The sequence below is a fragment of the Haliotis cracherodii genome, unplaced genomic scaffold (assembly GCF_022045235.1).
Source record: "Haliotis cracherodii isolate W230 unplaced genomic scaffold, xgHalCrac1.p SCAF_14, whole genome shotgun sequence".
NCBI classification, from domain to species: Eukaryota; Metazoa; Mollusca; class Gastropoda; order Lepetellida; family Haliotidae; genus Haliotis; species Haliotis cracherodii.
The window spans coordinates 21,604,224-21,676,312 of NW_027266269.1; the positions used below are offsets into that span (position 1 = coordinate 21,604,224).

The following is a 72,089-nucleotide window of genomic DNA, read 5'->3' on the forward strand; positions in this document are numbered from 1 at the left end:
AATATAGATGTTTACTTAATTGCGAAAAACATGGTCATGGTAAAATGGAGTTCGACATACCGTAATCGACATAATAAGCGCCTGGGTCGCTCTCAAAAGTAAAAATATAGGGGGCTCTTATTAGAATATTATTTTGGTGAGTTGAAAGATCGTAAATTTCGTTGTTAATGCTGACAGCCTGAAATGTGTATATACGACAGATATATTTTCCCAGAATTTAATTGCCCATATTAAGGGTGCATATAACACACGAGTGCGTATTATACGCGAATATATAAATCTTGTGTACATTGATCAATCGGAAGGGGTGCTAGTTGGGATTGTTCACTAGCCAATATATTAGCAAATATCGCCGTGGGCGCTTTTTAGGGTGGGGCGCTTATTACGTCGAATACGGTTATGTGTTTACAGTGAGGAGCCAGGTTACCTGCAGATTTAACATTTGAAACCTCACACGGCGCGTTCGCTTGCAAATTCAATTTCAACTTTACATTGAAAATATAATATTTGCATCTCCTATTTCAACCTCCAGTCTTGTAAATTCTATTCCAGTTTGTTGTCGATATGTTTCTGTATGCTCCACAGTGAGTGAATGAGTGAGTCGGGTTGAAAACGCCTTTAGCAATATTCCAGCGTTGTCAAGGCGGTGGACACCAGAAATTGCCTTCACACATTATACCCATGTTAGGAATCGAACCAGGGACTACGGCGTACTGAGCGAACGATTTAACCACTTGGCTACCCTGGTCTTTTATGTTATCCACCAACATCGTGTGGCCATGGTCCGTTTTAAGAATAATATTATTTAAAAACAAAGAAATATTATTTCCCTTGGACTTTATTTGAAATTGTTCATGAAAATTGATAAACAGGGAAAGGGTCAGCATGAAATAAGATTGTAAAATGAGTACAAAATTCAACATATAAAAGGTTCATAGCAAAAATATAAAAACATATGACAAGTGAAGGGTTGCTCAGTCTTTTCTTCCCCAACTGGTTTGGTGGTTATATCTGTAACACTGCCTCTTCACGGTGATGGTACGTGGGTGGATTTCTAGTCAATGTCAGCTGAAAATTGATACAAACAGAGATAAAATTACCAGTGGTAGTTATAATCATTGTTGCTTGTGATATGCAATCTCTAAGATGAAACCATGTAAATTTGGATGGTCATAGCACACTCGCTCCTGTTGGGAACTACCTGAAAGCATTTGGGTATTTATTTTGTTTTGTTTAATATAATTGTTGTTTTAACTCCGCACTCCGCAATCTTTAAGCTGTACGACAGAAGTATGGAAATGATCAAATCTGGACCAGAGAAACCAAGGACTGATATTATGATTGATATATAAGCTCGGACTTTCTTGGAACGTTTTTGAAAATACCGAAATAATTTGGCATCAGGTGTTAGCAAATTAAAAACTAGATCGTTTACTGTTGCTGGATGTTCTGAAAACCAACCATTTTGGGCTTCTCTTTTAATTATCTGTTTTGAAGACAAATATCTCACGAAAGTGTCGCCCAAGCTAACCCGCCGCGATATAACGGAAACACTATTCAAATCGCCGTTAAACTCAGTCACTCACTCACTCACTTACTCGCTTACTCCAATGTCATGCACAGCGAACGACGTGTAATACTTACGAAACCACGACCTTGGCCTGCACACACATGTGCGACACCCCCTTCGTCTTTGGATGGCATACCCTAGTGGACAGCGCCTTCTGCATTGGTTGCTGGACACTCTGGGACAGGGCCGTGGGTTGCAGGAACACGTTGGGCAACCATTCACTTCCTTCACGCCGTTAGGACACCTCAGTGGCCGAGAACAGCGTAATTTGGGACAGGTGCTTGGTCCTTTAATTTCAACAAAAACGAGTGAGTGAGTTGGGTGTAACGCCGCTTTGAATAGGATTTCGGTTATATCAAGGTAAGCGTATCCTGCCCCATCGATGGCACCTATCACAAATACATGCAAAAGCAAGAAATTGGTTAACCTCAAACCCAGATTAAATTACAACAGAAATCATTCTCGTCTTCCCCTACTTTTTCATATCCCCTGCCAGAGCTGTTATGGTAAGTGAGTGAGTGAGTTGTATCTATTGCCGCTTTGAACATTATTCCAGTTATGGCACGGCACGATATTGGGTGGGTGGGTGGATGGATAAGAGTGAGTGAGTGAGTGAGTTGGTTTTGGTAGATGGGTATTGGTGACTGAGTGAGTGAGTGACTTAGTGAGTGGGTTGCTGAGTGAGTGAGTGAGTGAGTGAGTGAGTGGATGGGTATGAGTGAGTGAGTGAGTGATTGAGTGGGTGTTTGGGTGTTCGGGTGAGAAAGTGGTGAGATTGGTATGGGTGACTGAGTGAGTGAGTGATTGAGTGAGTGGGCGAGTGGTGAGTGGTTGGATGAGTGAGTCTTAGTGACGTAATCGATTGCACTGAAAAGATGGACAACCATTGATCTTTTTGTAGCCGTTTTTGCACTCTCTTGAACGCCGACGCCTCGGACACACGGGACCTACATTGTCGATGGATATACACAGAGTAAGTACAGTCGGGCATTCGAGAGAAAAGGGCATCGGCAATGGATATTTAAAGTGGACTTTGGTAAATGAAAGGTTTACCACACCTTATAGTGAGTGAGTGAGTGAGGATAGCTTTACGTCGCTTTTATCAATATTCAAACAATATCACGGCGGTGGACAACAGAAATGGGTTTCACGCTTTATACCACGTGGGGCGTGACGAGCGAACACATACCCCAGACCCTAGTCTCATAGCATTTTTAACATTTAAAAACTAAACCATACCTCGAGAAAAAGCTATATATTCAACAAAAATTTTTATAAGTTTCGAATTCGTATGTAAATTTATGTGGATACAATTATTGTCACAGACAGAACCATCGACATATCAGTAATTCGAAATAATGACGTTCGACTTCCACCTTGCCTGTTGCTCGGCATTAAAGGGATACAAATGGTCGTTCTGGAGTCAGTATACTGTGTTTGAGTGGGGTATCCATGTTAAACTGCGGCATGCTATCCCACAGGGCTAACACTAGAAAACCGGCATTAGTCCGGACTAGTACAAGCAGACACACACACATACACTCACGTGCAGGCACGTCGCTATGTAAACCCCATTCACATCCCCTCACTTACATGCTACAGATACCGACGATGTCAGTGATAAGTGTCATTTTCTTTCTTAATCTGGCAATTAGTTAAGTTTCGGCAGTGAGATATTTCTTATCGCTCAGGATCTTCCGAATGTTTAACTTACGAGGGTTGCAGGAACATGTTGGACAGCCATTAACTTTCTTGACACCATATTGACACTTGATTGGGTGAAGACATCCAATCTTTGAGCAAAGGACAGGGCCTGGAGAAGAAATATATACTACAGGACAATTCATCAAAATCTTGATCTTGATTCCGTGGTCTGGTGGATGGAGCGTCTGCCGGGAGAGTGGAAGGTCGGGGGTTCCAAAAGACGTTAAAATATGGTACTTGTTGTTACCCTTCCTGGCGCTCGGCATTAAGGTGCTAAACAGGGAATGGTCGGCTCGGAGTCAGTTTACTTACGTAAAAACGAACGTTAAACCCCATTCACATCCCCTCAACTACATGCTACAGATACCGACGATGCCAGTGATAAGTGTCATTTACTTTTTTAATCTGGCAAGTATCCAAATCCTAGGCGGTTACGTTTCAGCAGTGAGATATTTCTTATCGCTCAGGATCTTCCGAATGTTAAACTTACGAGGGTTGCAGGAACATGTTGGACAGCCATCAACTATCTTGACACCATATTGACACTTGATTGCAAGTGTAGGAGGACATGCACTCTTTGAGCAAAGGACAGGGCCTGGAGAAGAAAAATATACTGCAGTACAATGAAACACAATCTTGATCTTGATTCTGTGGTCTAGTGGATGGATCGTCTGCCCGGAGAGCGGAAGGTCGGGGGAACGATCCCTGGCCGCCTCAAACCAAAAGACGTTAAAAGATGGTCCGTATTGTTACTCTTCCTGGCGCTCGGCAGTAAGGTGCTGGACAGGGAATGGTCGACTCGGAGTCAGTATACTGTGTCTGAGTGGGGTATCTATGTTAAACATAGGGCAATAATCTTGAACGCGGCGTTAATCCCCACTTCACCTTATCTCATCATCTTGATTGGTGAGGCTGCAATTCGCTGTTCATTCCTTAGACATTTCATAATTCGATGATCGGGGCTGTAAGTTGAATCAGCAACGTGGACCCCTTCTGAGACTGAGCGGGATAGGGGAGCAATCAAAGATCACTGGTAAGATGCCTTGCTCAGTTGATGAGTGAGTGGATGGGTATGAGTGAGTGAATGAGTGGCTGAGTGAATGATTTAGTGCTTGAGTGAGTGGGCGAGTGGTGAGTGGTCGGATGAGTGAGTCTTGGGATGGGCGAGTGAGTGAGTGAGTGACGTAATACATACCTGGATTGCACTGACAAGATGGACAACCATTGATCTTTTTGTAGCCGTTTTTGCACTCTCTTGAACACCGACGCCTCGGACACACGGGACCTACATTGTCGATGGATATACGTTAGCAATAGATATTTCAGAATTTTCATTTTGGTAAATGAAAGGTTAACCACACCTAATAGTGAGGATAGTTTACGTCGCTGTTATCAATATTCCAACAATCAGTGGACAACAGAAATGGATTTCACGCATAGTACCCATGTGGGGAATCGAACCGGGGCTTTCGGCGTGACGAGCGAACGAATCCTACCCCACGTACCCCACTCCCTGGTCTAATAACATTTTTAACATTTAATAACTAAACTTCGAAGCAAAGCTATAGATTAAACAAATACATTTGATTAATTTCGAACTCGAATATAAATTTATATTGATATAAATATTGTCACAAACAGGCCCATCGATACATCAGAATATCGACATATCAGTAATTCGAAATAACGACGTTCAAGTTCTACCCTGCCTGGTGTTCTGCATGAAAGGAATAAAACTCGTCGTTTTGGAGTCTGGGTTTGTGTGGAGTATCCATGTTAAACTGCGACATGCTATCCCACGGGGCTAACACTATAAAACCGGCATTAGTACGGACTAGTACAAGCACACACGCACGCACGCACGCACGTACGCACGCATGCATGCACGTCGCTGTGGAAGTGCAATAATCTTGAACGCGACGTTAAACCCCATTCACATCCCCTCATCTACATGCTACAGATACCGAAGAAGTCTGCGATAAGTGTACTTTGTTTTTAATCTGGCAAGTAAACAAAACCTAGGCGGTTACGTTTCGGCAGTGAGATATTTCTTATCGCTCAGGATCTTCCGAATGTTTAACTTACGAGGGTTGCAGGAACATGTTGGACAGCCATCAACTATCTTGACACCATATTGACACTTGATTGCAAGTGTGGGAGGACATGCACTCTTTGAGCAAAGGACAGGGCCTGGAGAAGAAAGATATACTGCAGTACAATGAAACACAATCTTGATCTTGATTCCGTGGCCTAGTGGATGAAGCATCTGCCCGGAGAGCGGAAGGTCGGGGGATCGATCCCTGGCCGCCACAAACCAAAAGACGTTAAAAGATGGTCCGTATTGTTACCCTTCCTGGCGCTCGGCAGTAAGGTGCTGAATAGGGAATGGTCGACTTGGAGTCAGTATGCTGTGTCTGAGTGGGGAATCTATGTTAAACATAGGGCAATAATCTTGAACGCGACGTTAATCCCAACTTCACCTTGTCTCACCATCTTGATTGGTGACACCCGCTGCTGGAGCATGGGCTAAATCACTGCAATTCGCTGTTCGGAGTTGCATCCCTTATTTCAAAATGCGATGATCGGGGTTGGAAGTGGAATCAACAACCTGGACCCCCTCATATTGACTACCAGTATCAACTTTAAGGATTGTTTGTAAAAGGCACACCTGCTCATTTCAGACTGTCAGAAAACAAACACTTACCAGGATTGCACTCGCACGTGGGACAACCATTCACTTTTTTTAACCCATAAAGACATTTGACTGGACGAGCACAGCGACGTAAGGGGCAGATGGGCGGCCCTGTAATAGTTGACAGGTGCATCATCAATAAAACTCAAAACAGTACAAGCGTCACACACAAATGATATTTCTCACCTGAAATGACATATTTTACAACTGACCCTTAAGTAATAACTTAACAGTATGAGTTGAGATGAGATTTTTACAGTGCGTTTATGATAGCGACGTGTGTGTGTGCATAAGTGAGGGTGTGACTGGTGGTGTGGTGGTGTGTGTGTGGCTGCTTCTATTAGTCCGGACTATTGACCACCATGTCACAGTTTAATACGGACATCCAACTCAGACAGTATACCGACACCGAGCCGACCAGTCTTTGTTCTAGCCCCTTAAATGCCGAGAGACAGACAGGGAATCCCGTTAGTCACCTCTTACGGCAAGCATGGGTTGCTGAAGACCTATATACCCGGATCTTCACGGGTACTGTGGTGTCGAATACGAGTGTGTTATTTATTTTATTTATATTATTCCATCATTGTATATCGCTTTTAGTGGGTCTTTGTTAACAGCAAGACATATTGAAGAATGTGACGTACACACAAGGGTATAATAAAATGCAAATCCTGAAGACATCTTTTGATTATTTATGAATGGAACAAAACTTTCTTTAGCAAGGGCACGGAATCAAACGAGGTCAGCCTTGCACGACCACACGTGTGACATACAGATTTGGTATCTCACTACTAGTCTCTTCATCCCGTGGGAAACAGCTTCTCGTCACATTTACGTACAGTAAATTACGGTTATAACAAACTCAAAGGGACCACTAATTTTAGTTCGTTATAACCGTAGTTCTTTATAAGCATATATACAGCTTTACAGCAAATTTTAGTTCGTTATAAGCGTGTTCGTTATAAACGTAGTTTACTGTAATTACGTTAGTTGGCGGAGCGTGTAACGGGGGCTGTGTGAGTTTACAGTGATGGAAGCTTACCACAAGGTCGACATCGACATGTTGGACATCCTCTCTCATCAGGAACATTTCCACATTCACAGAAGATAGCGCACACGGGACCACACACTGGCCGGGGATGAGGCAGAGACACAGCAGGGACGTTAGCTGCGCCTAGATGCAATGGATGAGTGAGTGAGTGACGCCACTTTGAACAGGAGGAAAGCCTGAAGTGATGCATGTCTTAGACGTTTACCACTTTGGTATTACCCATGAGCACGGGTAATGCACGCAACACTGAATGAGAGATTGAGTGATTGAGTGAGTGAGTGAGTGAGTGAGTGAGTGAGTGAGTGTAACCCACGAGCACGGGTAATGGACGCAACAGCGGTGCCTCGGTCGACTGGACCAAATGTGATAACAGCATAAAACGACACATGCTGAATTGATTCGTATTAAATGAATGCATAAGTCATTGAAATAAAACGACAACACAAAACCAGTGTCTAAATGTGAACTGTAAACCTGACATGAATATCAAGCTGGTCATTAAATTGTCGCATTGTACACATGCTCTTGCGGCACGAGATGTGTCCCTTGGGCACAACAGAAACCTATGATTGTGGGTTCGAATCCTGGCCAGCCACGATTATGTTTCTAGGTCTGTCAGCACCATACCCGTGCTTACGGGGTTTCACCGAAGTGATAAGCGTCTGAAACCTGCATCACTTCGGGAGTTCCTCCCACATTAAGCTGACACGCCGTGATATAAATGGAATACTGATCAAAGTGCCGTTCAACCCAACTCACTCACTCACTCCAACCTGTAAAAAAATGAGAACAAATCCAGTCAATAAGTGGGAATTCCTGGTTAGAATGTGTCCTCAGGAACGTATGCTTATTTTATTATTCGCCCGTTGAAGATACAACTGTTTGATAACAAGAAGCTGGTATTACACATAGTGTTTTCACAAACAAATATTGAAAACTCGCAATATCGCTTGGCTTATTCAATGACATTGCACATGGAGATGATAGATTACTGAGAGAAGCTAGTGCGCATGCGCACTAGATGACTCGATGACCCCAGCAACCCAGAAACGACAGTCAATGTTAAAGTATTAGAAGCTACGATCACCTTAACGCGACGATAGCTTTGTGGAACGGACCCCAGAATTACATGCGTGGGCCGGTGTGTGGTATTAAATAAACAAACAAACAAACAAACAAACAAATAAAAAAATAAATAAATAAGTGTCACCTATTAGCGTGACTGAATTATGAGTCTGTAAACCTCAACGGGTTTATGCTGTTGATGTCTACCTTATCCCCCTTGGCATTGAAATTTTAAGAAGCTATAATTTTTTAATTTGAAGTTTACACGATATAAGGCTTTTCCATTGAACGAGAGGTCGGTCACATGACCGCGTTCATACGTTTTTCACGAGACCGTGTTCTTGAATTGACGTAAACACTGACGGACTACTTCCACATTCCTGGGGAAACCCCTGGGAATTCCCTAGCACGAAAACATGCATAAGCGTTCTTTCTGATCATTTAGAACCTTTATTCTTGGTCTCAGCGTTTCAGTATACTTTGAGAAATGTCAGAGAGCGTGACTGCATGATTGTTCACGAATATCCTCGCTACGACCCATCCTAATGAACAAACGAAGAAATGCACATCTAAACTATCGTAGTATCGACTCGATCCGTGCCTAGGCTGACATTGACCGTCTCCATCAATCTATGAATTTACCTTTATGTCTGTTTGACGCATCTTTATTCACCTTTCAATGATCGGCCAGTTGATCAACGATGACTAACACATGTAACCGCCAAAGGTTCATCAACAACTTCGGAAATCTCTCCAGTCACGTTTATCGTGTCGGCCATTTTGACGTCTTGTACTTGATGTAAATGTATTACGACGCGCTGTCATTGTGACTGACTTACTGAGGTAGTTCTTTACAGACCTTTCTCATCTAATGAGGATATGATTTGAACACATGTACTGCGTAAGATGTTTCTGGAGAGCAAGTTGTGCATCCATACGCCCATGTTACCTCTCTTTTGAGGAACTATTTTACTCCGCGATATAGCTGGTTGTTGTATGGCTGTCAGTGTAAACATGAAGTCACACGTACTAAATTGTGTTTAGATCTAGGCCTACATCTTTTGAGGTAAGAAATTGTGATAAAAAAATTATAAGAATTGACCTTCACTTTGTGTGAGTTCATTGGAGTAATGCTCCAAGCTCCGACGTTCATACAGTTTGGCCCTCACTCTATGAAGGTCAATTCTTAAATAAACGGCAAGTAATAAATAAAATCCTTAAGCTGACACGCCGTGATATAACTGGAATACTGTTAAAAGCAGCGTTAAACCCAACTCACTCACTCTGACTACCTGGTATGTAAATATGCATGTAAAAACCACATAAATCAAATTTTATTGCACAGATCTAACATTCATCTGTTTTTTTGGACAACATCATTGACCCGACAAGGGGAAATCTGTGCGCTAAAAAGTCTTCTATATCCTCATTGTTAAAATTGTTACTGTTCCAGTTTTTACTGTATATTAATCTCTTATTGATAACCGTACGGGAAACACTGTCCATATCCCAATCCAATTTCTTTTTACTATTTCGGGGAACCATTTACAGTATAGGTTTTTACTTCAAGCTTTGGAATACAGATGATTCTTGAAATGAAGAACCTGCACAACTGGTGCCAAATTGTCTTTAATGAACTAAAAACTTATTTTTAATGATTCATTCATATGATTTCACCGCTATTTTGCCTGTTACGCATACATTGAATCGAGAACTGTCATTCTTTGGCGTTGACGTTTTCTATTATATGCACACGTAATGTATTAATAAAAAGATGCGGATATTATTCTCTTTCATGGACAATCGCCTGTGTGATTATCTCTATCTTCACCAAATGGGGAGTGTTATTGGTGCAACCTATAATAAAAAAAATCAGACACATGATATTTACCATATGAAAACACCTTCAGCTGGTAATCTCTATATTTTGAATTATCTGAAATTGTATAAATGTAAAGGAAAATATTTATATACATACCCTGGACTTTCTGCACCGCGAGGCAGAAGACAACCGCAGCTGGGATTATAATAGAAACTGTCAGTTTCATTATGGTGTTAGGCAAGGTTGTATTTCCCTAGCCTGTGTCTTGTTCTTTAGCTCTGCTTCAGCTCTGTATGCCCGCTATCTACTTCTGCTCTGTGACGCCGCTATGCTGTTAAGCTGGGTGTTACAACTCCTTATGTCTGGGTAAATGTTAAGAAATAGGTACCCTCAATGACCTTTATATCATGTCCTACGTCCGTAAACTGAACGCTGATTGGCTAGAACCTGGTCTGGAATGCGCCCTAAGCGCGTCAGGGATTTACTGATTGGTTTGTTTTATCTACGTCACCAGTGACATCCGTGTTTACATCTGCGTACTATCCATCAAATTAAAGCAATGGCATATCTACATCCGGGTCGGTGTACATGCATAAGGCATCATGTCTTTCTGGGCATTGTGATCTGAATGTCAATTGATTGATGGCGCTAAAGACACAGCAAAAACAAGAAATGTTTGTCTGCATTTTTTCATGCAAAAAAATATTTGGCGTGACGACCTTGTTATTGCCAGGTACGACATAACATCAAGCACAGGCAGCATGTCAAAAACTTGGCTTTACTTGCTCATGATCAACAGTATTCCGTATTATCAAAACTGCTCGTTTGTACCTGTGATTAAAGAGTTTTATCCAGATTTGTGACTATCGTAGATGAAACTGAACTATTGTCTCAATATAAATAGGGTAATGTACCGTATTGGAAATATCATAAATATGACAAGATTTAACAAAGATGATAAAGTGATTAAGTTCTTATTGCAAATAAGTCTTCTTCTCCTCCTCATCCTCTTCTTCTTCTTCTTCTATGCTACCCCTTTGCTCATTAAGTGAGTGAGTGAGTTAGTTTGGTTTTACGCCGCTTTTAGCAATAATCCAGCAATATCATGGAAGGGACACCAGAAATGGGCTTCACACATTTTACCCATGTAGGGAATCGAACCCGGGCCTTCGGTGTGACGAGCGAACGCTTTAACCACTATGCCACCCCCTTGCTCATTAAGTATTGTCCCAATATAATTAGGGTATTGCGCAGTGTAGGTTGGAATATATGATCAGGTATATGATATGATCAATATAGGTATTGTCTATAATTGGAATAATGCGCATTATCGGAAACGTTTCATATATGATGCGATTTGACAAAAATGTTAATGTGATTATGTCATGATTGTAAAATATATTTTTTATGGTATGCAATCCCACTACTCTTTAAGTATTGTCTCCATATGATAAGGGAAATGAGCAGTATTTGTCTGTTGGTTTGTTGTTTTACGCCGCACTCAGCAATATTCCAGCTATATGACGGCGGTCTGTAAATAATCCAGGCTGGACCAGACAATCCAGTGAATGACATCATGAGCATCGATCCACGCAATTGGGATACGATGACATGCATCAACCAAGTCAGCGAGTCTGGCCACCAGATCCCGTTAGTCACCCGATCCCGACAAGCATAGTCGCCTTTTACGGCAAGCATGGGTTGCTGAGGACCTAATCTACCCCGGATCTTCACGGGTCTTGAATAAGCAGTACATATGTATATTGAAATATATGATAAGATTCGACTGAGCAGATAATGGGATTAAGTAATAACCGTTCTCATTCTTTGCCACTCCTTTTCATTTTACTTTCTTATTTGTTGTTGTATTTATATTGTTTGTAAATATGTTTTGGGGAGGGTTTTTCTGAGTCGTGATACCTTGTGCACGATACTTTTCTCGATTTTTTTCCGAATTAAATATACTGACACACAATGAAAACGCAAGATAAACTTTTAACTCGAAGGATAAGACATTTTTAAGCAGTAAACAGTTACGTCACAGAGAATGATGACTATGAGGTGCAATGACATTTTTGCGTTGATTTTCTCAGTCCTAAATACACAGAACAACTCAAACTTCTGATGTACGTGTTCAAAATATTTTAGTAAATATGTAAACTAACCCAAGTTGGTTTTGAATACCAGTAACTTAACTTGAATCTGCAATGAAAATATTAAATTGGTCCGAGTCTAGAATTGAAAGAATGATCGGAATATCATTGGAAATTAACAATAAGTATAATATAACATAACGCCATTGCTGAGCATATTTGTCCGAGAAAGAGACTCCAAGGTGAGATACGTCAATAAAGAGCAACATTGCATGTCGTGATATATTTTGATTTACGTGCATACAAAACTCGTATGATGAATTCATTAAGAAGCATATGTAGAGTTGAGTTGTCACGACAAATCAGGCCACTGCCCCGGGTGACGTGGCTGTCAATCATATAGTGGGAAATCCGGTCTGATGTTAGCAATAGCATTCCCCTCCGACACCCAGATCCTCTTGGTGACAGCCCCTGGTGTTGTCTGTAGCCATGGTAACCTACTTTACGTTCTCCGTATGTTTGACTTCCCCCAGACGGCTAATTCTATGTACATATGTGAAGTTGTGCGGTAGGTTACTTAGTCGAAGAGAGGCGGAGTGGGTTGACTGAGCTTTATGGGATTGTCGAGGCTCCTGAGGTACTTCCAGATATTCATCATTTGATTTATTTTTATTTTTTTGCTAAGTTCACGTGAAGTGAATGTGTATGTACAGGTGGATATGCAAAACGATATGTAACGTCAAATAGACACTTGTAGTGTAAGAATGCTGAATGATTACTTTCAATACCAGCATTTACATCTTGTTCTAAGGCTTTTATGACATTTCCGCTGTCGTTCTTTTGTGTTTTTATTGACCGCCTGCGTGTTCTATTGGTAGAGCGTCCGCCCGTAGAAGGTCCCAGGTTCGATCCCCGGCCGCGTCATATCAAAAGACGTTAAAAGGTGGTACTTATTGTTCCCCTGTCTGGCGCTCGGCATTAAGGGGTAAAAACAAGGACTGGTCGGCTCGATGCAGTATACTGCGGCGTCTGAGTTGGGTAGTCATGTTAAACTGCGGCATGGTATCTCAGCAGCCACGCACACACAGGTTCATCCACTTCGCTATATAAGTGCACTATTCTTGGACGCGACGTTGAACCCTATTTCACCTCACCGCATCTTGTGTTTTTATTACAAAACGTCTGACATGCTTTATCGAGAACGATTATCCCTGACTGGAATTTAACTTTCTGTAGAGACATGTCACCATTTGACACGTCAGATATGCTTTATCAAGAACGATTATCCCCGACTCGAGTTTAACTATCTGAAGAGATGTGTCACCATTTGAAACGTCAGATATGCTTTATCAAGAAAGATTTTCCCTGACTGGCTTTTACATTTTGTTGAGCAAGGCACAAATGCACAGCTGCATCTCAAACATGCATCTCAAACAGCTGTTGTAACTAGGTAGGAGACGAGAACATGACTGCATGTACAGCCATAGAATAAACAAACATATAAAAGGGAAGTATACACCTGGTTAAACGTTTGTGCAAATGGTTTCCCTTGAGTACAACTTCAAACGACCACTGTTTGCGTTGGGTAGTGGTGTAAACGTTCGCTCGTTACGTCGAATGTCTGGTTCGATTCTCAATGTATGTAGACACTTTCTTGGTCTTCTGTGGTATGGTTGTACCAAAAGCGTGGTAAAACGATACTCACTCCAACAATCAGCCAGTTACAGGACGAATAAGAGTAACGGCACTGGAAATTAGGCAGAAGCATTTATTCACGAATAATCTCAGCTATGCACAGCTAAATCTCCGCTACGCCCCGAAACTATACTTACAGGCATAATGAAAGAAACCACAGTGTTTAAATAAGCACATGGTAATATTTGCTGTTGTTTTCAGTAAACATTCGAGAGTCACAGCAAAGAAATCCCGAATTTTGTTTCAGGGTACCAAAAAGGTTGATGGTTTATTGACGTAAAGAGGCCACCGGCCCATAACACATAGACTATCGGGCAAACGAAAGTACACACCCCTGTTCAATAGCTGCTAAACCTGAAACAAACATGACATGGTTATTCGATAGTGATGTATTATATTCAGTTCTGTTTCGAACTTGAAGTTTGTAATGGTTTGGCGACTGTTTTTAGCTGAGTGACGTTTTCATTACATTTGTAATGTTTTGGTCCAATCCAATATTCAATTGTATATTTTCTTTTGCCCGTTAGTATAACTATAAAGGACAGTGTTTAGTTCATCTGGACTGAGCGCAGAGTATCAAGTAGTATAATATGCAACACATAAAGAGTGTATTGTGTCGTTCTATGTAATCCGAAATATGTTTTTGACGGAATACTGTATCATCTACAACATGCAACACACATTATGCTGTTGATATTGATTCAACGAAACATAAATAATGCAACAATGTAATCACAGCATTGGTATTTCCATCAAATAAGTACGGCGTTTCTTAAGGGATGACATTTAGCTAGTTTTTGCAACACAACAAGGTTTATACAAAATAACATTTGCAGCAGTGCATGGTTGGGAGATGTGCAAAAGTATTTGGAAATAAAAAAAATCTTAAAATGTTATAAAAAAGACATTTCAGACAGACATGATAACAAGATTCAATATAAGTGTAAATACAAAATAGAAAAAGTCGTTTCTATCTTCAAATACTGTACATTCTTCAAAATAATCTCTGCTATGCATATATACATCTGCACAACGGAACACGCAAAAACTGTATTTATCACAAACGTAATGAAAGAAGCCACATGTTTATATATGGAAGTACGTAAAATATAGCACAAGTTTATATTTCCTGTTGTTTTCAGTAAAGATGCGTCAAATAAAAAAGTAACTCATAGTAAAATGTCAGTAAAATTGCTGAACAATCCCAACGTTTGTTTCAGGGTACCTACGAAATGTCATGCAGAACACCGGTTAACATCACAACTGTTCGTTTTCCTTTTCCAACACCATATAAATATACACTGATATATTGTAAGTAACAAGTACAAGACCTGGTGAGAGGCCAATTTTAGGCCCAAAAATGTTTAGTGTTAAAAGTTTAGTAAAAATTCCAAAATTAGGAGATGGACATAACATGCTTTCAGGTGACTTGTATTTCACTGATAACAGCACTGTGCAATGCAATATTAAGATACTTCCGAAATTATAATAATAAGAACTTTAAAAATCCAAAATGTGAACAAAAGTACGATTTGTTCCTAATTTGCCAATCCTAGATAAACCATGTCAGGAACCATTTATGCCAGGGTGAATATTTTTCGTAAAGCATTAGGAAATACAGACACACGTTTTGCAATGACCATAACATTTTATTCTGAAAATATACTGAACCTTTTTTTTGTAAGGAACATCTGACTGAACATTGTTGTAAAGATTGTTTTTGCATTGTCAAAATATTTGTCAAGTACAGAAAATTTTGAACAGGCAACCTGTTGGGAGGAAAACAATGACTGCAATGTCATTACCTGGAACGTATGTGTTTCATTCCTCCACAACGTAAAAGACTCGATTTGAAAACGATTTAAATCTATTGTGAAAAGGAAACGATGTGTTTCTAATGTAGTTAAGGCTATCTCAGACATGCATACGTCTATGAATGTCATTATCACCTTCCACAGGTCTATAACATGTATACTTTAACAGTACTTACACTAGCAACCCATGATCACTAAATACAGCAACATAACAATCATTCGTATTTTAAGCCATACATGTTTCTGGTTTCTCATCACTTTAAAACAAAATGTGTCCGTAGTTAGATTTTTATCTTATCAATGTACCAAATACTGCAACCAAAGTTCACAACAATATACAAAATGAACACAATAATGAAAAGAAGCGGGGACTACGTTTATGTGTCCTTTATAAATAAATCGTCATGACAAGTTACATACAAAAGTGGAATTTTGGAATAGCAATTAACTTCTAAAATGTGGAACCGTAACCGAATAAAGCATACAACGAAATATAAAACAACTTTCGGGTGGAGAGAAACTGAGAATTTTGTATGTGGTCTTGCAGCCGGACAATGCTATTTAAACATATATTATACAAAGGTTATTGTCAGCAATACAACTATATAATGGCCGACTGTAAATAATCTAGTCTGGATCAGACGAAATTGAGGTTGATGAAATACGAGAAACGATTCACGCCACCATGGAATGATGACAACAATCAGCAAAGTAACACATTGCCGCCACCTGATCCTCACTTGAGTCAGCTCTCACAATAAACATTGGGTGCTGCGGACCTACATGTATTCTGCCCAATGATTCCCACAGTAATGCAGGCACTGGTAACATTACGCGTGATATCTATATCACAGTCGCAGACAGACAGATCTAAGAAAAATGTTTAGGCTTCTCCTTTCAGAGAAAGAATGAATTCGCTGTGAATTTGAACTGAACGAAATGTTTCAAAAACATTGTCTGCAACAAAAATTCTGGGTTTCCCAGAATATATGGTGGATCCATCGGTGTTCACTCAAAGGCCTCGTCAACCCATCTTTCAAAGGGAGGTCGAACTACTCTTTTCCCTTCAATTGTATAAGATTCGGGTCCTTGAGGGTCATAAAACACACAACCATTGACACGTCCCACAGCAATCTCTATAATGCAGTCTCCATTGTTCGCGTCTTTGGATAATCCTATCTTAAACACATCAATGTCCTGAAGTGAAACCTTTGAATGTTTGTTTCTCTGAACACGCAAATTCTTCTTCAGTGCTTCCATTAGATGAACCTTTATAAGTTCTTGTTGATGCAGAGGAGTGTCATCAAATGTGAGTCCTGCCATAGCAACGAACATACTTCCGCCGCGTTTTTTCTTTGAAAGCGATGTTATATGCTCAGGGACAGAATGGCGAAGCATGGTATCATCCACTAGGACGTTTATCCTGTCCCTCAAAGGTGTTGAAGGACCACTTAGCATGGGAATGGGTCTGGTGTAGCGCAACCTCAAATCTTCCACATTTTGCTGCCAGGAAGAAATACCCTTTAAAGCAGGAACTGTGCTCTCTGTCGTGCGCGAAGAAAACAGGAGACGCCTTATTCTTTCGTTTGAGGCATTTTCGAATTTGCCAGTTGACAAAGACGGGAACTTCGTTTTGTAATCATGCGTAACATACATCTCTGATGGTTGGACGTCTATTCTGAACATATCTTCGTAGTTTCTGAATTGTTGTGTTTTAAATACTTCACATGTAACGCATGTAACCACATCACAGGTGAGTACTGAGTCAGATATTTGGTTAATAAATCTGTTCAGAGAGTCCAACCTGGAACCAGTTGGGTAGTGCTGATGAACTATAAGAACGCCACCAGAATTTCTAAAGGCAGACAGTATCTTAGTGAACTGAAGCTTCGAATCGTCTCTGTTGTAAGGATCAAAATGAATGAAGTGTAGGTTTGGGAGTGCTGACAGCTCATTTTGACAATTCTGAAGCACCTCTGAGCATCTTCTACAGTTATCTGGATAATACATATACAAAGTATCAAATCTACATGTAATGTACATACACCAAACTTAATTCTTTTCTAATAACTACTTCGCCAGACCGCCCCGTGGTAGTCAAGTGGTAGAGCGTCCGCCCGGAGAGCGGATGGTCCGGGTTTCGATCCTCAGCCGCGTCATACCAAATGAGTTAAGAGATGGTACATGTTATTACCCATGGACAAAGACTGGTCGGATCGGAGACTGTACACTATGTCTGAGTGGGGTATTCACGTAAAGCTGCGGCACAGTATCTCAGCACACACACAACAGATCGAGATAGTTACGTAACCTATGTTAAAGTGCCAGCAATTACAAAAAAATATATTAAAACAAAATTATTTTTTTGGAATCAATTTTGCTCTTTCATCATATGTCTTTATTGATTTTTAAGGATTTGTTTCGTTTGTCTGTTTAACTAAAGATGCCGCGACATGAGACGTATAAATGCCGCTTTGAACAGTATTCCAGTTAATGAGGGAGGAACTTATCACTTCGGAGCCACAGCCACGTTTGACTATCATTAATAGTTACATGCATTCTAATACAAAAACAAATAGGCTAAAGGAAGGTCACGGTGATCCGCTACTTTCATTATCAGATTGTGATCACGTGATCATATAACTTATTACTCTATAAGAGTTGTAACATAACAATCCTCAGTGAACGCTACATATTCCCAGTGTCTTTGTTCTTAAATGGAAGTATCTCGACCATTTCAGACCCACATCGAGGATGACATGTTCCAAGTTTCATTGAACTACAGTAGATGCGTCTCTGGTAAACATGCATTGTTTCAGGTTTTGACATGGGCACGTCATGAATACATATTTTCTCGAAAGAATTCCCAAGGTAATCAATATAATAAAACATGATAATAAACATGATAAAGCATCTCCATTAACTACCATAACCATGCAATAATACCAATAACATTTCAGGTTTCCGTTTTCCAGAAACTCTCCGGTAACGTTCCAGGTACCATACCATTTTGGATGCGAAACGTTTGCGGGACGGATACCTTCTTGATACCCCCTAAAATATCAAACATTTGGTTGGAATTTTCATTAAATTAACAAATACTTGAAAAGTACAAAGAAACTGGGGTGGCATCTTCGTGGTTTACAGAAACCAGAAACGCAGCTTTTCATGTTTGGATGTTATAAAGCAGGTCACTAATACCACAGGTCGCAACCATAATACTTACGCAAATGGACTTGTGATACCGGAATTGGTTCACGCTCTACGTCTGAAAAGTCGGTAAAACAACGTATTAGTCATATTTTGATTATTTTAAGGGAAATGATGTTTCATTCATATGAATCTTGTCTACAAGTTTTCTGTAGCACCAAAAATTACATAACTGGTCACTCTGGCGTATCGAATAACAATATCACCCCCAGTATCCTATGTTGCTTTATTACCTAATAGTGCCCGGTTTGTGAATGGCGATTACTATCATTAGGGTGTGTTTCTCTTCATAACCAGTATGACGTATTTGAGCTCCTCATCAAAGAAGAACTTATGTGATTACAATGCTGTTTGTTACAATGCTTTCATAAATACCTGCAGCTGTGGTATATTTTCAAATAGAAAGAATAACATAAGTAAAACATATCTTGTAACACGTCTACAATTGTTTCAAAACCTTGTAAACATAACTAGTAAAATCCTAGATATTTCCTATATTTGTATACTTATCCTGCATTACTCCTTAATGCATATTACTGCTTGTTCTTGACAGAGAAAAGAGCTGTATGAGGGTCTTTGCTTGAAGAAATTGATCCAACTAGCAGAGAGGCCAGCCCATCACGCAGATCCCACGTGACCAAAGGAAGTGACGTCATGGATCCTCACATTACTCTGTAGTCCGAAACATCGGAAGGCATCGTGGAGAGGTAGATCTGCGATGGGTGGGTCCCTCTAGACGCAGTAATGCAGGATAAGTACACAAATATTAAAAAAATATCTAGGATTTTACTAGATATTTTACTTATCCTGCATTACTCCTGAATGCATCTTTATCGGACAGAACCGGAGGTGGGCATACCTTCAGATGTCGACTTTCATCTGTTATTTCCAGACTCTGTTCCCTAGCCAATCCTTGGCTGTGTGGTCGGCATCGCGTGACCACTCCATGTGTGGGAATCTCCCTCAGCCCGTCTTCGGCTGTATGGTCGGCCTGGATGACCATTACATGGAAGGGAAGAGTCAGGTATGCGTTGTGTCCTGGTACTGCGAAGCCTGACAATAACGCTCGGTTAGGTCGAGACTGGAGCACCGAGCCGGATGCAAATGAGGCATGAACCTTCTATTCCAGGGCTTACGCCAGGGGAGGTCGAAAGGCCGGCTCTGGATTTGGAGGCGAGGTCCGTGACATGTAGTAGTAGTGATGGTACACACCCACAACAGATCGAGATAGTTACGTAACCTATGTTAAAGTGCCAGCAATTACAAAACAATATATTAAATCAAAATTATTTTTTTGGAATCAATTTTGCTCTTTCATCATATATCTTTATTGATTTTTAAGGATTTGTTTCGTTTGTCTGTTTAACAAAAGATGCCGCGACATGAGTCGTAAGAGTGAGTGAGTAAGTTGGTATAAATGCCGCTTTGAACAGTATTCCAGCTAATGAGGGAGGAACTTATCACTTCGGAGCCACAGACACGTTTGACTATCATTAATAGTTACATGCATTCTAATACAAAAACAAATAGGCTAAAGGAAGGTCACGGTGATCCACTACTTTCATTTTCAGATTGTGATCACGTGATCATATAACTTATTACTCTATAAGAGTTGTAACATAACAAATATCTAGGATTTTACTAGATATTTTACTTATCCTGCATTACTCCTGAATGCATCTTTATCGGACAGAACCGGAGGTGGGCATACCTTCAGATGTCGACTTTCATCTGTTATTACCAGACTCTGTTCCTTAGCCAATCCTTGGCTGTGTGGTCGGCATCGCGTGACCACTCCATGTGTGGGAATCTCCCTCAGCCCGTCTTCGGCTGTATGGTCGGCCTGGATGACCATTACATGGAAGGGAAGAGTCAGGTATGCGTTGTGTCCTGGTACTGCGAAGCCTGACAATAACGCTCGGTTAGGTCGAGACTGGAGCACCGAGCCGGATGCAAATGAGGCATGAACCTTCTATTCCAGGGCTTACGCCAGGGGAGGTCGAAAGGCCGGCTCTGGACTTGGAGGCGAGGTCCGTGACATGTAGTAGTGGTGACCTGCTGGGCACTACTAACGGACCAAAGTTGTGCATGCCTTGCACATCCTCCAATGCGACGTCTCGCAAGTAGTGTTGGATCGCCAGAAACATCCCTCCATGATGGCGTGTAGAGATCAGTTGCTGTGTAGTGCCATGGTGGAGGCGACCGCCCGGATCTCATGCGGGTTGTTGGAGCGTGGGGGGTCCAATCCAGTTTGAGATTGTTGATGTGCCATAGGCGCTGATCGGCGGACCACAGCCCTGAGACGACCTGTCCCTCCAGGTGTGCGCCCCATCCCTGTAGGGACGCGTCTACGAAGAGGTGTAATGAGGACGTAAGCCCTGTCAAGGAGACGTCGCCCAAGACATTCGATTCCACCGTCCACCACCGGAGATGCTGCTTGAGATGATCCGGGAGGACGATGGATACTGAGGGGTCCTGGCGTCTGATGTAGGGCACAGTTGTAGCTTTCCTCTGTAGGTCATGTCCTGCGCTGAGGTTAGGAGGCCCAGGAGGACTTGCCATTGATGCAGAGTGCGCGGTAGGTGGGGAGCTGGAGTCAGGTGCGCCTGTATGCGTTCCCATCGGTCTCTGGGTACAGAAGAGGTCGAGTTCGAGGTCCGTCTGGAAGAGGGCCCCGATGAACTGAAGGCGCTTGGAGGGTGTCAGCTCTGACTTCCTGAGGTTGATCTTCCACCCCAACTGGTGTAGGAGTGAAGTCCCTGTGGCGGAGTAGAGTGACAGGGTCCCGATGGTCCAGTAGGCAGTCGTCTATGTACGCCTCGAACTGGATGTCCCGGCAGCGATATCTGTCTAGCAGCGCCCTGATGTTCCGGCTCAGTAGCTGCTGCTGTTGGGTTGGGGTATATGTGTCCACAATGGGTGACGACGTCAGTGGCAGGTCGTCTATAAGCGTCAGCTTGTACCCGTGTCGGATGTTGTTGGTGAGGTATGGGTCCCCAAGGATCTCCCAATTCTGCCAGAAGTGAGTCAGTCTCCCACCTACGTGGGTTTCGACAACTTGGACGGCTGGGGGTGGGAGTTCCCAGTCGTGCCTGTCTGGCGGTTACCCTCCTTGGGGACTTCCCTTCCCCTTGCCTCTGCCTCGAGAGGTTGAATCCGGAGGGCGTTGCGTCGTGGTTGGTAGGAGCCAGACTGGGACGCCTTAACAAAGGCTGGCTGTAACACCCTGGCCAGGGCCTTGAGAGCCGTCTCATCACGGGCGAAGACTGAGACCCGGGCGTGTGTCTTGGATATTTGTCCTTTAGAAAGGTCAGAGCCGGACCAAGGTTGACGCGTCTGTAAAAGCGCTGGCGTCGACGGCTGTCTGGCCTGTAAGTGCTGAATATATGGAGGAGGGAGGCGTCTAGCATGGGCGTCTGTGACGTAGCTGGGGGCGCCTGTGGGAGACCGAGCGTCTGTCCGAAGGATAGCATAGGTGCCGTATGGTACTTGAGTGCCACGCCGGGCGTCACGGAGGTCACCGTCGTAAAGAAAGACGCTGTCGTGGTTGTCAAAGTGCTCTGGGTAGATATTACAACTGTTGGGTCCGACATCAAGGTAGCAGTTGAGGTCGGGGGGTGGTCATCCGAGATGACCGATGTGGAAGGCGATGTGCGCCGGTGTTGCCTTGCCTGCTGTGTTCTGCGTTTTTTACACACACGGAGGGACTGTCTGAAAGCTGTGGGTGGAAGCGGTAAACAGCCTTTACATCGGTGACCCTGGAGGCATTGAGATGTACAATTAAGGCACAGGGGTGGGGATCCCACGCCGACATATTACGCCGACACTTTGAGCAGGAGGGCATGATATCTGCAACGAAGCAGTGTAAAATCACAATGCGTCCCCGCCCGATTATGTATGTTATAATTTGTTTATCCCACTGTGTGGTTTATGAAACAAATATTACGACAAACGTAAGACAACATACAACAAAACAAACAATACTTGCGAGGATACGCCAATCGTGGGGTACCTAGCAAAAGAATATAGAACGCAAACCAGCTCACTAACTGCTGGTTACGCAAAATATTCAAGATGGCTACTTGGAGCAACAAGACACCTGGCCAGTAAGTGTCTAATAACGTTATGCACATGTTTATCAAAAATAGACTGTACAACATACAAACCGTAGGCACAACACAAAGACAAAAAACATTAACTCAGATAGCAAACACGTGAGGGTTTGAATCAGTTTTATGTTATATGCATTAAGGAGTAATGCAGGATAAGTAAAAAATATATAACCACCGCAACCATTATGTTCAACCTAAACGCATTTCATGGATATTTATCTTTTGTAAAAGGTTAAATGCGTCGCTGAATGTGTATTAAAACATTTACTTGAGATGTACGTGATGTACAAAGCCTTAACATTAATACATTGTCGTCTTGAGCTCACATGGCAATATGGTGACAAAGTATCCCTTCGCATCCGTTTGCTTTAAGATTTGCCTAAATAGAATATAACACCAGCAAGGTAAATGCTACGAGTTTTCGTCAACTGTCGAGCATATTGTTTTTGGTTACGATGGCTCAACACTTGACTCACTGACTAAAATTTCAGAAGGTTTCCAGTGGGATATGTTAATGATGTATTCAGACGTTTTTTGATGTGTTATTTCAATAAAATATCAAACAAAACCTTCCGAATCCACGATGGGAAGGTTTAATATATATCTCAATCAATATGGTAATAGAACAACTAACAATAACAAACAGAAGCAGATGGCTCAGTTCTGGCTCAAAAGTAGTCTTATAATTACAGTTCATTGATAGCAAAAAGTCCAGACTCATCACTTAGATTCCGGACCTGTGTGAATGAATATCGGTAACATAAATTTGTTGTCAACCGACCCTCGGGGCATATTGTGCGATGTACCTTGTGTGTGAGCCTGTGTAACCATCGCCTGACAGTTCGGGGTACATCACACCATAATTATTACACTTCGAAACGATTCCAATGTTAGGTCAACTTTGCATCCAAAGTAGATATGATGACGACCAATCTTAACGTAAAGACCGTGTGTGTTCCTAATTGAACTTATAAGCAAGTTATGGGTGCCAATTGAACACTTTCAGCATCATTCACCAAGTTTATTACACTTTGCAACTTTTTATTACAAAACGGGTTGTTATGTGCATTTCACTTTGTAATAAGACTCTCAACCCGTTTTGTAATAATTATTACACTTTGAAACGATTCCAATGTTAGGTCAACTTTGCATCCAAAGTAGATATGATGACGACCAATCTTAACGTAAAGACCATTTGTGTTCCTAATTGAACTTATAAGCAAGTTATGGGTGGCAATTGAACACTTTCAGCATCATTCACCAAGTTTATTACACTTTGCAACTTTTTATTACAAAACGGGTTGTTATGTGCATTTCACTTTGTAATAAGACTCTCAACCCGTTTTGTAATAATTATTACACTTTGAAACGATTCCAATGTTAGGTCAACTTTGCATCCAAAGTAGATATGATGACGACCAATCTTAACGTTAGTACCGTTTGTGTTCCTCATTGAACTTATAAGCAAGTTATGGGTGCCAATTGAACACTTTCAGCATCATTCACCAAGTTTATTACACTTTGCAAATTTATTACAAAACGGGTTGCTATGTGAATATCACTTTGTAATAAGACTGTCGACCCATTTTGTAATAACTATTACACTTTGGAACGATTCCAATGTTAGGTCAACTTTGCATCCAAAGTAGATATGATGACGACCAATCTTAACATAATGTGAGTGAGTGAATATGGTTTTACGCCGCTTTTAGCAATATTCCAGCAATATCACGGCGGGGGACACCAGAAATGGGCTTCACACATTGTACCCATGTCAGGAATCGAAACCGGGTCTTCGGCGTGATCTTAACATAAAGACCGTTTGTGTTCCTAATTGAACTTATAAGCAAGTTATGGGTGGCAATTGAACACTTTCAGCATCATTCACCAAGTTTATTACACTTTGCAACTTTATTACAAAACGGGTTGTTATGTGCATTTCACTTTGTAATAAGACTCTCAACCCGTTTTGTAATAATTATTACACTTTGCAACTTTATTACAAAACGGGTTGCAACATTGCTACTAAAGTCTTTGCGGATACCACCTGATGCTAGCCCGAAATGTATCCTGGTATTCAGTGATATCCGCCACGAACCCGGCGGACAGGAACCACCCGTTTTGGTGCCTTGATGTGGTGTCATAGAGTAACAGTTTAAACAATAAGCCACTCCCCGTGATTTCCACTTAAGCGTAATAACTGCTCCCTTAGCAGGGAATTATGGGAACCTCGCGCCGGCTGCTTCCGCCATGAATGTAAACACTCAAGAAGAGTAAATACATGTACATCTTGACTATCCCTCTAATACCGGGTTGTCTTGTTCATTATATGATTGTATGTAGTCTGGGGTTACCACATATATTGGCGACGAGGTCAATTCAGTGCGTTTGTCGTGCCGGCGAGTAGTAACAACGATCTTGGTCAGACCACGTGCGTTCGCCCGGTATTCAAAACAACAATATTCGGCAAAATAGATGAATATGATTCTCAGACTGATGACTGGAATGAATATGTAGAGAGACTTGGACATTATTTTGAAGAAAACGAAATTACAGATCAGGGTAGGAAGCGTGCTATTCTATTGAGTGTGATTTGTTGGAAGTCATACAAGTTAATACCGAACTTGTCAACGCCACAGAAACCTGGCGATCATTCTTATGATACATTAGTACACCTGATGAAGTCACATTTACACCCGAAACCCACTATTATGATGGAAAGGAGGAGGTACAATATGCGTGATAGACAGCCTAATGAAACTGTATCGGCATATGTGGCTGAGCTACGTCGTTTGGCATCGACATGTGAATACACTGATTTAGAGACTCAGTTAAGGGATCGTCTAGTGTGTGGTATCAACAATGAAGCAATGCAAAAAAGACTGTTAACTGAGAAAACATTGGACTTTGCTAAGGCTTACTCCTTGTGTTTAGGAATGGAAATGGCTGCTAAGGAAGTGCATGATATTAAAGGGGGAGATCAGATGCCAAGGCCAGTGCACAAGATTAGAGAGGATAACAGGAGAAATAATGCAGGCAGGAAGTGTGATCGCTGTGGGGGCTCAAATCATGTCAGTAGTCAGTGCTATTACAAAAACGCTGTGTGTAACAATTGTAATAAGGTTGGTCATATCCAGCGTGCTTGTCGCTCTCGAAGCGCCATGAATGATAGATCTTTAGGTCGTGGTCACAGCCGTGGTCGCAGACGCGACAGGGGCCGTGGTCATGGTGGTCGTGGTACCGATTACAAGGACAACAGATCCTCCACTAATCATGCTAATCGTATTGACGATGTACCTCAGGAAGACGAGAACAATGAATATTGACTTTTGAAGGAAGAAACTCAACATGCTCAAAACGGATTGAGTGGTAAGCGACACAGAGTGGAGCCCTATCTCATTGAAGTGTTAGTTAATGGTAAAAAGCTAACTATTCAGTGATCAGTTCAAGTACTTTCCATTCAGTGTGGAATGAGGGTGATGACAGGCCCAAGTTAAGTTAGACCAATGCTATTCTTCGGTCCTACAACCGAGAGAGAATACCAATAGAAGGCACTACAGACGTTCAAGTAAATTATGGAAATCAGTCGGCTACTCTCCCGCTGACAGTGGTGGAAGGTGATGGCGAGAACTTGCTTGGCAGAGATTGGCGTCAGGCCATCAGATTAGATTGGGGGAAAATTTTGAATGTGAGAAATGAAGGGTTACAAGACATTTTGAACTCTTATTCTGATGTGTTCCAAGATGATATAGGGGAATTCAAGGATCAAAAGGTCACTATTGAGATCACCTCAAATGTGCCAAGATTTTATAAGCACAGGAATGTTGCTTATGCTCTTCGTCAGAAAGTTGACGATGAACTTGAACGCCTTGAAAAACAGGGTATTATCAAGCCAGTGCAGTATTCTGATTGGGCTGCTCCAATCGTACCAGTGGTTAAATCCAATGGGAACATACGAATTTGCGGAGACTACAAATTAATTGTCAACAAGGTCGCTCGTACTAATGTTTATCCCATTCCACGGATCGAAGATCTGTTCGCATCTTTGTCAGGTGGAAAGACTTTCACGAAACTGGATTTAAGTCAAGCCTACCCACAGTTAACCATTGACGAGGAGTCGCAAAAGCTCACGACTCATCGTGGCCTCTATCAGTACCAGCGCTTACCCTTTGGCATATCGGCAGCTCCAGCTGTATTCCAGCGAACTATGGAGTGCTTGCTCAAAGACATTCCCCATGTCTGTGTCTACTTGGATGACATTCTTGTCACAGGGGCCTCTGAACAGGAACATTTGGAAAACATGAAGGAAGTCCTATCCAGACTTAGCAAGGCTGGTCTCAGATTGAATGCACAGAAGTGCAAATTCATGGTCGGCTCAGTAGAGTATTTGGGTCACAAAATAGATGCGCAGGGTTTGCATCCCCTTGATGAAAAGGTGAAGGCTATAGTGTCGGCTCCAGCTCCACGCAATGTTGCTGAATTTAAATCCTTCCTTGGACTCGTGCAGTATTATCAGCGTTTCTTGCCTAATCTCGCCACTACCTTGGCGCCCTTGCATCGGCTTCTCAGGAAAGAAGTTACCTGGTCATGGGGAGCTCAACAGAAAAAGCTTTCAACATGGTGAAAGGACATTTGTCTTCTTGTGATCTCTTGACGCATTATGATCCCCATAAGAAACTTGTATTGGCGTGTGATGCATCTCCCTATGGGGTAGGTGCCGTCCTCTCGCATCAGTCTGATGATGGTGTAGAGAAACCAATAGCATTCGCATCCAGGTCTCTGTCGCAAGCAGAGAAGAATTACTCTCAATTGGATCATGAAGCTCTAGCAATTGTCTTCGGAACTAAGAAATTCCATCAGTATATCTATGGGCGTTCCTTTACTCTGTTGTCAGATCACAAACCCCTCGAGAGCATCTTCAGTCGGGACAAGGGCATTTCACAGATGGTACGAGCAGAATTCAACGTTGGGCATTAACCCTCTCTGCATATAACTATACAATTGAGCTCAAGGAACTCAAGGTGAAAACCTGTTCTGTATGTCAACAGTCTTGTCAATTACAAGCCGAGGCTTCGCTTCACTTTTGGGAATGGCCTGAACATCCATGGATTCGTTTGCATTTAGACTATGCCGGACCTTTCCTGGGTAAAATGTTCCTTGTGTGTATTGACGCACATTCTAAATGGTTGGAAGTGTTTCCAGTGAACAGTGCCACATCCACTGCTACAACTGATTGTCTCAGACATATGTTTGCAACTCATGGACTGCCAGACCAAGTGGTCACTGACAATGGCACTTGTTTTACAAGTGAGGTATTCTCTGCCTTTATGAAACGTAATGGCATCACTCATACATGTGTGGCACCGTATCACCCTGCCTCTAATGTGTTAGCAGAACGAGCTGTACAAACCTTTAAATCTGGCATTAAACGTATGACAGGGGGCACATTGGACACAAAACTTGCACGGTTTTTGTTCAGATACAGACTTACCCCGCAGACTACAACGGGGTTATCTCCAGCAGAATTACTTCTTCGAAGAAGACCGAAGTCTCATCTCAATCTTCTTCATCCAGATATGAGCTGTAAAGTTAGGAACAAACAAGAACAGCAAAAGTCAGTACATGATGCACATGCAAAGGACCGTCACTTGCAAGTTGGAGATCTTGTGTATGTTTTAAACTTTCGTCCTGGTGACAAATGGTTGTCAGGAATCATAACAGAGAGAACCGGTCCAGTGTCGTTCCATGTTCGTCTTGACAATGGTGGTGTTGTCAAGCGCCATATTGATCACCTACGTTTGCGCCATGTTCTGACGCATGAAAGCCAACACGATAAAACAGTTCCATCAACACATGAACAATCAGTTCTACCAGAACTACCCGACAAGTTACCTATGTTGCCTGAACCTAGCAACATTCCAGTACTTCCGGGTACCCCTCACCTGCAAGATGAATTTACTTCTACAAGGCCCGAGCCACAGCAGGTCTTACCAGAGACACTATCTCCTACTCAGTCAGATTCTTGTGGTGCGCAAGAATTTCGTCGTTCTTCCAGAATCCGGAAAGCGCAGGATAGACTTAATCTAAGGATTGCTGCTGAGTTATGAACTGTAATGAGAATGTGATGTATTTCACACTATTTGTCACCTAAGTGAACCATCAGTGATTGATAGTTTTGGATCTTGTTATTGGTTCCCTTATTCAGACATAAGCAGATGCATATCCAGTTATCTTTAATCATTAATGCAAGTGCATATTCAGTTAAAGTGTTCCAGTTATTGTGTGACATGAGAGACTCTAAATAACATCTGGAACAATATTGGTTAAATTTCATTTAAAATGTTCCAATGAGATGTGTGAAGAGACACTTTAATGACATCTTCTGGAGCAATTGTCAGTTCTTTCAACATGTGTAGATTCATTATGGTAGTTATGTTTAAAGTGCAACAAAACTATGGGGGAGGAGTGTCATAGAGTAACAGTTTAAACAATAAGCCACTCCCCGTGATTTCCACTTAAGCGTAATAACTGCTCCCTTAGCAGGGAATTATGGGAACCTCGCGCCGGCTGCTTCCGCCATGAATGTAAACACTCAAGAAGAGTAAATACATGTACATCTTGACTATCCCTCTAATACCGGGTTGTCTTGTTTATTATATGATTGTATGTAGTCTGGGGTTACCACATGTGGCTGCTGAATGTGAAATTCAAGATTAAGCTCCCAGTTAAAACACAATCCGTCCACATAATTCTATTTTTGTAAAGGTATGTTTAATGGGAGTAAAGTGTATGTTCCATTACAATAAGACGTTTGGTCTAAACTGAGTCTTCATTTATCTATTAAAAAGCCGGTACCGTGACCAAGTGTTTGTACTGTTCGCTGGTCAACCGAAGGTTCAATTCCCCACTTGAGTACATTATATCAACCCTGTTTCTGACGCCGCCATTGTGATATATCTGGGATTTTGCTAAAAGTGGTGTAAAACCCTACTCAGTCAGTCAGTCAGTCACCATGTATCCTGTGACACTGTGGTATCGATCCTCACATGGGTACAATATATGAAGCCCATTTCTGCTGTCCCTCGGCTTGTTATTTCTGGGATATTGCTAAAGCAATTAAAACCCTACTCAGTCAGACCTATTACGTTGCTCGAAGTGCAAGTTACTGGTTTATTTGGTTCAGACTTAATTTTTAAGGCCGCTGTGATATAGTTGGAATATTGCTGACTGAAGCCTTGAACAGCAAAACAATTTGTTTTACGCTCTTGCATTTGCAACGTTCCGACAGATGTTTATCGAAGGGGCGTGGTTTGCGTCACTCGTATTCTTGGCGGATACCGCCTCATACTTTCTCGAAATACATACTGGTATCAGGTGGTATCAGTGACGAATCCGGCGGACAGAAACCACCCCTTTTGCCACTGTGATATGGCTACTGGATGTGAATTTCAAGATGAAGCTCCTACTTAAAACACAAGCCGTGCACATGATTCTAAGTATGTACAAGTTTATTTAAAGGGACAAAAGTGGATGTCCCATTACAATAACACGGTTTTCTAATCTGACTCTTCATGTATCTAGTCAAGGAACGGTTGGGTGGCCCAGTGGTTGTAGCGTTCGCGGTCATGTCGAAGGTTAATTCCCCACATGGGTATTATTTATGAAGCCGATTTCCTCTGTCCCCCGACTTGATATTTTTGGGATATTGCTAAAAGCAGTGTAAGATACTACTTGGTCAGTTAGTCAGTTAGATGGGTACAATATATGAAGCTCATTTCTGCTGACCCCAGCTATGATATTTCTGGGATATTGCTGAAGCGGAACAAAATCATACTCAGCCAATATCCATGTATTCTGTGACGCTTTGTCATTCCATACTTACCCATGACGCTTGCGGCTGGAAGAAACACATTTTATTACTGTTAATAAACACAATTTCGATTGATCCATGCGTAAACGGACACATGACATGAATAAACATTGTCTCAAAAGAATTCCCAAGGTAATCAAGACGCTGTATTTGATATGATGTCCATGTGATGTTTAATTCTGGCAAAATTTAAAACTTGATAAAAGACATGACAATAAACATAATAAAACACATAATAAACAATAAAACTTCTGGCTGGAAGAAACGAATTATATTACTGTTAATAAACACAAATTCCACTGCTCCATGCGAAAATTGACAAATGAAACCAGTGTACCAGATACAAAATATCACATTTAATACATTAGATAATATAAACTTGAGGAAAGTGTGAAATGTTGGGGAGGGATGCCAGTTACCTATGAATTAAGAATTAACTCAATGGATCGGGTGGTCAGTCTCGGTGAGATGGTTGATTGCGTATCACTGTCCCTCGACAACCTGGGACGTTGCTTGAAGTGCAAGTTACTGGTTTATTTGGTTCAGACTTAATTTTTAAGGCCGCTGTGATATAGTTGGAATATTGCTGACTGAAGCCTTGAACAGCAAAACAATTTGTCTTACGCTCTTGCATTTGCAACGTTCCGACAGATGTTTATCGAAGGGGCGTGGTTTGCGTCACTCGTATTCTTGGCGGATACCGCCTAATACTTTCTCGAAATACATACTGGTATCAGGTGGTATCAGTGACGAATCCGGCGGACAGAAACCACCCCTTTTGCCACTGTGATATGGCTACTGGATGTGAATTTCAAGATGAAGCTCCTACTTAAAACACAAGCCGTGCACATGATTCTAAGTATGTACAAGTTTATTTAAAGGGACAAAAGTGGATGTCCCATTACAATAACACGGTTTTCTAATCTGACTCTTCATGTATGTAGTCAAGGAACGGTTGGGTGGCCCAGTGGTTGTAGCGTTCGCGGTCACGTCGAAGGTTAATTCCCCACATGGGTATTATTTATGAAGCCGATTTCCTCTGTCCCCCGACTTGATATTTTTGGGATATTGCTAAAAGCAGTGTAAGATACTACTTGGTCAGTTAGTCTAACTTTATGCATCCTGTGACACTGTGCCAGTCCACACTTTAGATGGATTCAGCCATGAAGCATAACAACCGAGTTGAAGATAATACAAAGTGAGTTTTCATCAATTAGTTACAGTGAATAAACTGCTCAGGTGTGATAATATAACTTGCTAAATCCTGTGACACTCTGCCATTCCATACTTACAAAGTTTATCCATCGACATTCTTGATTCTGGAAGAAAAGAAGTATCAACTGTTAATAATTACAAAATCGATTGATCTATGCGTTTATGGATGCATGGAATTAGTGTACCAGATACACAAAAGCTTACATTTAAAACAATAGATAACATGGACTTTGGTAAGTATTAAACTGCCTGTAGGGATCTCATGTTCAAGTGAGTGGTCCCTAGTGCCCTATGGTTGTAAAATGATGCAACTCAGAGGATCCGGAGGTGGTGATTTGGTTGATTGCATGTCACTGTACCCCGACAACCTAGAACGTTGCTCGAAATGCCAGTTGCTGCCTTGTATGGTCCACACTCAATAAGTTGTGAACCGCTGCGATATGGTTTGAGTATTGCCGACTGCAGCGTTACAAAGATTACAAATTGTCTTAACTTTACATTGGCAAGGTTCTAAGATATGTGTCGACATAATTGTCAAAAAGTGTGTTGTTTGCGTCGGTCGTATTCTTCGCAAATACCACCTGATACATACCTGAATACACAATTGTATTCTATGATCTATGCGTATATTGACACAAGAAACCGGTGGTACCAGATACATAAACATAAATTTCACATGTAATACAAAAGATAATATAAACTTGAAGGAATTGTGAAATTATGGGTAAAATGCCTGGTATGGTCAAAGTAACCTATGGATGTTAAAAGAGGCAACTTAATGGATCGGGTGGTCAGGCTTGGTGATATTGTTGATTCTGTTTCACTGTTCCCTGACAAACTGAGGCGTTTCTCGGAGTGCAATTTACTGGTTTTACTGCTTTAGACTTAATTATTTTAGGCCGCTGTGATATAGCTTCAATGCTGCTGACTGAAGCCTTAAACAACAAAACAAATTGTTTTACATTCTTGGATTTCCAACGTTCTGAAATATGTTTCGATATTGTCAAAAAAGGTGTAGTACGCATCTTTTGTTTGTTTGTTTGTTGTTTTACGCCGCACTCAGCAACATTCCAGATATATGACGGCGGTCTGCAAATAATCGAGTCTGCACCAGACAATCCAGTGATTGACGAAATGAGCATCGATCCACCCAATTGAAATCGATGATATGAATCAGCCAAGTCAGCGAGCCTGACCACCCGATCCCGTTAGCTGCCTTTTACGACAAGCATGGTCGCCTTTTAAGGCAAGCATGAATTGCAGAAGACCTATTCTACCCCGGATCTTCACGGGTCTTGCATCTATCTGATTCTCAGCGGATACCAAATGAAACTTACCCGAAATGTTTCCGGAAAGGTAAGTATCCGGTGATATTCGACACGATTCTGACGGACATAAACCACGCATAGGCCTTTCGGCATTGTGGAATGGCTATTGAGTGTGAATGTCATGATTAAGCTCTTACTTCAAACACAAACTGTGTTCATAATTCCTAGTTTGAAAAAGTATTTAATGGGAGTAAAGCGATATTCCATTACATTAACATGGTTGGTCTAAACTGCCTCTTCATTTATCTACTCAAGTGGCGATGGGGTAGCCGTACCGTTCACATGGGTGCAACATGGGTGCAACATATGAGTGCATTTCTGCCTTGACATTGATGGATTACATCATGAAAGAACCGCAGAGTTAACATAATCGGGTAAAGATGGAAATACTTTAAACATAGTTCATGGTTATATTTCCTGTTGTTTTAACATCACATAAAAAAGTCACTCATAGTAAAATGTCAGTGAAATTGGTCGAACAATCCAGACATTTGTTTCAGCGTAAATTCAAAATGTCAGGCCGAATACAGGTTCATCTAATTACTGTTCATTTTCTCTTTCCATCCACCTTGGGTATATCTACACTAATGCATTGTGTGTAACAATTACAGGGATAGACCTGGAGGGAGGAAACGATGTGTTTCCAACGTAGTTAAGGTAACCTCAGGTATGCATACTTCTATGAATGTCATTATCACCTACCACAGGGCAATAATTTGTATTCTTTAGCAGTAATTACACTAGCGTGTTTCCTAAAACAAGCCATAATCACTAAATAGAGGAACAGAACAAGCATTCGTATTTCAGGCCATAAAAGATTCTGGTTTCTCATCCCTTTTTAGAATAGCAACAAAACAATTTGTCTTACGCTCTTACATTTGCAATGTTCTGAAAGATGTTTCAACAAAATTATCAAATGGGCGTGGTTTGCGTGGCTCGTATTCTTGGCAGATACCGCCTCATACTTTCTCGAAGTACATCCTGGTATCAGGTGGTATCAGTGACGAATCCGGCGGACAGAAACCACCCCTTTTGCCACTGTGATATGGCTACTGGATGTGAATTTCAAGATAAAGCTCCTACTTAAAACACAAGCCGTGCACATGATTCTAAGTATGTACAAGTTTATTTAAAGGGACAAAAGTGGATGCTCCATTACAATAACACGGTTGTCTAAACAGACTCTTTATTTTTCTAGTCAAGGAACGGTTGGGTAGCCCAGTGGTTGTAGCGTTTGCTGTCACGTCGAGGTTAATTCCCCACATGGGTATTATTTATGAAGCCGATTTCCTCTGTCCCCCGCCTTGATATTTCTGTCTAACTCCATGCATCCTGTGACACTGTGCCTGTCCATACTTTAGATGGATTCAGCCATAACAACCGAGTTGAAGATAATACAAAGTGAGTTTTCATCAATTAGTTACAGTGAATAAACTGCTTAGGTGTGATAATATAACTTGCCAATTATTATTACAAGGTGAATAAGCAAGCTTTTAGTATATACAAAGTACATCGTGTATTCATTTCTATCATACTGAAAAGAAACAGCTATGGGACAGATTGTTCTTTCCAAATGTTTTCCTCATTCAATATCCATTTAAAGTTCAGTTTACGAGAAATGTTCAGGTTTTAGACATACTCCTCGAGATCGGTTTATAATGTCCATTACCCCTATAAAAAGTTAATTAACTGCGATTAGAAAGGGCCTAATACATTATACCAACCCCGTTCCTGACGCCCCGCTGGTGGTATTTCTTGGATATTTCTAAGTGGTTTAAAACCCTACTCAGTCTGCCAGTCAGTCACCATGTATCCTGTGGCACTGTGCTACTCAATCCCCGCATAGGTACAATATATGAAGCCCATTTCTGCTGTCCCTCGGCTTAATGTATTGCTAAAGCGGATTAAATCCCTACTCAGACAGTCAGTATCCATGTATCCTGTGTCAGGCTCGGAGATTTTGTTGATTGCGTATCACTGTTCCCCAACAACCTGGGGCATTGCTCGAAGTGCAAATTACTGGTATCTGGTTCAGACCTATTTGTTTTTAGGCCGCTGTGATACAACTGCAATATTTCCGACTAAAGCCTTAAAAAACAAAACAATTTGTCTTTCACTCTTACATTTGCAACATCCTAAAATATGCTTCGACATAATTGTCAAAAAGGTGTGGTTTGCGTCTGTCGTATTCTTGACAGATACCACCTGATACTTGCCCGAAATGCCTCCTGGTATCCGGTGATATCTGCCACGAAAGCCGCGGAATGAAACCATCCCTTTGGGTACTTTGATGTGGCTACTAAATGTGAATTTCAAGATTAAGCCCCTACTTAAAACACTAACCGTGCACATGATTCTATACTCAACAACAAAAGTTCCTCTGACACCAATATTTTAAAGTTTGGTTTTCAATATTGTAGTACATGTATGGAATCAAGAAAAGGATGCATTCCATGCAAAAGTTGATTTTATGCAAGCCCCATGCATCATACATGTGCGTTAACGGGATTGAATATACATTGTTTAGCATCGTGCTGACAACAACCACACAGAAAAACAAAAAAATGAAGCAATTATTCGACATTCGAAATGCCACGCCTGTCCGAAAATGAGCGTCTGCGAGCCATTGGTATGCTTGAAGCAGGATCACCAGAAACACCATTTGGTGTTTATGGCAACGTTGGCAACAGACGAATGCAGTCAGAGACCATCCTCGGAGTGGCAGGCCACGTATAACCAATAATCGACAAGGCAACTGGATTCGAACAACACACCTACGAAGTCGATTCCAGCCAGCAACAGAGATCATCGGCTCTGTTGTTCTACCGTTTTTGCGTCGTCATGGCCCAGGCATTACCTTTCAACATGACGACGCCCGTCCTTATATTTTTCGACTTGTTCAGGATTATTTTCAACAAAACAACGTGAATGACATCCCCTGGCCGGCTGGCTCCCCTAATCTCTCACCAATCGAGCACATGTGGGATGAGATGGATCGGCGCCTTCGACGTCAACCACGTGTTCCCCAGACACTCCAGGAACATGGAAACATCCTCCAGCAGATATGGACAGACATCCCACTGTACTTTGTGTGGCGCCGAAATTGTTTCAGAATTGGTTAAAAAACATAACTTTGCATTAAATCTTATTCAATGTCACAGGAACTTTTGTTGTTCACACTGCAAACACGAAAACGTCGTTTTTTTCCGTATATGGTCATTGGACGGAAAAACGACTAAAAATTCATTAAAATTGATTAATTGGTCAGCGTCTAGAAAGTGTCCAGAAAAGGGTCGAGTTTTTCAAGCGTAAAATGGACGGAAAAACGATGCTTTTTGCTCCGCCTTGTACAACTGTTAACGGCCAATCAGATGGTGCTGGTCCCCCGACGCACGTGATGTCCAAGGCTTCCTTTCGGAAGCTTTAGGTTTCGTATTTCTGGCATGCCTTGCTCTAGTATCTCTCGCGCGCAGTGCAGCGAGATTTGCTGATAAGCTAGTTTTAGGATATGTTACATGTTAATGGAATTCAGACACGCGCCAAGAAGTCAAACCAAACAATGTTACTAAGTTTATTGTGGTAACGGCTATGTACAGTTACCCCTATAGGATAATGGGTTGTGTTTCATTTGATTATAACAATAACTAATTTTTTAATGTGAAGTTTACAAGATATACGACTTGGACGCGAGGTCGGTCACATGACGTTCTTCACGTGACTGTATTCTTGAAAAGCCGTAAACACTGACTACTTCCACATTCCTGGGGAAAACCCTTGGAATTCCCTGGTACGAATTCATACAGAAGCGTGGTTGCAAGCCCACTTAAGGATACCCTCGCTACAATCCATCCCAGAGAGAAAAAAAACACGAAAAAAAATCGAAAATGTCGCAGTGACAATTTACAGAAATCTATGAATTTACCTTAGTATCTATTTGACACATCTTCACAATCACCTTTCAATGATCGGCCAATTGATCAGTGATGACAAAGGCTTGAAATAGCCACAGGTTAATTAACAACTTCGAAAATATCTCCCGTCACGTTTATCGTGTCGGCCATTTTGACGTATTGTACTTGATGTAAATGTATTACGACGCTGTCATTGTAATTGACTTACTGAGGTAATTCTGTAAAAGATCTTCTCATCTTATGAGGATATCGTTTGGAATATATTTCTTGTAAACATACTAAAACATATGTTCCTCGCTTTGGGGGGAACTATTTTATTCCGGGGTGGCCGATTAAATCTAGTAGTAAGTCAAGGCACCATGCGTGATCTGTTATTTTATGTGTTTAAATTACGATTTGGGGCGTTAATAAAATACACTGACGCAAGTATATTCTATTCAAATCAATTGGATAATTGAATATGCTTTCTTTTACATATTACATAACATCACTGCACAAAATATTAACAGTTGCAGTAACACACTACGGTAATCGCATTAAACATCATTTTCAACTGTGCAGTATTTCAGTATTTCAGTTATATCATGGTGTATCAGACTGCTGTGGGATAAAAATCCGAAGTGGTTCAGGTCACCCAATGGGTGTTCGGGAAAAGGTGAGCGTATCCTGCCACACAAGTGGCACCCGTCACAAACACATGCAAGGACAAGTCAATTGTTCACCTGAACAAAGCACGGAAACACACAATGATGCCCGTCCTCAGTTTTACCGAGCATGTACATTATTTTGTCCGTCAAAAACATGGACGAGTATAAAAAATATGTTCATTCACGTAATACATGTCATACATTTGACAAAATGTATTGACTCGGAGCATTATTGTTAATCACAGAGTATGCAGTTGAACTCATCACCCATCCCATTATTGATAACCCCTTCTTGAAGATCTATGAAATCAGAAGCTGCAACACTCTATCTTTTAACTGGCATGTCAGACTTCTATTTCATTACTCAGTTTTATTTGCACGGATTACTATGGAAGGGACCTTGTCTCGTTGTCGCATTGTCACATTGACACCTTTACAACAACAAGCAAAACCTGTCAAAATTAACAAAAGCGCGACAATTGGCCATTTGTCGCATTGTCGCGTGTTCGCATTGTCGCTCTTTGATAATCCTTTTCTTTATTTTACAAAAGGGCGACGATGCCGTAACGCGACATTTTCAAGGTCAAAATATGACTCGTTGTCGCATTGTCGCCCCATCACAAATGTGTATAAAAAGCGTAAAGTTCAGTTATTGTTACAGTTAGGAAGTTCAACCTGATAAATGTACGTCTTGAAATGAAAACACAAGTCCGTCCGCGAGTCCATAACGTTTTATTATGAGCTCTTCTCTAAAAGTGCATAGTGTTCAACTCCCAGTTCCAAACACGTAGTACCTCCTCAATAACCCACATACCTCCAGTGCAGTGGTCTTCCGGAAGATCTTACTCTTGACCGTATTAGACAACTGACGAGTGCACGCCTGACCTGTGACCTCGTTGCAACCCTCATGAGGTGTTTGCCGAAGGGAGAGGTGTAGGAAATGTGTGCTCCAGCCCAGCGCAGAGCTCGCGACACACTGTATACTGATGTATACAGTATATTGCAGTTGATATACTGTATACTGCATGTGATACTTATTTGCGGAAATGTTACAACTTTCAAGATTCAAGATTCAATTTGCATATATTTCATATACAGCAGACCGCCGTCATATATCACTGGAATACTGCTGAGAGCGGCGTTAAAACAAATTGTTTTCATAATGGAGCGCTGCAGTCATTTAAAATAGAACCGTATACATATGTACATGTAGTACCAACTCACTCTATTTGTTTCGAATATTCAGCAGAAAATATATTATTAACCAGGTCTTTGGAAAAAGATATCAGATTTTCATAAGCAGCCACATAGGGATGATAAAGGACCCCTCGCTGATTAGGTTCTTGTTTACTTAAGAGCAGAGTTGGCCATGTTAGATGATATAACCAAAATCCGGGAGCTCCGGCGGGGGGCAAGCTGGTCTTGTTAGTGTATGGTATGAGCTGTGACGTTGACCCAAGAGAATAATGTAAAACATGAGACCAACTCAAGTCTATAATGATTGGGAAAGTCTAGATTTCCACAGCTCTAGCCTGAAATTAAGGATTGTTCTATGCTCCATTTTAATTGTATTATTTTCATTTTGTAGACATGGATGGACCAACCAGGAAAGAAATTGATGGAATATTAATATCACATGTTACCACTGATCCAGTTAAATTCATCACACAATAATAAATTAGTATTTGACATTACGGCATTTGATTATTAGGGCATGATCATGTACATGTTCACTGTAGTAATGTACACACCAGTCAACTTGATTATAATTTTTATCAAAGTGTAGCGCGGCATCAACGATTACTTTATGATATCCTCACTTGTCATCGATGTATTGACATCGAACAATGGACGGCAATTCGAAATTCTTATGGATAGCTTCAATAGGGACAGCGCCGGTGTCAGTACAATTTTCCTAGTTAAAATAAGTATCTACAAAATATAATCTGAAGCAGACAAGAACAATATTTTTTTATTAATGCTTACTTTCATGGATAGAATTAAGGCAATCTAGGCTTGCAAATCGTTCTAGACTTGAGCTGGATTCCTTTTAAATTTATTCTGTATGGTCTGGGAGACGAACAGGCGTCAGTATCGCATGGAGAACTGGGACAGCCTTAATCAGTGTAATCAGATATGTTGTGGAGTTTCGGTTTTGGGCTGTTTGCTGAATATATAGAATTGCGAGTTATGTATACTCTGTATTCTTTCGTCATGGAAGTCCATATTTCAAGGCATGTATTTGATATTCATAATAACTCCACAAAAGCTACACAATGGCAACAAAACGGTACCAGCATCACAGATACCAATAATACATGAGATACATATAATTACTTTAAAGTTAAAACATGTATCTAAATAGAAAATTAGAAGGATACACTTCCGACATTTTTCGTATTTTGTTTTCGTTTGGAGAGAGAAGTTGTGATTGGTATCTGATGGGTGCAAACAGGTGTTCCCTTCCGCCCAGGCCTTGCGGCAATGCTATAGCCCAAAATGAAACAAGCCTTGTTCAACAGGTTCAGACTCAAATTTCTATCCCACTTGGGCTCCTTTTAAATTTAAATATAATTTCTCGTGTCGATATGTGTCAGAAGAAATGAAATATTACAGCACTGGTGAATAGGTTATATGCGCGTCAGCGTCGATCCTATAATATCCTTTTATGCAAAATACATATATACTGATGAATTAAGGTAGCAATACTACGCAAATATGTGTCCAGATGCATACATCAGTATCATCTCGTGATCTTAATTCGTGCTTTGAGCCCTTTTTCTACCGGAGATTCTGGGGTGTTACATCACACCAGAAAGCCAGGTCCAAATTCAAGTCATAATTTCATGGTCCGTCTTGTATGTTGGAAACCAATATCGCAATATGGCTAAATATTGCTGAACGTGGTATTAACCCGATTACTCACATAATTATTCCATTGTCTACAGTCATCTACGAACACTGTACTATCTTTAAGGAGGTATATCTGTATCATCCAAATGTCCATACATATATGTCCACATTTATATGTATAAAGCAAGTCGTCCTGCACTCTTCCCTAAAAGATAAATGTTAAGCATTTCCTCTGTATGAATTTATATAATGTAATATCGTTTTAATGTAATGCTGATGCAGTAAACGTACCACAGACCTGATGCTAGAATAACATCTAATTTCTGAAATGAACATATTTTACAGAAAAAAACAGTTGTTTAAACAATACTTATAAAATATAAGAACAAGGAGCCAAGAGCCAAATATTGGGCTGTGTTGGACATATTTGTTTCGGGGTCTTATGACAGACAAACCTGATGCCTTTAAGTATAAAGATAAGTAAGTATAGATGTTGTACATATTCAAATATGTTCGTGATTAACCCAACCTTGAAAAATATTGAAAGATGAGTGGTAACTATTTATGCCATTATTTCAAATTAGAATGAGAGCACATCAGGAAAGCATGGTACTTTAATATACGTATCCTGTTAACCCTTGTTATTCTTTTTTTAAGTAAGAGCAGCATGTATATCGAGAGTATAGGTTTTGGTGCGTGACTTATCACACAGTACTTTCAGAAAGTGTGCATATTCTGTTTATCGGCAATAAATAACATAAGACGATTCATACGGGTAAATACGATTTACTTCAGAACTAGTAGAGATTATTTAAGGTTAGGGGGAAATGTATGTAATTAATTAAACTTTGGCCCGGTTTGAAGGATTTGGGTCCTGGCTTGGGCTTTGTGTTGGACGTGTAGACGGCATTTCCAGGTTTGACGTATCAATGACAAAAATGATGTCAGATGCAATTCTCTGCCTTTTCGGGTGAACAATTGGCTTGCCTTTGGATGTGTTTGTGGCGGGTGCCACTAGTGGATCGGAATGAGCTCGCGTTTTTGCGAGCATCCAATGTCATCATTTATTATGGTGAATCATGAAACATGCTCCTGATGTTGTCGCAATGGTGCAGTTGGCGCTACTTTTGGCAAGGGTTTCTCATGATAATGGAAATGCTTATGTCGCTTTTGTTGACCGATAAACATGAAAAGATATAAAGTTAGTGTATATGGTCATGTAATTAAGAAACAAACGACGAGTGGGAGTTGTTTATTGTACGATAAACAACGACCGAGACTCGTTTATTTCTATATGAGATATCCACATTACATACAGCCTCTTTTAGGGTGTTAAATTAGGAAAAAATACACGCTTTACAATATTTACCCGTACTTAAATAATGATGATTCCTTGAATAGAATCCGACAGCGGCCATGCTAGATAAATCCATTTTAGGATTTGAGTTTGGTCCCGCATATTCTCACAATTTTCTCGTCGATCATCTGTACCTTTTCTCCCAATACCGATTGTCATATCACTCTCACTTTCGGATTCTCCAGCAACATTTATTGGGAACAACTCACTAGACACATACCTCTCAAAAATAAGGTCAAATTTACAAATTTTACTTTTCAAGTTGCGAGTGCATGTTCGAATCTCAATATATGACGTCATGATAGAACAATTTTTATCGTGAAATAAATATCGCTTCCTTCTTTGTTCTTTGTGATTTATCGCGTAGCTATCTTATATCATCAAATGCCAATTTCTAATTGCTTTATCATGACGTATCCGTGTCATGTAGCAATAACATACACAAATATCGTTGACTTCGACGTTGAATAGTGTCATGAAATATGGTTATCCTCTTGTGTGCAATATTTCTGGTTGATAAATCTAACATATTCTTACTTTAAGAATAGCGACTATACATTATTATATATCCCTTATCAGGTCTCTGTAACATTTGCAAAATGATACAAATATAAAAATACAACTGAACCTAAATGTAATGTTTTAATATCCTTACGTTGCTGAGTGCAGCATTTAACAACAAACAAACAAAACATAATATCTTTAAGAATTATGTTAACAATTCCGATGCTAAAAATAATCTCACAATCTCCATACCTCTTTCTCTCTATGAAAACATAATAACTTTTTTTTTAATAATCTGAAGGAATAATAATGGCAATACTATCATAATTATCATCATTATTTATGTTACTTATCCTCAAGCGAAGTAGTCCTCCACATTATACATTCAGTGTAGAAGCCCATGAACATATGAACTATGTAACATACATTCATGGAAATTAGATGAACAGTTGAAGTTAGCAAATGATATTATTCGGTCGAACGTCTATCAGCCATCTATTCTATTCGTGAAGAACATTTCACGTGGGACCAACAGAGGGAATTATGACTATCGACTTGCTAATTATTTTTTATATTCATGCCAGCTCAAACGATCTATTGGCTTGATTTATTGTTATGGTATCCACAAAATAAGTAGGATCCGATTTTTTCCGTTTTTGTTGAAATAAAACTGAATAATATTTGCTGTTTACATATCAAAGTTTGCCAAATTGTTACAAAATGTTTGCCCACAGCAAGGCTACGTATCCCCAACATATTGTGCTAGGAACAGTATCACTGGACTGAGGGAGGGCGGTATTCCTCCTTGTGGGTCACCTGCTTGGCAATATGGGACGGGAAAACTGCAGGGGGTGAGGGCAGTTAAGTTGATGGTACAGACAGATAAGAGAGATCATTTTACAAATGTGAAACCTCAGTCCACAAAGGAAGAGGCGAAAGCTGAAACTTAGTGAGGTTTACAGAACAAAGGCAGTTATTTCTAGTTTCTTACTGACTCTCGAAGATACATTTAATAAAACAATTAATGCGTGTGTGTGTGTGTGTATGTGTGTGTGTGTGTTTGTGTGTGTGTGTGTGTGAGAGAGGTAGAAGAAGAATTGTACACCATAAAAATGGCTACGTATGTAGTTGGGGTAGATATGTTGAATGCCCGGCCAGTATGACCTTTGAGTCACTACAGTTTTAGTCATTAAAATGCGTAAAACAGTATTTGAGTGAAAGAAAACACTATAAGTGAGTGAAACAAAAGACCTCAGTACAGGCACACCCAGTCCCCCAACCCCAAGTCTGCATGTACGAATACTCATACCCGCCACATCCTCAACCACTTAACTTACTCACACATTCATCTGACAACATGTTCGCCAACCCTCGTATCACGCACGCACGCACGCACGCACGCACGCACGCACACACACACACACATTCTTCTTTACCCACCATTATGTCTACGTCAGCCATCATGGATCCATGCGCATGCTTTCATACATAATCCATCCTCCCACCATTCCCCAACATCCATCGAACTATAACTATATCCGCCCTCATGTATCGGTATTCGTGCTTTCATACATACATACATACGCCCCCCTACCATTCCCCTACATCCATCGCAGTATAACTATGACTATAACCGCCTTCGTGCATCCGCACTTATGTTCACACTGCATTGCATATGCATCGAATTACACGTTTAAAATATCGTAAATATTTTACAACATGTACATATTATATATCAGCAAACAGAGATTATTATAACGCAATAGATTTCATCCGTCAAAACATCACAGAAAGAGGGGCAGCCTGGAATTGTACAATGGCATCTGAATGCACTAAGACGTTCAACTGGTCAGGAGGTACGGTTACGGAAGATTACGGTAAACTTCAGTTACAGATCTCCATTACGAATATCTAAAGTATGAATAAAGATCACAGCTTGCTATGGCGTGTACTTCATGCCTGCAGAATTAGCAATGTCCTTAGCTTTAAATTGTATGTCTAAATGCTTATGTAGACAAAGACCCAAATGTATATAGGCATGACCATATTATATTCTACGCAAATATCACCACATTTAAAAACAAAGCTAGATTGAGTCTTTGAAGGGCATTAAGAACAGAGGAAGAGGAACACTGCGTTTCGGAATATATACTTTCTCCTTCATCAGGTGCATATTATTAAATGCTATGAGGCAGAGAACATATATTTATACCTGTAAGAACAACAGAAGTAAAAAGATATCAAAGATGGGAACGCAACAAGGGAAGCCAACAGATAACTGGCATGGCGCTGATTACCCCGCCTCCCGTTTGCCCATTGTCCATTTCCCATTACCAATCATTCATAAGTTAAGTTTTGGCTTTAATTTGTCCATTGATAATCAACCATCAACGTCTATTATCTCCACCCTAAAAATATGTAGTTTACTGAGAAAGTGGTATCCAAATATAATGTGTGTTACTGTTGACCACTTTCTTAAAGGCATTGTTGGTTCAAAGCTTTCGGTCATAGAAGCCGTGCCATTTTTCTCTTGTCAGAGGAGTACACAAAGTATACGTCATCTGGACTAACATTTTTGGTTCGGTGGCTGGGTTAGATCGCCAACATTGTGTTCTGGCGATTGGGTGCCTCACTCACAGTGTGGGTTCAAATCCCGGACGGGACTCAACCAAAGAAAGTACGAGAATCTGTACTTTACTCAGAAAGTGTTATCCCAATTATAACATTTGTTGTCAAGAAAACACAATAAATGTATATTCGGCTTTGGATGGGTAATGATATCACAGACATATACGGATATTGATGATGACTTTGAGGAGCTTCGTAACGCACGTCTTCTCAATTCAGGGATTGGTAAATCCAAATATGTGTGTGCGCGTGCGTGCGTGCGTGCGTGCGTGCGTAAATGTGGGCCTGTTGGATGTTACATAAAACATTCATCTTGAGCGGGATGGTAGTTCGAGTTGGATTAGCATGTTAACTATATGATCTTCTTTAGGCAGAGAATGCCGCGCATGAATGTATTGATGAAATTCCTAGGTACATGGGACCTTTTCGTCCCCAGGAATACCCACAGTGGAGACTTCAATGGGGATAGGGTGTACACAATGTGCTACCTGGTAGATTGTGTGTCATCAGACCGGACAACATTGGTCTTTGACTGATTGTGGCGTAAAACACACTAATGTCTTATTCATTTACTAATATCGGAAATTGAATGTTCATCTTAATTGTTATTGTTGAACATGTAATATATTTTTAAAGAAATAAAACAGTGACTTAATAACTACAACTTTGTGTGAGCGCGAGTAGCTTTTTTGGAATGAGATGAATAAGTCTTATAAAGTTGTAAGCTTCACAACCGTGTAACTATGAACTGACTTTATTGGGTAATCAAAAAAGAGATAAGACCTAAAATAGCCAAATTTCATACGATTTCACTTGTCCACCATCGTGGATGCAAGGCGAAAACATTTTAGCGCGTTTGAAGCCACTGAGAATGCCCCCTGCAGAGTTGGACGGACATTCTGCGGTGGCGCGGCTGAGTTGACCAGAGGCTATCAGCAGTATTTCCTGTCCAGGTTATTTAGGTCAGTTGTGTGTGTGTGTGTGTGTGTGTGTGTGTGTGTGCGTGTGCGTGTGCGTGTGTGCGTGCGTGCGTGCGGGGGGGGGGGGGGGGGAGGGGGTGCGTGGGGGTTGAGATTGGGGGGATAGATGATAGATTCAGCAACAAGTAAGGTCATCTTAAGTGGGAGGGTATTCGCAGATGGATCAGCATATGAACTATGATTCTCTTTAGGCAGAAAATGAGGATCCACGATGTTCGACCTGATGGAAGTGTGTTATCAAACCTCACAGCATTGGTTTTTTCACTGACTGTAGCGTCAAAACAAACTCATTCATTTACTTGAACTGAATGTTCATCTTAATTGTTATGGATAGTCACGGAGCCATGATCCAGAGTACAGGGTGTCATTAGATAGAAATAAACTAAGTAATAATAGGATTACCAGAAAAACGGGGTTTTACACACAAGCCAATAAACTTCGCTCATTAACACCAGAGTAAGTCAGTGCAAGATTGAAAACTGCCCCATAATTATGTATGACATGCTTGTCGGGTATTGCTACATATATATGTGAAAACAAAGTTATTAAAATGAAGAGCAAAACTGATGAAAGTTAACAATAAACGTGTATACGTGTTATATCGTCACTGCAAAAATAATGATTGTTTGTCTTTAGTATTAACATTCAAATACGTTATATCTGTATTAGCGATATTGTCTTTGTTCCACCGGTGAGTCACGCGTTAGCCGTACTATCTCGTAGTATAATTGTATTTCTGAAGACATCACGATACAGTTTCACGATGCATCACGTCTGCACTAGCGCTTGATAACAGCCTTGTGTTTGGGTGTTTCAGTGGTTTAAATCGCTGCTCTTGATATTGTTGATTAAACTTTGATACTATGAACAATATAATGTTATGTGAGAGGATGACTTTAGAACGGTAACATACTAATAGTATATAGGATGACATAAACAGAACAATGAGAAGTTCGTCCAGATTAGTGTATAGGCAACATTTAATAATTAAAAAAATTACATTCAACAACTCCCCTTTTAAGTCCATTTTCCTGACTTATAAGTAAATGCAAGAACAATCGGCCGGAATACAATGTATAGTTCTTGTCCACTTCCATATGACTATATAGCATACAATAAGCTATCGGGTCCCGTTTAGATCGGTTTGGGTGGCAGCCTAGATAGCCATAGAATAGTTTCATCTTGGAATCTCCCATATCACTGGGGATACTCTTCAATTTAAATGGAGTTACTCGTTACGATTCCGAACCTTCACGTGACTGTGTTTATGAACCATTGTAAAAATAGTGGTGACATTAATTCTAGGAAACAATACGCGAAATCGCGCATGCACAGAACGGAAAATTTGGTCAAGGCATTAAGTAATCCGCATGCGCAGAACGATTGATTTCAGTACTTCCGCTAAGCGCTTCGAGTGCAGCGTCAAACGCAGGCCTGTAATCTAACACGCGGGGACTGACCAATGAAAACTGAGAAGTAGAAATACCGGTAGACGCTGTTGCTTGATTGACAATGTCAATCAAGAAAGGGAGGAGCTTAACGCTATCGTTCTCTCCCAGTAAATTCCGATGTCAAATAACGACGTTATTTGGACGGAAAAACGATGGTTTGAAAACGTCCAAATAACGTCGTTTTTCCGTCCAATGACCATATACGGAAAAAAACGACGTTTTCGTGTTTGCAGTGTCAGTATATGTTTGTAAAAGTATGAATAATGGAAGTGAAGTACACGTTCGATTACAATCACACGGTTGGTCTAAACTGAGACTTAATTTTATCTATTCAAGGGGCGGTTAGGTAGCCCACGCTTCTAGCGTTCCCCGGTTTCGTTAAGGGTTCATTTCCCCAAGTGAGTACAATATGTCATACCCGTTTCTGATGCCACCCCAAGTGATATTTCTGGGATACTGCTATAAGCCGTGTAGTGTCCTACTCAGTTAGTCAGTCTCCATGTCTGCGTCTGTCGGATTCTTGGCAGATAGCAGCGGATACCTTCCCTAAATGCACCCTGGCATCCGTTGATATCCGCCCCAAATCCGGCAGACAGAAACCGCGCCTTTTGGTGCTGTGATGGCTACTGAATGTGAATTTCCAGATTGAGATTACTTTAAACACAACCCGTGTTCATGATACTATGTTTGTAAAAGTATATTTAATGGGAGGAAAGTGGATGTTCAATTGCAATAACATGGTTGTCTAATCTGACTCTTCGTGTATCTGGTCAAGGAACGTTTGGGTAGTCCAGTGGTTGTAGCGTTCGCTGGTCACGTCGAAGGTTAATTCCCAACATGGATATTATATATGAAGCCTATTTCTGCTGTCCCTCACCTTGATATTTCTAGGATATTGCTGAAGGCAAATTAAGACCCTACGTAGTCAGTCAGTCAATCTCCATGTATCCTGTGACACTGTGCCATTCTATACTTACGTCTTGGTTCCTTTATCTTTTCTGCAAATGAAGAAAAGAATTATTTACTATTAATAAACACACAATCGATTGATTTATCACAATTAATAGATATATGCGTAAATTGATACATGGAACCAGTGTATCCGATATACAAATGCTCAAATTTAATACAATTGACAATTTGAACATAGATAAGTGTTGGTCTAAACTGACTCTTCATGTATATATTCTAGGCCCGTTTGGGAAGCCAAGTTGTTGTAGCGATCGCTGGTCACGTCGAAGGTTAATTCCCCACCTGGGTATTATATATGAAGCCAATTAGAGGCAACTCAGTGGATCCGGAGGTCACTCTTGGTGATTTGGCTGATTGCATGTCACCGTACCCCGACAACCTATAGCTAGAACGTTGCTCGAAATGCCAGTTGCTGCTTTGTCTGGTCCACACTCACTTAGTTGTGGATCGCTGTGATATGGCTTGAGTATTGCCGACTGCAGCGTTACAAAGATTACAAATTGTCATAAACTTTACATTGGCAAGGTTCTAAAATATGTTTTGACATAATTGTCAAAATGTGTGATTTGCGTCGGTCGTATTCTTCGCAAATACCACCTGATACATACCCGAATACACATATTCGGTTGATCTATGCGTATATTGACACAAGAAACCGGTGGTACCAGATACATAAATCTCACATGTAATGCAATAGATAACATAAACTTGAGGGAGTTGTGAAATTATGGGTAAAATGCCTGGTATGGTCCCAGTAAACTATGGATGTTACAAGAGGCAACTTAATGATCGGGTGGTCAGGCTTGGTGATATTGTTGATTGCGTTTCACTCTTCCCCCCAAAAATGGAACGTTACTCAAAGTGCAATTAACTGGTTTTACTGGTTCAGAACTAATTATTTTAGACCGCTGTGATATAGCTGGAATATTGCTGACTGAAGCCTTAAACAACAACAAAAAATGTCTTACGCTCTTGGATTTGCAACGTTCTAAAATATGTATCGACATTGTCAAAAACCTGTAATTTGCATCTATCTGATTCTTGGCGGATAGCACCTAAAATTTATCCGAAATGCATCCTGGTATCCGGAAAGGTAAGTATCCGGTGATATTCGACACGAATCTGACGGACGTAAACCACGCACAGGCCTTTCGGCACTGTGATATGGCTATTGCAAGTAAATATCATGATTATGCTCTTACTTTAAACACAAACTGTGTACATGATTCCCTGTTTGAAAAACATATTTAATCATGGGAGTAAAGCGATATTCCATTACATTAACATGGTTGGTCTAAGCTGCCTCTTTATTTATCTACTCAAGGGGCAATGTATGAATCCCATCTATGCTGTCCCGTGCCTTGACATTGATGGATTACATAATGAAAGAAACCACAGAGTTTACATTATCGGGCAAAGACGGAAATACGTAAAATATAGCACATGGTAATATTTCCTCATATTTTTAGTATTAATGCGTCACATAAACATGTAACTCAAAGTAAAATTTCAGCGAAATTGCGGAACAATCCCGACTTTTGTTTCAGTGTAATTACTGTTCCTTTTCACTTTCCATCCACCTTTGATATATGTACACTAATGCATTGTGTGTAACAAGTACAGTGATTGAACTGGCGAGAGGCCGATGTTCAGTCTCTAAGTCTTTGCTGAAAATATTCGTAAAAATTCCGAAAATTAGCCTCCTTTAAATATCTAGCCTGGCACAGATACAAATTTGGTTGATACAAATACAAGCAGCGATTAACGCCACCATGGAACGATGACAACAATCAGCAAAGCAACATATTCTTACAACCCGATCCTCAATAAAGTCAGCTCTTACAATACACATTGGGTGCCGAGGACCTATTTTGCCCAAGAATTCACACATTAATTCAGGCACTGTTAACATCACACGTGATATCACAGTTGCAGACAGACAGGAATACAAAGAGGCAGTCAGACGTACAAAACAGAGAGACAGATAAAAATATGTTTAGGCTTTTCAGAGAAAGAATGATCTCTCTGTGAACTTAAACTGAATGAAAAATATCAAAAACATTATCTGTCTTAAAAGAAATATCCTAGGTTTCTCAGAATATATGGTGGAATCCTCGTTGTTCACTCAAAAACCTCGTTAACCCATGTTTCAAAGGGAGGTCGAACCATTCTCTCCCCTTCAATTTTATAAGATTCGGGTCCTTGAGGGACACACACAGCCATTGACATGTCCCACTGTAATCTCTATAATACAGCTTCCATTGTCCACGTATTTTGATAATGCTATCTTCATGACACAAATGTCTTGAAGTGAAACATTTGAATGTTTGTTTTTCGGAACACGCAAATTCTTCTTCAGTCCGTGCATCAGATGGTCCTTTCTATATTCTTGTTGATCTTAAGGAGTGTCTTCATATTTTAGCCAAAACCACGACAGTGAACATAGTTCTGCCACTTTTTTTCTTTGAAAGGGCTGTCATATGTTCAGGGCTAGATAGGCTAGTCATGATGTCTTCCACTATGTCGTTTCACATTCTCTCCTTAAGTGCTTAAGAGGCAGTTGGCACGAGAATGGGTCTGGCATAAAACAACCTCAAAGTTCATACATTTTGCTTCCTGGGAGAAATACCCTTCAAAGCAGCTTCTCTACTCTTTGTCGTGAGCGAAGAAAACAGGAATTGTCTTATTTTTTCGTTTGAACCATTTTCGAATTTGTCAATACACAAAGGCTGGAACTTCTTGTTCAAATCACAGTCCAGTCTATACACATCTTTGTAATTTCTGATTTAACAATAACAAACAAACAGATAAGTGGTGGCTCAAAAGTAATCCTATAATTACAGTTCATTGATTGATGACATTACAAAGATTCCGGACCTTTAAGTATGAATATCGGAAAAATTAATTCGTTGTCAACCGACCCTTGGGACACATGGTGTGATGTACCTTGTGTTTGAGCCTGTGTAACCCTCGCCTGACAGTTCGGGGTACATCACACCATATACTCCTTGAGATACGTTGAAAGCCTATAATATACATTACCCCCATAAAATGCTAATTAACAGCGGTTAAAAAGGCCTACTTTTTTTATCACTTGACATTGGTGCTCCACGTACACTTTCAACCCAACTCATGGATAAAACAAACGAAATTAATAACAGACCAGTGCTTTACATCGTCGTATGTCAGTTGATTTAGAAGCAATCACTTTGTCAAAAAGATGTGGTTTGTGTCTGTCGTATTCTCGGCAGATACCACCTGATACATTCCCGAAATGCATACTGGTAGCCGGAAGGGTAAGTATCCTATAGTCTCCACCACGGATGCGGCGGAGAGAACCACTCCTTTTGGCACTGTGATATGTCTACTAAAGTCTTGGCGGATACCACCTGATGCCAGCCTGAAATGTATCCTGGTATTCGGTGATATCCGCCACGAACCCGGCGGACAGAAACCACCCGTTTTGGTGCTTTGATTTTGCTACTGAATATGAAATTAAAGATTAAGCTCCTAGTTGAAACACAATTCGTCTACATAATTTTAGTTTTGCAAAGGTATGTTTAATGGGAGTCACGTGTTTGTTCTATTACAATAACACGTTTGGTCTAAACTGAGTCTTCATTTATCTATTCAAGAGCCGGTAGTGTTTGTAGTGTTCGATGGTCACGTCAAAGGTTCAATCCCTCCACGCAATTGTGATCGATGACCTGTATCAACCAAGTCAGCGAGCCTGACCACCCGATCCCGTTAGTCGCCTTTTACGACAAGCATAGTCGCCTTTAATAGCAAGTATGGGTTGCTGAAGACCCATTCTACCCCGGAATCTTCACGAATTCTATCCGGCGGTATCTGCCCTGAATCCGGCAGACAAAAACATTCCTTTTGGTGCTGTGATATGGCTCCTGAATGTGAAGTTCAAGATTAAACTCCTACTTGAAACGCAAACGGTGTAATTTATTCTATGGATGTAAAAGTAAATTTACCACTTTCCAACAACTGGTAGTCTAGATCACATACTTTGTGTACCTCCCTGACAAGTGTAAATTGGATAGGCTCCCACGGTGATAGTGAGTGAGTGAGTATGGTTTTACACCGCTTTTTGCAATATTCCAGCAATTTCAGGGCGAGAGACACCAGAAATGGGTCCACACATTGTACCCATCTCGAGAATCGAACCCGGGTCTTCGGCGTGACGAGCGAACGCTTTAACCACTAGGCTACCCGACGGTGAGATATAAGATATCCCAAGAGTGATAAGATATCCCAACAGTGATAGGATATCCGAAGTTATGACATGGACATGATTCTATGTTTGAAAAAGTACATCTATTCAGAGTAAAGTGTATGTTCCATTACAATAAAACGGGCGGTCTAAACTGACTCTTCATTTATCTATTCAAGACACGTTCGGGTAGCCCAGCGGTTGTAGCTATCGCTGGACGCGTCGTAGGTTCAATTCCCAACATGGGTACAGTATATGAAGCTCATGTCTGCTGTCCTCTGCCTTGACATGTCTTGGATATTGCTAAAGCGGAATAAAGCCCAACTCAGTCAGTCAGTCTCAATGCATCCTGTGACACTTTGTCATTCTATACTTACCTGTGTAGCTTGAGGCTAGAAGAAACGAATTATATTACTGTTAATAAAAACAAATTCCATTGATTCATGCGTAAACTGGCACATGACATGAATAAACATTGTCTCGGAAGCATTCCCAAGGTAATCAAGACACTATTTTTGATATATTTTTATTCTGGCAAAATTTTAAACTTGATAAAAGATATGACAATAAACATAACTAAGCTCCCCCATTTACATCGGACGATCATAACCATGCATTAATATTAATAACTGAATGAAAAGACAGGTTTCTGTTTTCCAAAAACGCTCAGGTAACGTTCCAGGTTCCGTTTCATTTTGGATCCGAAAAGTTTGCGAGACGGATACCTTCTGGATGCTCTCTAAAAATGTCAAACATTGGTTGGACATTTAATTAAACTAACACATGTAAAACACCTGAAAATTACAAAGAAATTTGAAGGATGCTGAAGATATCTAGAATGGGGTAGTACCTGAGACGTTTACGGAAAATAGAAACGTGACTTTTCATGTTGTGGGTGTCCTAACCACAATACTTACCTGGAGGAACTGACGGTAACCGATGAAAAAGGTCTGTAAAAAGAACGTATTAGTCATAGTCAGTTAGTCATTTAATTAAATTAACACATGTAAAACACCTGAAAATTGAAAATTAAAAAGACATTTGAAGGCTGCTGAAGATATCTATAATGGGGTAGTACCGGAGAAGGTTACGGAAAACACACACTGTTGTGTGTCCAGTGATATGAGCCGCGAATCTGAGCGACATTAACCACGCCCAGGCCTTTCGGCACTGTGATATGGCTGCAGAATGTGAATATCATGATTTTAACTTTTACTTGAAACATATACTGTGGACATGATTGTATGTTTGAAAAAGTACATTTATTGGGAGTAAAGTGTATGTTCCATTACAATAAAACGGGTGGTCTAAACTGAATCTTCATATAGCTATTCAAGAGTCGGTAGCGTAGCCCAGTGTTTGTAGCGTTCGCGGGTACGTCGAGGGTTCGATTCCCCATTTGACTACATGATATAAACCCCGTTTCTGACGCCCCCCACCGTGATATTTCTAAAAGTGGTGTAAAACTCTACTCAGTCAGACAGTCAGTCATTATGTATCATGTGACACTGTAGCACTCCATCCCCACATGGGTACAATATATGAAACCAATTCTGCTGTCCATCTGCTTGATATTTCTGGGATATTGCTAAAGTGGATTAAAACCATACACTATCAGACAGTGAGTATCCATGTATCCTGTGATACTGTGCCATTCCATACTTACTAAGTCGTTGCATCGTTATCCATATGTCAAAAAGAAAAGAAGTGATCTGGCTTGAATATTGAGTAAAGCGTTAAATAACAAAACAAATAGACTTTAATGGATTTGCAACGTTCTAAAATATGAAGTGTCGTGTTTTTCGAGGATACCGCGTGATGCTAACACGATATGCATACTGGTATCCGGAACGGTAAGTATCCGGTGCCCAGAGACAGAAGATGCACCTTGGCCTGTTGGTACTGTCATATGGCTACTGAATGTGAATTTGATGATTTAGCTCCTGCTTGAAACACAAACCGTGTACATGATTCTATGTTTGTAAAAGTAAAATTATTATAATTTTCAGGAATAAAGTGGATGTTCCATTTCATTAACACAGTCAGTCTAAGCTGCCTCTTCATTAATCCAGTCAAGGGGCGATGTGGTAGCCCAGTGGTTGTAGCGTTTTCTGATCGCGTGGGAGGTTCAATTCCCCACATGAATAACACATATCAATGCCATTTCTACTGTCTCTCGGCTTGATATTGATGGAATATTGCTAAAAGCGGATTAAAACCCTATTGAGTCAGTCAGTCTCCATGTAACATGTGCCACTGTGTTATACAATACTTAACCTTCCCAGTAATAGATCAAGAAACGAAGTGTTTCACACAATTGATACATGGAACCAGTGTACCAGATATACAACAGCTCACATTTAATACAGTAGATAACATAAACTTCTGGTTAGTGTTAATTTATTGGTAGGGATCTCGGGCTCGAATTGGTCCACATTGAGCTATGAGAGTAATAAGCGGCAACTTAATGGATGGGGTGGTCACTATCGGTGATTTGGTTGATTGCATGTCACTGTACCCAAACAATCTGGGACGTTTCCTCGAAATGCCAGTTGCTGCATTGTCTGGTACACACTGTATTATTTTTCGACCGCTGTAATATAACTGGAATATTGCTAAAAGCGCAGTAAAACCATAATCAGACAGTCAGTCAGTCTCCATATATCCTGTGACACTGTGCTATTCAATGCTTACCATCGAATGAAGAGCTTGTCTCTTCTTCGTCGGCTGGAACAAACGAAATAAGTTACTGTTAATAAACACACAATTCGATTGATAAATCTATGCGTATATAGACACATTGATACAATAGATATCTTGAACCCAGGTAAGTGTTAAATGGTGCCCAGTAACCTAAGATTGTTATAAGATGCAACTCAGTGGGTCGGATGGTCAGTCAAGATGATTTTGTTGATTGCATGTCACTGTAGCCCGACAATCTACCACCTGAACCTTACCCGAAATGCATTCTGGTATCCGGAAAGGTGATATTCGCAACGAATCTGACGGACATAAACCACGCATAGGACTTTCGACACAGTGATATAGCTACTGAATGTGAATTTCATGATTAAGCTCTTACTGTGTACATGATTCCCTGTTTGAAAAAGTATTTACTGGAAGTCTAAGCTGCCTCTTAATTTATCTACTCAAGAGGCGGTGAGAGCACCCTTCGCATTGGTGTAATATTAAAGCCCATTTCTGCTGTCACACTCCTTGACTTTGGATTACACAATAAAAGAACCCACAGAGTTTACATAATCGGGCAAAGATGGAAATACGTAAAATATAGCACATGGTAATATTTCCTCATGTTTTCAGTAATAAAACATCACATAAAAAAGTAACTCATAGTAAAATGTCAGTGAAACTGCTGAACAATCCCGTCTTTAGTTTCATGGTAAATATGAAAAGTCATGCCGAATACTGGTTTACCTAATGACTGTTCATTTTCTCTTTCCATCCACCTTTGATATATCTGCACTAATGCGTTGTATGTAACAATTACAGGGATAGAGGGATAGATGTTCAGTCCCAAGTCTTTGCTGAAAACTTCCCAAATCAGGAGACAGACATTGTATTCCACTGATAACCGTACCATGCAATACAATATCAAAATACCCCTGAAATTAAAACAATAAGAACTTAAAAAGTAAAAAATGTGAACAAAATTACTCTTTGTTCCCTGTTTCCCTACAAAGCTGTATCTTAGAATCCTAGATAAACAATGTGAGGAACCATTTATGCCTAGTGCCAACGTGGTCGGAGGCAAACAATGTCGACAATGTCACCACTTGGAACGTATGAGGAACATCCCTCCACAACGTAAAAGACTCAATTGGGAAACCTCTTTAAATCAGTCGGAAAAGGAACCGATGTGTTGCCAACCTATTTAAGGTTACTCCGGGTATGAATACGTCTTTGAATGTCATCATCACCTACCACAGGACATTAACTTTGTATTCTTTAGCAGTAATTACACCAGCTTGTTTCCTTAAGCAAGCTATAATAACTAAATAAAGGAATATCACAATCATTCGTATTTTAGGCCATAAAAGATCCTGGGTTCTCATCCCTTTTTAAAATTTATAAATGGGTCGGTTAGTCGTAGAATTTTTATCTTATTTTGTCGATTTCCAACACACATCAACCAAACTGCACAATAATACCAGATGCAATAATACGCAATAACGAAAAGAAGTAGGGTTTACGTTTATGCGTTTCTATGTCATGAGCCACGAGGCATGACCGGTAACATACATAAGTCAAATTTTGGAATGGCAAATAACTTCTAAAATGCGGAACCGGAACCGAATAAAACATACAAAAAATATAAAATCATTTTCGGACTGAGAGCAACAAGGATTTTGTATGTGGTCTTACTGTCGGACAATGCTTTTTCAAGAAATATTATACAATAGTAAATGTCAACAACACTACTATATAATAGCCGCTTTTAAATATGGTTCATACAAATACAAGCCACGACTCAAGCCACCATAGGACGATGAAAACAACCAACAAGTAACTCATTCTTACCACCCGATCCTCACTAAAGTCAGCGCTCACAATAAACATTTGGTGCTGCGGACCTATTCTGGTCAGGATTTCACACAGTACTTTAAGCACTGTAAATATTACACGTGATTTCTATATATCAGACAGACATACAGAGAGACAGTCAGACGACAGAGAGACACAAATATGTCTAGGTTTGTCCTTTCAGAGAACTTGAACTGAATGAAAAATATCAAAAACATAATCTGTCTTACAAGAAATATCCTAGGTTTCTCAGAATATATGGTCGAATCCTCGTTGGTCACTCAAAGGCCTCCTCAACCCATCTTTCAAAGGGTAGTCACACTATTCTCTCACCTTCAGTTTTATAAGAAATGGGTCATAATACACACAGCCATTGACATGTCCCACAGCAATCTCTATAATACAGCCTCCATTGTCCGCGTCTTTGGATAATCCTATCTTAAACATATCAATATCTTGAAGTGAAACCTTTGAATGTTTGTTTTTCAGAAGACGCAAATTCTTCTTCACTGCTTCCATCAGAAGAACCTTTATAAGTTCTTGTTGATGCAGAGGATAGTCATCAAAATTGAGTCCTGCAATAGCAACGAACATAGTTCCGCCGCTTTTTTTCTTTGAAAGCAATGTTGTATGCTGAGGGACAGAATGGCTAGTCATGATATCACCCATTGGGACGTTAAACATGTGCCTTATCGGGGTTGAAGGACCACTCAGCAAGGGAATGGGTCTGGTGTTGCGCAACCTCAAATCTTCCACATTTTGCTGCTTGGAAGAAATACCCTGCAAAGCAGCAACTGTGCTCTCTGTCGTGCGCGAAGAAAACAGGAGACATTTTCGATTTTGCCAGTTAACAAAAACGGGAACTTTGTTTTGTAAGCATGCGTAACATACATCTCTGATGGTTCGACGTCTATACTGAACATGTCTTTGTAATTTCTGATTTGTTGTGTTTTAAATACTTCACATGTAACATACGTAACCACATCACAGGTGAGTACTGAGTCAGATATTCGGGTAATAAATCTGTTCAGAGAGTCCAACCCGGAACCAGATGGGTAGTGCTGATGAACCATAAGAACTCCACAAGAATTTTTTAAAGCAGACAGTATCTTAGTGAACTGAAGCTCCTCTGGTGTAAGGGTAAAAATGAATAAAATGTAGGTTTGGGCGTGCTGACAGCTCATTTTCACAATTCTGAAGCACCTCTGAGCATCTTCGACAGTCATCTGGATAATACATATACAAAGTATCGAATCTACAAGTACTTTACATACACCAGACTTAATTGTTTTCTAATAACTACTTCGCCAGACCGCACCCGTGGTAGTCAAGTGGTAGAGCGTCCGCCCGGAGGGCAGAAGGTCCGGGGTTCGATCACCAGCCGCGTCATACCAAAGGAGTTGCCAGATGGTACATGTTATTACCCATGGACATGGACTGGTCGGCTCGGTGACAGTACACTGTGTCTGAGTTGGGTATTACCGTAAAGCTGCGGCATAGTATCTCAGCACACACACAACAGATCGAAATAGTTACGTGACCTATGCTAAACTAAGTGCCAGCAATTATAAAACAAAATATTAAATCAAAATTATTTTTTGGAATCAATTTTGCGCTTTCATCATATGTCATTATTGATTTTTAAAGATTTGTTTCGTTTGTCCGTTTAACTAAAGATGCCGCGACATGAGTCGTAAGAGTGAGTGAGTAAGTTGGTATAAAGGCCGCTTTGGACAGTATTCCAGTTAATGAGGGAGGAACTTATCACTTCAGAACCACAGCCACGTTTGACCATCATTAATAGTTACATGCATTCTAATACAACAAATAGGCTAAAGGGAAGTCACCGTGATCTACTACTTTCATTATCAGATTGTGATCACGTGATCATATAACTTATTACTCTATAAGAGTTATAACATAACAATACTCGGTGAATGCTCACAGCAAAAAAAGTGTAGGTTTCCGTCTGCCGGAAACCTTCCGGAACCCTTCCGGATACCTTCCCATTTTGGATCCGGCCCGGATACCTTCCGGAAACCTTCCGGAAACCTTCCAAAAAAAATGTCAAAATTTGGGGGGTGCATTTTGTTCACTTAAGTGTGAAACACATGAAAAAATTAACTTGAAAATACCAAGCAATTTGAAGGTTGTTGAAGGCATCTGGAAGGTTTCCGGAAGGTTTCCGGAAGGTATCCGGATGCAAATTTTCTTCATGACTTGCTTCTGGTTAATAATGTTAGCCTGTGCATTACAGATACCTGTAGTAATATTCTGTGTTATTTTAATGGTAAATATCCTCCTAAAACATTTTTGGAGAAGAAAATTGTTCAATTTCATATTTTGTCCTTTTTGGATGTTAATGGTATTTAATGAACAAACATCAGTTCTTGTATAATGATATCCTTAAATTTCATGTCCAGACTTCCAGTTTGTACTGAGAAAAAGAAAAAGTCATTGACAATGTACTCACTTGGGCCTTTGGTCCTAGTGAGATGATAATAAGACTATTTGTAACGGTACATGTACTTGTTATATCCAAAATACTAACTTCATTGACATTTGCCTCACCCTAGTTTTATGGTACTACAGTAAGCTCTTCCTCAGTTACTGTGAATTATTTTATTAAAAGGGATTGACAGTTAATTTGACACTGGAGTTGTAACCACTGCACATATATGTGTATTCAAATAATATAACAACGATGTGCTTAATACTTCACAAATATCTCCAGAAATAGGCATTTTAGTTATAATTGCAAAAATACTTTATGAATGACCCCTTCACTGTTGCCTTGATCTTACACTTCAACTGAGTTATCACTTTTGAGTGTGAATTTGACCTTCAATATCAGTGATAAATATTTCAAAAACATTTCAAAGAGCTATCCGGCACATAAACCAAATATGCAGTCCTTTGGTAGAATTCAACATATCATTGACCAAAATATGGAAGTAATGTAACCAGTATATGTATAAGAGTTACTAAGACTTCTGTAGAAAAGGCAATTTAAGGGAAAATGTAGTATATATAGATCACACACGACCTTTTTCCAACTTCGACCCCTGCCCAAAGGAAGAGTTAGACCACAAAAAAACTTTTTGTCTGGTTGTGACTTTAACCTTTGACATAACAGATCAATATGTCATCAGACGTTTTCAGAGCAAAGGAAACATGTGTTATTTATCTTGAGATGCCCAAGCAATGCATGGTTTCATAAGATAAGTGTGGCTATTAAACTGAGGCAAAATCATGAAACATCCCCAATTACACAGCTGGTAAATGAAACATAAGCAACAATCAAATTATCAATTTCTTTTATTCATATGCCTATAGTATATCGCACATTGAACAGTGTTCACATGATGGTTCCTGATGCAGTATGCAATTTCATCCTATTCTTCAATACTCATAACAGAGTGTGATAACTGTTCGCTTGACAGTACCTACGGATTATGTTTACCAGTTCAGATAACTTACTTTCCCTCAATCCTCCTTTTCTTTCTATATTGCCATGGATGAACAGGAACCAGGATGAGGGGATAACAGTTAGACTCTATCTCTGCTGCATTGTGTTAGTAGAATTGTGAACTTTCCATTTGGTGTTTGGGTCCACATTTAAAGACAATAAGTCCCATTTATCATTCCTTTCAAGTGTTTACAAGAATTTCCTGAATGTCCTGGAAGACTTACACTCCAGCTTGGCATTGGTTGGTCTTCTCACCTAAGCCAGACCAGCCTTTGTGTGTCCCAGTACCATTTGGCATACAATTTCTCGGTCGGCCTCCATTGAAATAACAGGACCCTCATCATCGCTGTCTGCAAATCACCTCTGATATCTGAAGGGGTGCAGCCTCTGTTTAGGACTCCCTTGTCTGGTCCTTCCAGACTGTCAACCTGGAGTACTCATCCAGGGATCTCAAGCAGGACTTCAGTTTCTGCAGCATTATGTAAAAAGATTTTAGCAATCAAAAAGAATTGTTGCCACATGTACTTACAGATAGAAGGCAGCAAAATCACTTAAGTTGTCATATGTGAGTCTTGTTATATGCTAAACATTTAAGATAATCACATCTCAAATCTCAACCAGACAAACCAGTGACTAATGTTATGAACTCGGTCCAGACAAACCGATGATAACTATTATGGACAATATCCCACATCACTGTGGTATGATTACATGTGATCAATGAGCCTACTCAATCACAACCTTATCTATTAATGAGGCTTGGAATGCTGGGAATCTTTTAAAGAGATGTCATTTAGTGATTGTTTCAACTCATCAACATGGAAAAATATATATTCACAATCCTTGTCATATAGCCAAACTATTGCTGGATGCAGTGTTAAATAAATGATTTGGCTTTAACACTGCTTTGAACAGTATTCCAGATATATCACCGCATGTGAGTTTGATGTGGGAAGAAAGTCCTAAGTGATGCAGGTCTTTGATGAATCCCACGAGTATGTGTATAATGCTGACAAACCTAGCAACATAATCGGGGAGAACCAGGATTTGAACCCATGACTATAGGTTTCTGCTAAGCCCAAGAGATGCAACTCTGCACAGAAAATTGTAGTGCCTTAGATAATAGGACATCCGTGCCTACAGCGATAAGGAACAAACTGAAGACATATTTGCAAAATAACCATATGAACCAAACAGAATAATTTCAAAATATTTACCACTCACTGTTGCTCTTCTATGGTCTTTCTTTGCATTGATGCTGCACGGATGACTGTCTCTTTTATTCATCCGGACATTCTACAAACATAAGTAGCATTCACATCACAGAAATGTCCAAACTGTACATGTTGTACATTTGATTCAAATGAAAAAACCCCGGTTGTGATTCCGACTTAGAACTACCCTAATCATAATAATTCATGTCAAACATTCAGAGATGACATTTATCCCCATATTTAACAAATGTTAAAACAATATTTTGACAACAAAGTCAGGGTCATTCAACACATACATTACATAGGAAATAACTTGTTCGACAATGCAGAGAGATCCTCACCGAGGTGAATATCATTCCATGAATTATTGCCACATTTTCTTGAAATGCAGATTAATGCAATGCAGTATTTACTTTTATTTCTCGGCTATTTGTTTGGCTTTTCCATGGCACAGTTTTGACAGAGATCTAACCTTGATATGACACTTTGTTCAGAAATGATATAAATAAGAGAATACTTTATTATTCCAGAGAAAATTTGGGTTACATAGTAAAAGCACAGAGAAACAAGTATAAGATTCATGATTTAAGTTAAATACACTCGACCCGTGAAGATTCCGGGGTAGACTAGGTCTTCAGCAACCCATGCTTGCCGTAAAAGGCCATTATGCTTGTCGTAAAAGGCGACTAACGGGATCGGGTGGTCAGACTCTCTGACTTGGTTGATGCATGTCATTGATCTAAATTCCGTGGCTCGATGCTCATGATATGAATCACTGGGTTGTCTGGTCCAGACTCGATTATTTACAGACCGCCGTCATATAGCTGAGTGCGGCGTTAAACAACAAACCAACCTAAATACACTCATACATACACACACAAACACAACATCCAAACAACAGGGTTAGAAATTGGCACTAGTCATTTTGACATTTTAAAGGTCTTGCTATATGCTATCATTTTAGGACTAGTGGACTGAAAGTGCAAACACTAATCAACTAATGAATTGAGTGGTCAGACTAGGTTGTCATCATACTCTGAGGGCATGGATCTTTGCTGAAAATAACAATCACTAGATTGCCTGGTCCATGTTCAATTATTTACAGGCTGCCATCACAGAGCTGGACTATTGTGAGTGTGATGTTTCACATTACATTGAAATATACCATGATGAATACATGTAGTTTGTATTTATCACAAACAAAAATACTCACTCAATACTTGGTATCCTCCCTGAGGATGTCTGTGAACCTCCCCACAAACCCTGAACATGCTGAAACAGAAAACAACTAACTTGTCTTTATCCTTTCAATGTTTCAGTGTGAATTTGTTAAAGATTGATAAGCTGTCATTATTCATTGTAATCCATATCTCACTTTCAGGTGGTTCAGGTGGCAACACATGATTGGAATTGAATGCCACGTTTTGTTTGACATGCACTTTGCCAGATTTATACCCTTGGTAACTAACCCTCATCATCAAATCCCAGCGTTATGTTGAGAATAAGGACACGACCCTTAAAAGTCCTGCACCTGTAGCTCTTATGCAATCCCAAATAGAAATATCATGTCACGACAAACACTTGATCATATTAATAACAAAGGGTTTCCGAAAACAACAAAACTAAAAGGGCCCTTGACCTTTACAGTAGTAACATTGAGATCAGGAAAATATCTAAATCAATCCATTCCATAAGATCTCTGTATAGAAATCATGGAACATTATGTCTCGAAGCCCTGCTACGTACCTGGCATCTGCAAGCTGCTCTTCCTTCCTTCGGCTGTCAATCGAGTTTTCGAAATACTTGACGTCCTCGTTGTGGATGGCTCAGGTGGATTTCGACCGGGATTTCCGAGTTAGAGGTGATTGAGAACAATGTATCGATACACGAGGTAAGCATATCGCAATCAAGCATCACGGTGTACATCGATTACACGAGGTTTGAGTGTTTGTTTACATTTGTGTTCCAAAATGGGGCCCTCGGCCATACAGGGAATTATGGGTAGACTTGCTTGTCCCGGAATAACACGAGTTGGTCACGAATGACGAGCGGTCATTTCTGCAGCAGTTACGGAAAGAGACGAGGTTGGCCGATTACAGTTCATACAGGCCATATTGGGAGCCGCGGGGATTTCGACAGTGTGTATTAGGAAGTATACCTATGTGGTGTATGGAATATGCGTTTGCCTACCATGCCAGGCAGTGTGACAAGGGATATCCCAGCGGATGTAATATTCCCACAGCAGAAATGTTTCACAACCTCGATTGCAGGGAGCTGAAGATGTGACATATTCAGACAGAGACCATAATACATAGACTGTTATATGGTCTCTGATTCAGGTAAGGAATATGTTAATAATATTGATCACGTATTAAAGTTATTTATCTTCTGTAAGCCACTTATTCTGTTTTATATATGTTAGTAAATGTGTGATTTAATTTTTGTAGGATAAGCAATCTACCTAACTTATGTTAATCCTTGCTAATGTATATTATGTAGAAATATGTTTGCTTATTTATATTCCTTTATCTAGATACTCTATAGTGACTCATTTTTTTAGTTCATACCGTACCGACTAAACTTACTTTTGCAGGTGTGAATAATCAAGAACAAATTAAATGACAGGAGTTTTGCAACAGTGAACATTGTGAAGTGGAAGATAAGACATTTGAAAGGTATGGATATTTTCACTTGAACTTGTTGAAGAATACCGTGATGACAACTTTATCATGTTGGGAATTTTGGCGGTGGGGTAGCCTAGTGGTTGAAGTGCTGAAGACCAAGGTTCGATTCTTGTCATGGGTACAATGTGTGAAGTCTATGTCAGGTGTCCCTTGCTGTGGTATTGCTAAAAACAGCGTAAAACCATACCCACTCATTTGGGGATTCCGGGTTGGAATTGGTCCCCATCAACCTATGTTAGTTGTAAGAGAGGGTTATACTATAAAGGGAAATAGTACCTCGCCTACTATTGCCTGGTGAAAACAGCACCTTGTTATTTTTTTTACCTTGGGTCTGAATATGCCCGAATACATGAAATTAAACTTGCATGGTCACTTGTAAACACAAATAACTGAGATATGTTCAAAAAGGTTTACATTAAAAACTAGCATCTACTTGCCGACTCTGATTTGGAGATGCAACTAAACTTATTGTGAAAATATAATATAATAGAAATTAGCCTCTGCTCAAATTTACTCATGATTCTGATTGGGAGGTGCAACTAAACTTATCATTGAAAGATCACATGCTTTGAAGTTTTAAGTAGCTTTACTCAGATTAGCTCAATGTCAAGCTGAACCTGAGTCTGGCGAAAATGTCAAGAAACTGGACAACAGGTATACTATATATGTCATATTTATTTTAGTAAGTAGGAAATAAATAGTAATTTTATAGAAATTTCATTTATATATATTTCGGCCAGGAATCAACATGTCTCTCCAGATAACAGACAACAATTAGTAGCCTTTTTTGCCAAATCAAGGTGCTGTTTTCGTTGGAGAAATCAGTGACATTTTGATGAGGTGACGTTTTAGCCTCACCCATAAGAGATAACCTAATAGATCAGGTGATCAGGCTCAGTGACCTGGTTCATGGCATCTGACAGTGACCATCTAACAGTGTGGATTGATGTTCACAAGATCAATCACTGGATTGTGTAGAATTTTGGGCCTACCTTTAGAATACAGTACTTAACTTTTCAAACAGGTCACAGTATCCTGTGATGTAATTCGTAGTATTCTGTTGCCTGGCACACTGGCAAAACAATGCATTGTGATGTCAGGGGTCATTGGATGTGCATATATATGCTCTTTTCAGAGGTCTATCGTCTCCACACACTATGTTGTTGCATGAGTTTAAATTATTTGTTTACTAAATATTGTTTTAAACATTTATATGTGAACTGGATGGGTAAACAAGCAAAAACTTATTTGAATACCGCTCCAGAATTAGAATACAATATGATATGACAAAAGTACAGTCAAGGAATACAATTATATACATGTTCTTATTATAGAAACTACGTTGTCGGCGCTGTCAGGTCGCATTTTTAGTAGTAATAGTGTACTGCAATATACGGCAAGGAATAGTATTATAAATTTAAGATGCTATGTACAATCACAAAACCTATTGGATAGCTGAATGTAGTCTTCTACTGATTTAAGAATTTCTAAGTTTATTTTTGACGTCCTTTCAGGATTACCTAATAGAATTGAATTTAGATCATATCCCTTAACATAATAGTACATATTCTGTCTGAAATCATTGTAATTTGGACATATGAGAAAGAAGTGAAGTGCATCTTCAGTGTGATGGCCACAGCTACATGCAGGATTATCTTATAAATATTGCCTGCGGATGCACATTTTATAACAAGTGCTTGTTTATTTTCTATATACTTTTATTTCATTTTTTACTTATTACAGTGGTTAAAATGATTATAAATATAAATTGAAACTAATAATGTGCAATAAGCGGGTTATAGCTGAAACGACACCTTAGCAAAACAGCACTGACTGGCGAAATACTCGCCGAAAGCGAAAACGGCGATTATTACTTGACGAAAATGACACCTTATTTTTTTTTTTACCTTGGTAAAATAAATGAAATTAAACTAGGATTGATAACTTGCAAAGACCAATAATTGTGAAATGTTAAAACAAGTTTACAATAGAAATTAGCCTCTACTCCAACTTATCCTATACCCGACTCAATTTATTGTGATAACATGCTTTGAAGTAAAATATATGGAATTAAACACACATCGTCTCATACAAACACAAATGCATGTAGTTGTTAAACGTTGAAACGAGTTTACCTTCGAAATTAGTCCCATACTCCAATTTACTCACCGACTCTGATTGGCAGACACAGCTCACTTGTTGTGAATGTATTTTTCACTTTAAAGTTTAAAGTACTCAATGTCAAGCTGAAACTGTATTTAAGAATCCTAACATGGTGCCTCGCCGGCCATGGTTCTGAACTCAAAGCTAAATTCAAAATAGATAAAGGTCCCCATGTAGCTTGTATTCAAGAAACCAAATTCTCACATAAAACTAAATTCAACCTACCAAATTATAACGCAGTGAGAACCGACAGGTCCAAAACCATGCCAGGCAGAACAGGAGGAAGTCTAATCATCTACGTTAGAGAGGATATTAACTACGAGGAAGTTAAAGTAAACACTCCTAATCTAGAAGCTAATGAAATCCAAGTCACCATCAATAACCAAAAAATAAAAATCATTAACATCTATCACTCAACACTAAAACCAATTAAAGATACAGACCTAGATGTCCTTTACCAATTAGGAAATAAATCAACCATCTTCCTAGGAGACTTCAATGCACATCATCCTACCTGGGGCATTGCAGATAAACTAGACAACCATGGACAACTAATATCAGAGTGGATCGAAAAAAATGACCTAATACTATTAAACAATAACCAACCAACTAGATACGACAAAACCCACCACACCATGTCGGCTATCGACTTAACAATATGTACGCCAGACTTAGCACAAAGTCTGATGTGGGACGTCCACCCAGTACCTCTAGGCAGCGACCACTTTCCCATAAATATAACCCTAGGAAATATAAAAATACCAAATCAAACCCCTAAACAGGAACCTAAATTTCAGTACAAAAACGCCAACTGGGACCAATTCCAAGAATTATGCAACAAAGCTAATCTAAACGATTTAGAAACAACAGACCCCGAAACATTCTGTCAAAAAACCTAACAAACTTCATAATCAACGCAGCCAAATCCGCAATCCCCTTCAAATCATCCAACCCAGGAAAACCCACTGTCCCTTGGTGGAATGAGGAAATAGAGCTAACTAGACTAAAACGCAAATCAGCTTTCAACAGAGCTAAACGAGACCCCTCTCATCTCAAAACAGCTCATGAACTTAACCACCAAGTGCAAAACCTAGTTAAAACTGCTAAAACCAAAAACTGGAAAAAATTCTGTGAGGAGCTAAATCACCACACCGACGCTAGGAAGGTGTGGCGCAAAATTCACGCCATCCGAGGCATCAAACGGCACAAAAAAGCCCCAATATAAACAACTCAACTAACCCCACCCAAAAGGCCAACAACCTAGCCAAACACTTCTCTAAAGTTAGCAGCAACAGTAACTTCAGTAAGAAATTCCAAGATAAACTAAATAAAGAAACCAAATTCTCCAAAGAAAACAGACAAGACAACCTAGAAATAAATCAACCTTACACCATAGAAGAACTAAATCACGTACTAAACAATAGAAAAAAAGGAACAGCCCCTGGCCTAGACCTCACCTCTTACCAAATAATCAAACACTTACCTACCAAACTACTCCAAACTTTACTTAAACTATACAACCTAGTCTACCTAAACGGACAGGTCCCATCCTCATGGAAGGAAGCTCTAGTAATCCCAATACCTAAACCAAATAAACCAGCAGATCAGGCAAACTCCTATAGGCCCATCTCCTTAACCTCAAATCTCTGCAAAATAATGGAACTTATGACTAAAAATAGGCTACAGCACTACCTAGACCAAAACAACATCATAAATCCTGACCAAAGCGGCTTCACTCCTGGCCGATCAACTCTCGATAACCTTGCCCGACTAGAACAGGATATAAAAACAGGACAGCTAAACAAGCAATACACCATAGGCATATTCCTCGACTTCTCTAAAGCTTTCGATATGGTATGGCACCACGGGCTAATACAAAAACTAAAAAAAATAGGACTAAAAGGTCAAATAATAAACTTCATCCAAGATTTCCTAAACAATCAAAATTACCGTGGGTATAGACCATACACTATCGGACCAGTGTCCCCTAGAAAATGGCACTCCCCAGGGCAGCATCCTCAGCCCAACCCTCTTCAATATAATGATAAATGATCTATTCGAGGGCTTATCCCCTAAACTAAACACTTCAAAATTCGCGGATGACGGAGCCCTATGGATCCGCACTAAAAGCATTAAAATGGCAGAAAACTTAATCCAAAAATCTCTAAATAAAATACAACAATGGGCAGACAAATGGGGCTTCTCCCTTAACTCAGATAAAACAACAGGAGTAGTATTCAAACATAAAAACATGAAACCTGCCTACCCAAACCTCCAGCTAAACAACCAAACAATCAAATTCCAAAAACAAACAAAATTCTTAGGACTTATTTTCGATCAACACCTCACATGGGAGGCTCACGTCCAAAACCTAAAAACTAGATGCAGCAAAGACCTTAACACATTAAGATGTCTCACCGGCTCTAACTGGGGAGCCTCCAAAGATACCCTCCTCTCACTATATACAACACTAATTAGATCAAAACTAGACTACGGCTGTGCCATATACAATACCCTAAACAACTCTCTTTCTAAAAAACTTGACTCAATACAATATCAGGCTCTCAAACTAATTACACGCACCCAACATGGCACCTCCTACACCTCACTCCAGGCCCTTACAGGAGAAATGCCACTAAATCTACGCAGGGAACATCTAAGCCTTAATTTCTGGGCCGCGTCCCAAACAAACCCTCTCATCCAAAACCTAATTAATCAAAACATTAGCCCAAGAAACCAAGCTCTAGCTCGCAAACACCCCTTACTCACCCCAATATCCCAAAGAATAACTAACTACCTCAATGAACACCAAACTCAAAATCTTAAACAAAACTGCAAAAAATCAAATATCTTCACCCCTAAACTCAAAATACCCCAAATAGACACAACGCTAGCTAACCAAATAAATAAACAAACCGACCCAAACATAGCTAAAACCACCACACTTGCATACATATACGAAAATTGGCCAAATTGGTGTCACATATACACTGACGGATCTTCAGACCCGATCTCCAACCACACAGGCTTCGGAGTCCATACCTCACAACCAGTTATATCCACACAATCTTACCGACTCCCTAACAACCAATCTATATTCACGGCCGAACTTATGGGCATGGCCTCAGCCCTGCATAACCAACAATCTAAAAACAACAAAAAAATCCTAATTCTCACTGACTCCCTTAGTGGACTACAAGCCCTCCAAAACAAAAATACCAAAAAACGACCTAAATTAATAAACCAAATACTTAAAAACTCCAACGACCTAACAAAAGCAGGCAAACAAATAACCTTCTTGTGGATCCCCGCCCACGTAGGAATTTACGGCAACGAAAGCGCCGATAAAGCAGCTAAATTATCTCTCAAAATACCAGAAATAAGCCTAAACCTACCCATCTCAAAATCAGAAATTAAAAGTGTAAACAAACAAAAAATAACCAAAAAATGGCATAATCAATATCAAAACTCAAATAGCCAAATCAAAAAAGTGCTCAGAAAACCACTAGCCAAACCTAAAATCCTACACCCCTCTAAAAAAATTGACAGATTAATTACAAAACTCCAAACAGGACACACTAACCTAAATAACCACCTAAAACAACTTAAAAGACACACCACAGGCAACTGCCCCCACTGCAAACAACCCGAAACCACAGAACACGCACTCATTCACTGCTCCCACTATCAAACACACAGAACCATACTACAAACCACCCTCAATCTAAATAAGGTTCCTACTCTAGATGAAATACTAAACCCTCAAAATAAACTAGAAAACTTCAAGGCCCTAGGCATATTCCTAATCAAAACAGACCTAATTAAGCGCATCTAAAAATTAATTAATCTACCAATCCAAAATCCAATAAACATACAAACACCCACCTCACCCGGCTCCCTTAGTTCCCTCCTCCACCCACCTCGGCATTTATTCCAAATTTCAAAATTTCAAACAATCAATATAAGCTCTTGGGTTGCACACACCACTTTCACCCTTCTCGGAATACACTAAATGGTCCGGCCAGGCCCGTGTGCGAAATACGCTGTAGTCGGAAAGCGCACGTTAAATCTTCTATATCAGTCAGTCAGTCAGTGCAATTTTTCACAATGGCCTTCCGATGTGTCATTTGAACATGTTGAAAGGTTTTACAAGGGATATTTGTAACCCAATACTTTCCGTAACGGGCGACAATGCTCGTCTAAAGAGTTGACTAACGCCATCAGGTGGCGATCAGGCTCGGTGACTTGGTTGATGTATGTCATTGATCCCAATTGTGTGGGTCGATGCTCATGATGTCAATCACTGTACTGTCTGGTCCAGACTCGATTATTTACATATAGCCGGAATATTGCTTGAGTGCGGCATAAAACAGCAAACCAAATCATAAGTGTGGGATGAATGATTTGAAATTAGCAAGTTTAATGTGACCTTCAATCACTACAACCTGATCTGAGTCTTGAAAAGATATGACTTTGATTCAGTGAAAATTTGCATCATGATAGTTTCAACTGTAGATACAGTTAATCTGTTTTTTGTACAGTTTCTGTTTATTCAATATATATTTTGTTCAAATAAGCTTTGCCTCTTCACCAACCCTATTCCTCTTTGGGAATAAATAGTGTCTAATAATTCAAACACCATCACCATCATCCTAGTGAACACAACAAAGAAATGCACATCAAATACGTCATTATTATTATTTCTGATCTCTGATAAATTAGAAAAAAACTGTTATCCAGCAAGATAAATTTCCTTGGTCCCAAGAAGCATGTTACATAGTAAACTGACTCGATAATTGAATAGCAGTTGTAAAGGCACAACTGACTAAGCCGTCACTACTCAATTAAGTAATTAACAGACAATTGCAAGTACTAATACCCACCCGACACTAATTGCCCTGTTAATCCCTAGTCCACAATGAGTTGACATAGAGTTCATTTTGCTAATTAGCTGTTTTTAGAGTAGCAAGGTAATAAACATCAAAGGTGGGGCAGGCTTTGATCATGTGTTCTGTAGAAGAGATGATGTCACTTGTTTTATGTTTATTTAGGATTAGCTACATCCCTTGATGCTACCAAGGCAGCCCTTGAGATTATCAGACAGTTTGGCTAGACACAAACTGATGTCTCCCTTGTAGCACACTATGTGTCAGAGACAGACTTTGACCACTCTGTGCAGATGCATATCAATGCATAAAGAACATTGGGTAGATGATTCAACAATGTCACACAAGTCAAAGTTGGGTTTCAC

At 40.1% G+C, this 72,089-nt stretch overlaps 1 protein-coding gene, 1 long non-coding RNA gene and 2 pseudogenes across 2 annotated transcripts in view; 1 reads left to right on the plus strand and 3 right to left on the minus strand.

The window, feature by feature from the left end:
- Positions 1 to 836: 836 nt before the first annotated feature.
- Positions 837 to 10,216, minus strand: LOC139461091 (antistasin-like). The gene is made up of 8 exons (XM_071242618.1): positions 10,061 to 10,216; positions 7,009 to 7,140; positions 5,979 to 6,077; positions 5,360 to 5,464; positions 4,470 to 4,559; positions 3,765 to 3,869; positions 3,285 to 3,383; positions 837 to 1,068 (listed from the first exon to the last, which is right to left on the minus strand). The coding sequence occupies exons 1-8, from the start codon at positions 10,128 to 10,130 to the stop codon at positions 1,055 to 1,057; spliced, it is 714 nt and encodes a 237-aa protein (XP_071098719.1). The 5' UTR covers positions 10,131 to 10,216; the 3' UTR covers positions 837 to 1,054.
- Positions 10,217 to 16,369: 6,153 nt separating this feature from the next.
- Positions 16,370 to 32,138, minus strand: LOC139461086 (uncharacterized; annotated as a pseudogene).
- Positions 32,139 to 57,585: 25,447 nt separating this feature from the next.
- LOC139460279 (uncharacterized) lies at positions 57,586 to 58,547 on the minus strand (annotated as a pseudogene).
- A 5,541-nt stretch (positions 58,548 to 64,088) lies between these two features.
- Positions 64,089 to 72,089, plus strand: part of LOC139461099 (uncharacterized) — a 9,516-nt gene continuing 1,515 nt past the window's right edge. Inside the window, exons 1-2 of the long non-coding RNA XR_011652874.1 lie at positions 64,089 to 64,330; positions 64,585 to 64,666. This is a non-coding gene — a long non-coding RNA (uncharacterized lncRNA). The remainder of the gene's footprint in view (positions 64,331 to 64,584; positions 64,667 to 72,089) is intronic.

What these genes read in the sequence shown, in the direction of transcription:
- LOC139461091 (XM_071242618.1), bottom strand. Translation starts at nt 10,130, where the DNA reads ATGAAACTGACAGTTTCTATTATAATCCCAGCTGCGGTTGTCTTCTGC. An exon ending in CGCGGTGCAGAAAGTCCAGG is followed by an intron (nt 7,141 to 10,060) that starts GTATGTATATAA and finishes CATTGCATCTAG; the next exon opens with GCGCAGCTAACGTCCCTGCT. An exon ending in ATCTTGTCAGTGCAATCCAG is followed by an intron (nt 3,870 to 4,469) that starts GTATGTATTACG and finishes TTTCTTCTCCAG; the next exon opens with GCCCTGTCCTTTGCTCAAAG.